The 70,240-nt window shown below is 46.9% G+C and overlaps 4 protein-coding genes and 1 pseudogene across 15 annotated transcripts; 1 reads left to right on the top strand and 4 right to left on the bottom strand.

Annotated features, from left to right (window-relative positions):
- Positions 1 to 3,518: 3,518 nt before the first annotated feature.
- On the bottom strand, positions 3,519 to 5,356 carry LOC123161056 (uncharacterized). Its single transcript, XM_044578910.1, has 3 exons — positions 4,778 to 5,356; positions 4,430 to 4,678; positions 3,519 to 3,903 (listed from the first exon to the last, which is right to left on the bottom strand). The coding sequence occupies exons 1-2, from the start codon at positions 5,101 to 5,103 to the stop codon at positions 4,447 to 4,449; spliced, it is 558 nt and encodes a 185-aa protein (XP_044434845.1). The 5' UTR covers positions 5,104 to 5,356; the 3' UTR covers positions 3,519 to 3,903; positions 4,430 to 4,446.
- Positions 5,357 to 18,597: 13,241 nt separating this feature from the next.
- LOC123158211 (uncharacterized) lies at positions 18,598 to 27,730 on the bottom strand. The gene is made up of 15 exons (XM_044576292.1): positions 27,297 to 27,730; positions 25,519 to 26,824; positions 24,693 to 25,450; positions 24,417 to 24,600; positions 24,124 to 24,243; positions 23,329 to 24,014; positions 22,955 to 23,021; positions 22,425 to 22,637; positions 22,239 to 22,331; positions 22,041 to 22,124; positions 20,293 to 20,680; positions 20,137 to 20,194; positions 19,874 to 19,923; positions 19,710 to 19,772; positions 18,598 to 18,942 (listed from the first exon to the last, which is right to left on the bottom strand). Exons 2-14 carry the CDS (start codon positions 26,809 to 26,811, stop codon positions 19,735 to 19,737), a joined length of 4,032 nt encoding a protein of 1,343 aa, XP_044432227.1. The 5' UTR covers positions 26,812 to 26,824; positions 27,297 to 27,730; the 3' UTR covers positions 18,598 to 18,942; positions 19,710 to 19,734.
- A 2,315-nt stretch (positions 27,731 to 30,045) lies between these two features.
- On the top strand, positions 30,046 to 31,799 carry LOC123159151 (acetylajmalan esterase). Of its 2 annotated transcripts, XM_044576967.1 has the most exons (4): positions 30,046 to 30,359; positions 30,447 to 30,659; positions 30,759 to 30,907; positions 31,000 to 31,799. In XM_044576967.1, the coding sequence occupies exons 1-4, from the start codon at positions 30,107 to 30,109 to the stop codon at positions 31,513 to 31,515; spliced, it is 1,131 nt and encodes a 376-aa protein (XP_044432902.1). In that variant the 5' UTR covers positions 30,046 to 30,106; the 3' UTR covers positions 31,516 to 31,799. The 2 variants fall into 2 exon arrangements, with proteins under 2 accessions (XP_044432902.1, XP_044432901.1); XM_044576966.1 differs by having other exon boundaries at positions 30,447 to 30,907.
- On the bottom strand, positions 31,720 to 42,766 carry LOC123159152 (uncharacterized protein At2g39910). Of its 11 annotated transcripts, none has more exons than XM_044576971.1 (8): positions 42,165 to 42,766; positions 41,842 to 41,929; positions 34,476 to 34,665; positions 33,616 to 33,697; positions 33,332 to 33,528; positions 33,180 to 33,244; positions 32,946 to 33,047; positions 31,720 to 32,168 (listed from the first exon to the last, which is right to left on the bottom strand). In XM_044576971.1, exons 1-4 carry the CDS (start codon positions 42,672 to 42,674, stop codon positions 33,658 to 33,660), a joined length of 828 nt encoding a protein of 275 aa, XP_044432906.1. In that variant the 5' UTR covers positions 42,675 to 42,766; the 3' UTR covers positions 31,720 to 32,168; positions 32,946 to 33,047; positions 33,180 to 33,244; positions 33,332 to 33,528; positions 33,616 to 33,657. The 11 variants fall into 11 exon arrangements, with proteins under 11 accessions (XP_044432906.1, XP_044432904.1, XP_044432905.1 ...); XM_044576974.1 differs by having other exon boundaries at positions 31,763 to 32,168; positions 34,476 to 34,557; positions 41,843 to 41,929; XM_044576969.1 differs by lacking the exon at positions 33,616 to 33,697 and having other exon boundaries at positions 33,146 to 33,244.
- An 11,135-nt stretch (positions 42,767 to 53,901) lies between these two features.
- LOC123158212 (G-type lectin S-receptor-like serine/threonine-protein kinase At2g19130) lies at positions 53,902 to 58,094 on the bottom strand (annotated as a pseudogene).
- Between the last annotated feature and the right edge of the window lie 12,146 nt (positions 58,095 to 70,240).

The raw sequence follows: 70,240 nt of genomic DNA on the forward strand, positions 1-70,240 counted from the left end.
AGTTGCAAATAGACCCTCGACCTGCAACTAGGGTTTCCTATCGGCCCAGTTGCAAGTTGACCCTCGACCTGCAACTCAAGGGAGGGTGTTGTTTGTTGTTTGTTTTCACCCCTGTCACAAGACCACACCCGAGTTGCAACTCGAGGGATGTAGTTTGGTAATCCCTTCAGTTGCAAGTCAACCATGTACTTGTAACTCGAGGGGATGTAGTGTTTCTAGTTTCCCAAGTTGCAAGTCCACCCTCAATGCGCAACTCGGGGCGGGGTGTTGTTTGTTGTTCGTTTTTCGCCCCAGTCGCAAGTCGACTCATGACTTGCAACTCGAGGGATGTAGTTTTGTAGTCGCCCCAGTTGCAAGTCAACCATGTACTCGCAACTCGGGAAGATGTAGTTTTTATGGTTGCCCTAGTTGCAAGTCCACCCTCGACGTGCAGCTCGAGGAGGGGTGTTGTTTGTTGTTTGTTTGTCGTCCCAGTCGCAAGTCCACCCACAAGTTGCAACTCAAGGGGTGTAGTTTTGTAGTCGCCCCAGTTGCAAGTCAACCATATACTCGCAAATCGGGGATGTAGTTTTTGTAGTTGCCCTAGTTGTGAGTCCACCCTCGACTCGCAACTCGGGGGGTGTTCTTTTTTGTTCTTATTTCATAGTAATTGCAATTAGACCCTCGGCCTACAACTAGGGGTTTATATCAGCCTAGTTGCAAGTCTACCCTCAAGTCAAACCATATACACTCGAGGGATGCAGTTTTGTAATCGCCCCAGTTAGTAAACCATATACTCGCAACTCAGGGATGTAGTTTTTGTAGTTGCCTAGTTGCAAGTCCATCCTCGACTCGCAACTCGGGGGGTGTTGTTTCTTGTTCTTTATTTCATGGTAGTTGCAATTAGACCCTCGACCTGCAACTAGGGTTTTCTATTGGCCCAGTTGCAAGTCCACCCTCGACCCGCAACTCGGGGGAGGGTGTTGTTTGTTGTTTGTTTTCACCCCAGTCGCAAGTCCACACCCGACTTGCAACTCGAGGGATGTAGTTTGGTAATCGTCCCTGTTGCAAGTCAACCATGTAGTCGCAACTTGGGGGATGTAGTTTTTGTAGTTGCCCTAATTGCAAGTTCACCCCTCGACTCGCAACTTGGGGGACGGTGTTGTTTGTTGTTTTTTTTCACCCCCAGTCGCATTTCCACCCCTGACTTGCAACTTTGAGGGATGTAGTTTTGTAATCGCGCTAGTTGCAATCAACAATGTGCTCGCAACTTGGGGATGTAGTTGCCCCAGTTGCAAGTTCACCCTCGATTTGCATCTCGGGGTGTTGTTTTTTTGTTATTTTTTCATGGCAGTTGCATTTTAGACCCTCGACCTATAACTAGGGGTTTCTGTCGGCCCAGTTGCAAGGCAGCAATCAACTCGCAACTGTGGGCCCACAATTTTTTCTGTTTCCTACCACTTGCAAGTCAAGCATCATTTTCACAATTTTTTTTGTTTTGCGATCTTGTAGTCACCCAAGTTTGCAAGTTCAGCATTTCTTTTGACTTGCAACTATGGGACCGCAGTTTTTCTCACAACTGTGGGAACCATAGTTCTTTGTTTCATGCCTTTTTTTGCATCTCGTACTCACCGAAAATAACAAGTCAGACATGCTTTGTCTATGTTTTTAGACTAAACATAGGGTCCTGCACTGAACTTCCCTTTTAAAACCTTTTATGGGGTTTTCTAGAACATTTCCAGAACTACAACAGATCTCCAATGATTATCCACACCGACACATTTATTTTTGCATTTTTTTTTCTCCCACTGTTTGAATCGGTGGAGCAGAGGAGGAAGAGACGGGTGCGACAAGCTCGAAGGCTATGGCGACCGAGATGGCCGCCGATGACCCCCCTGCTGTGTACCACTGCTCGATGCAGGAGGCACCTGCTCTGGACACGGCGGGCGAGCGTTGTGCGGCCGTCGAGGCCTACGGCATCCACACAGCCGACGACAAGGCACTGTCGGTCTGTCCTGCCGCGAGCTCTGGCGGGCCGACGGAATCCTCGGTGTGGGCACTGTCTGGGAGTTCTCCACAGCCGAATCGCCGCAAAGAACAGTGAGTAGCTCCTTTTTCCCCTCCTCTCTCCTATGGAATCTGCGTGATTTCTGCTCGTGGTACAGGCTCAAAATTACTGCGGCTGTGCCTGTGTTGCCATACGTTTCGCCCTAGGTAGATTTTGTAATTCAGTGGTCTGATTCATTAGGGTTGTTGTTGCATAAGGATACCAGTCGAGGATGCACAAAATAAATTCAAGGCAAATAAGGGTTGTCGTCGTAGTTGTTTTTCAGGTTTTTGTGCTCAGTGTATATGTTGAGAGAGCATGCATCATGTTTTCAGTTTTCTAATTGCTCAGAGAGGATGCATCATCTTCAGCGAGCATGCATATCAGTCAATGTTCAGAGAGAGATGTATCATGTTCAGAGAGTTTGACCCATCATCTTCAGTAATTGTTCAGAGAGACATGCATCATGTTCAGAGAGTTTGACTCATCATGTTTAGTAATTGCTCAGATTGTCATCACATTTTTTTCTGCTAATCTTGAATTATGTATCATTGTTTAGGGAGTTGACTCATCAGTCAATGTTCAGAGAGGATGCCTTCATCATCAGAGAAATTTGACTCATCAACCTTTTTTGTTGAAGTTTTGTTCATTCAATCATATGATACCTTTTTATCATGCATTCATCTTTAGTTTTGAGTTCCATTGACAAAGAGCGGCGTCAGTTTGTCACTGTACATGTAAGTTACTGTTTTGTCATGTTTCAGGTTGTAAGTTCAGAACCCAGAGTGTTTATTTTTCAGAGGGAGCACACATTTTTTTTTAGAGTATGCAAGTTCAGTGTTTCAGTTGTTGGATTAAGGCTGTTTATTTTTTTTTCATTTTTCGATCTTTTAACTCAAGAGAATGAACTTGCTTATTTTTTTGGGGGTTCTGCAGTGAGAGGAAGACCTGTCCTGAATTTTGCTTCTGAGTAGTAGTCTAGAATTTTAGTAGTTGATGTTTTGGTTTCAATAGTAGTGTAGCTTTCTGGATGTACACCATAAATTAAAATCTGTTCGCACTAGCTTTTTTTGCTGCTGCTCTTGTTTGGTCTGCGGTTTCATGTCTCACCAGCACTACAAGAGATTTTTTAAATAGGGTTTTCGCTTGTGCTCATGTCTTTATTTTTGGTCCATATGTTGTGTTTTTCTTTAAATAGGAGATTGTACGCAAAGATACAAATGATGACCATTTGGAGTTAAACACCAATACCCAACATCATGATTCAGGGAATGACAACATAAATGACCAGCAGGAGCAACATCTCAGGGTAATTATTCACAAGCTACACAAACTGTAGTTGATCTCCCAGAAACAGATGCATCAGACAACATGTTGTTTAATGGCTTGAGAACAATGGAAATTATGTTCTGAACCACAACAAGCTACTTTTTTCTCTTTTTTGTTGTCCCCTTTTTTCTTTTTTATGATTTTTCTTTGACATAAACTTTCAGAAGCAAAAATCTAGACTCTCAATGTTTTCTCAGAAGCAAAAATTGCAGATCTGTCCTGAATGTTTTACTTTTTATGATTTTTCTTTGACATAAACTTTTTTCCTAGACTTCTTTCAAAACACCTAAAACAAATAACCCAAAAAGGCCCATAGGAGGAAGGCCCACAACCCACAAGCCACAACACAAACAAACAACGGACCCAGAACTTACAAAGAAGAAGGAAACAACCAAATTGGGCTTTCTATTTGTTTTGTGCAGGAAGAAAGAAAGAAGTCTGCCTCGGTCTGCCAGGGAATCGGGCTGCGACAAACAGCAGCCACGTCATCAATACGTCATCCGAATGAGACCATTTTATATCTCATTCGAATGAGTTCCAGGCGCTCCCTATCATCAAAGGGCCATGTTCAGTTGTAATATAGGAATAGTTTACTCTTTGGATCCTATATTAATATAGAAATAGAAAAAACAAGGTATGCCATTGAATCATTTAATTACTTAATCATTTATGCATCTTATATTACGAAAAAAATTGCGGGGTGTCATCTATTTTTCTATACATATAGACAAATATAAAATCTATACTCCGTCCGTCCCATAACATCGGACATTTTTGTAAGCTATACGTTCTACATTATGGGATGAGGTTTTTTAAGTAGCATTGGCGCCTCTGTAAGATGAAAGAGAAATGCACCGTATTAGGAGTGCAGAACAGCATAAAGTAACTATAATTTCTTAGAAAAAAGGTAGAGTACTAACTACAATTTCTTCTTCCATTTCTGCGAAAATAGCAAATTTATACACACTTTCTGATTCTCATTGCTCGTTCGATATTACTATGTTTACTTCGAAATTACCATTGACAAGAGCAAAATAGTAATCTCGCTATATTACAAGGGTCGAATGACATTACATGAACATTCGTATCATTTAGTCGTCGTAATCATCGTTATCCCTGCGGTTGAGGAACCGCCGGACGGCGCCCACGACCGCCCCGCCCACAATGAACAGGACGAGCGTGTCGAAGCCGCCACCGACCCCGAGGGCGACGCTCGGGCCACCGTAGAAGCCGAACGGCGACAAGCCGTACCCGCCATAGCCACCGTAGCCGTAGCCGCCGACCAGCGGTGGCGCCACGCCGGGATTGACGTAGATGTTCGTCCTGCGAGCACGCGCGCGAGCATCACAAAACAAATCAGAATTGCATCAGGCTATTGCTACGTTGGATCTGGCCATCTGCAGATGTTTAATTGATGGTTACCTTGAGTTGTTTATCCTTGGACCGGACGAGCGCGGTGCCGCGGACCGAAACGCCTTCCCACCGATCCTGCCGCCGGACTTGCCCGCCATGGCGTCGTCGACGGGCGCGAGTACGAGCACGCCGGCGGCCATGGCGACCATCGCCAGCTTCCCGAGATTTTTCAGCTCGAGGTTTCCGGCCCACGACGGAGGCGCGTCCTTCTGGTCGGAGGCCCTGCAAGAAAGCCTCGCCGATGCCGGCCTAATTGACGACCTCGTGAGCTGCGGGGCCGTGCATAGGGGCCTCCCTGTGAGGAAGCTCTGGAGAGATGTGGGGGCTAACGCCATGGCCGTGATCTCCCACTCGGCTCCTAGCTTGCTTGCTTTGCTTGCTCTTGCTATGTCTTCTTCTTTCTCTGAGTTCTTGATTGCTTGCTGCAGTCTGAGATGGGAAGCGGTGGAAGAAAGGTAATCTTGTAGCTTCAGGGATTGCCGCGTTTTGGCTGGAGGAGGAGGAAGGGCAGTAGGAGACTAGAAGGCTTATCTTGAGATGAGCAAGAGGCCACTTGGCCGAATGTGAGCGGCCGGGTGAAACCTCTAGAGAAGAGATATCTTTTGAGCGCTTGTTTGTTCCGTAGCACGACTTGTTCTGAACACACAAACATGCAGCTGTGTTTGGCACACGGTTGAATCTGGTGCTTTCACAATTTAGTTTCTCTAGCCATTCTTTTTACGGTGCAAGAGCTCTGCCCATTTTTTAAGAGAGGAAAAAGAAAAAAAAATACAGAGTCGCCATTTATGAGGGACCTAAGGGGCTGTTTGGATGACGCCCGAGCCAGCCCAGCCAAAATAGGCTCCCCAAGAATTTGGCCAAGGTTTTCGCCGCCCGGATCTCGCCAACGCGTGGGCGGAAAATCTGAACGGGCCGACCGAAAAATTGGCATGGTTGCGATTCATCGGCGCTGATCCAAATGAAGGTTGTGGTAGCAGTCAACGACCGAAAAATTGGCAGGGCAGGCGACGGCTGCAATCCAAACAGCCTCTATAAGCTAAAAAACATAGAAAATGAAAAAGACACAAGACAACACAATAACGGCGAGGATCCGAGCAAATAACCTAGCATGACCTCTACCCGAATCAACTGAGAGTGAGATTTTCAAAAGTGCCTTCAATATAAGGGAAGCAATGCCCAAGAACTGACATCAACCACCGTCAAGCACAAAGCTTTCGCCTAGACACTCACAGGACCGGCCCACCGGACCTCGAGATAAATGTTGCCCTGCCAACATCCACCACCGCAGCTCTAACTCTGATTGAACACGACCAATGATAGCGGGGTACTCTTTGCTAATGTATCCAAGGAGGGACCGAATACCGATGAGCGCCCTCATCACCGCTAATGAGCCCCACCAAACGAAAGCTTTCGCCCCGGATCTAATGCTTCACCTCCTTTACATGCCTATGGAGGGAGCTCAACCCCGGAGAACCTGTGAGATCAAGACATAACTCCGCTCGTACGACCACATGTTTCCACGATGGCCTGCCATGAAGCACCCACATTGGTCCCAGGGACCGCTGGCTAGGCAAATCGAGCGCAACCACTCCAGATCTGCACGGCCCATCCTCCCCGCTCCGCCGCATCGGCCGCCCACATGGCCTAGAGCGCCAGCTACACCGTCTGACCACCTCAAGATGCCAAGGGCCTAAGCCCATCGGATCCAAGCACGAGGTCCCTGAATCTTCCACCCCGCGACACACATGCCCCCATGATTTCGTAGCTTTTGGAAACATTGTCTCAACAATTTTGACACATGATTGGGTACAATCACCAAGGTGGAATTGATCATCAATCACACTTAGCTCTTCTTCTTGATTAAAGTGAAATGTGTCGCTAGTCCACATCAAACTGATTGCATGCTTCAGTCCCTCAACTTGGGATTTGATCAATTCAGGTCGTAAACTCGTTTATTTGATCAAATAAGACCAAAAAAATTTGATAGGAAAAAACTGACCACATGGCTGCCACGTCAGTGTTCCTTCTTTGCCACTCAAGAACTAACTTTTTTTACTAGAATCTATTTTGTAAAATGGATGATTTTTCTCTCACAAGCCTGCTAACGGCGCGTGGAGGTAATTTTTTAAAAGAAACTTACACTGCCGGTGTAATGTGAGTTATTTTTCCTCCATAGCCCGTTAGCATGGTTTAGGAGGAAAAAAATCAGCATGTTTGCAAATAGACCCCTGCAAAAAACATTTAGTCCAAAGGAAAGCTGATGTGGCAGCCCTGTGACCGGCTTCTTCCCTCTCGGATTGATTTTGGCCTTATTTGATAATATCAATGAGTTTTTTTTGAGGGAATAACATCAATGAGTTTATGACCTAAGTCGATCAATTCCTGAATTATTGGCCTAAACGAAAAGGTGCCATAGCACCCTGGTGCCCCGACACACCCTAATCCGGTGCGTTGGTGAGTTCAAGATTCGTGCTGTTGAATAGTCAGTAGCAGGTCAATTGCAGTGTCAGGTTAATTTAGCAGGCAATTTGCAGAGACATGCACGACTGATACTAGGCTAGCTTGCAGTTTAGGCCTGGTACTAGGGTCAGTGTGAATGGGACAACTCATAAGGGCATATCCAATAAATTGTATGTTAGTCTTGTTGGTAAATGTCCATGTCATCAACCAACAAGCTATCATACAACTACTCCAATAGGTTCTATCTAAGATATTCAATAGATGATGAGAAAATAAATATGATTGCTCTCTATTTCACCTTGGAGCTTGTGCAAAGGTTGTTGGTTATTCTACATACAACTTTGCTTTCTCTCCACATTTATTACATGCCACATCATCTCCAATAACTTCATTTTTTATTTTTCTGAGAAACATAGAAGTCCTATTTTGCATAAACTATTTTTCTAAATTTTGTGAACATTTTCACATTCGTGATGATTTCTTCAATTAATGAAAAATTTAATTTAAAAAAATCAAACCCGAGAAATGTTTTCCAAGCCGTGTTTTTCCAGATTTATGACCATTTTTTAATCCGTAAACTCTTTACAAAACAATTAATAGTTCTTAAAATTCATGATCTATTTTTGAATCAAAGAACGCTTTTAAATTTTGTCACCTTTTAAAAATTTACAAACTTTTTATATAATTTTGTTAAAAACTTGAAATTCATGAACCTTTTCAATTTTTCTTTTTGTATTTTATGATTGTTTTTCAATTTTATGGCCGATCCAAAGTTTTCATTTTTTCACCAATTTTTTGAGCTTATGTAATTTTTGATTGTTGTAAAATATTTTTAGTTTCATGTTTTTCTATAAGTTAACGGAATGTGGCTAATGGTCAAACGTCAACAGGTCAACTTTTTACTTATGTTTCGCACTTTTTAGGGAGTTTCCATTTTTATCAACGTCAAATCGGGGAAACTTATTTGGTTCATAGCTCGATAGTTACTACTCCCTCCGTTCCAAAATGCAAGACGTTTTTTGAGACTATCTTAGTATAAAAAACGTCTTACATTTCGGGACAGAGGGGGTAGTTAGCTCTTTCCGCTGCGCTACATACAAAATTGGGCCAGCCCATTAGTTCTTACAGATTTGGGGGTTTTCGTATTTTTCATTTCGGATTGTTTTTCATACATATTGCGCATGTTCTTACATCGGAAGTATTTTTTATATACACATTACCATATAAAAATACATGATTAAAATTTTCTGAAAAAATAAATTTTTATGTCCAATTTTGGTATACATCAAACATAATTTTTATATGCACGTTTAACATTTTACAACTACATTATTAATTTCTTTCAAAACATATATTTGTATGTCAATATTTCCATACACATTGTACATGTTTAATATTTTATAAATACATGATTAAGATTGTCAAAAACTAAATTTTTCATGTATATTTTTTCGTTGACATTGTATATTTTGTGCATACATCGGAAAAAAATTGTGTACACTTTTAACATTTTCAATAACATGATTAACATTTTTTATGGTGTATTGTTTCAAAATCTATTTTCTTCATACACATTATAGAATTTTCGAATACATTAGAAACATTTTTCTAATATATGATTAACATTTTTCATATTTTTTATATAAAAGAATTTTTATAATTGATATATGAAGAATATTTTGAAACACCTGCAATAGTAAAAACAAAAAAACAAAAGGACAATGCAAAAATGTGAAGAAAAAACAAAATAAAAAAAACGGGAAGCCTTGTGGTCCACTCGGAGAGCTAATTGCTTAGTGACAACCCAATATCCTTCTATGTGAAGCCACACATAGGCGCGGCCTAGGAGGTCCGATTTAGGCGGGCACCCCTATTTCTGGCGTTCAGCGAGACGAGGGCCGGCTCCGCCGCGGGAGCCGCATCCTATTTATTTTTCTGTTTTCTATTTTCTGTTTTCATTTTTTATTTTACTTTTGTACTTTTCTTATACTTTCAAATATATATATATATATATATGTGTGTGTGTGTGTGTGTGTGTGTGTGTGTGTGTGTGTGTGCGTGTATTACAAAAAAACTCTTGAACACACATTCGAAAAATTATTGAATAAGTATTAAAAAATGTTGAACAAATATTTGAAAAATGTTAAACAAGTATTTAAAAATGTTGAATAAGTATTAAAAATGATGAACAAGTATTTTAAATTGTTTAATAGGTATTAAAAATGTTGAATAAGTATTTGAAAATGTTGAACAAGAATTCTAAAAATGTTGAATAATAGTTTAGAATGTTGAACAGGTATTTGAAAAATGTTGAATAGGTATTCAAAAATGTTGAATGAGCATATGAAAAATGATGAACAAGTATTTGACAATGTTGAACAAGTGTTTGAAAAAATGTTGAATAACTATTAAAGTGTTGAAAAATTATTTCAAAAATGTTGAATAAGCATCAGAAAAATGTTGAACGTGTATACAAAAAATGTTGACCACTTGTTCTGAAAATGTAGAGTGAAAACGAAACCAAACATAAGAAAAAGCAAAAAAGGAAAGGAAAAAATGGAGAAGAAAAAAAACCGAAGAAAAAATTGAGAAGAAAAAAACCAAACAAGAAATGGAGAAAAAAATGAAAAACTGGGGGAAAATCCGAAGAAAACCGTATCAAAAACAAAAATAAAACCCCCAAAACCAGTGAAAAAGCCACCTCAAAGCCGCATCAAGTCTTGTTTATAGTAATGAACACCATATGTTCATTGGCTTTCTGACTAGCAGCGCGATATAATAGCTTTTTTTTGAACTTTGGCGACCTTTATTACACAATAATCATATCAGATACAAGGGAGGGAATTAAGAAATCAAGGGGATGCTCTTGCCAGACCTCATTTAACTACCTTCTATAACTAGTCCTTGCTAGCCAATGCGCAACCCCATTACTCTCCCTAGCACAGTGTACAGTCGTCGCCCTGCCGAAAGAACTCAACACCTATCGGCAATCATCCGTTACCACCGCAGCCGAGGCTCGGTACTCCGAAGGATTCGTCATTGCTTGAACTATCTCCTGTGAGTCGGACTCCACCACCAGAGCATAAATACCCAGATGCTCTGCCAAACGCAGTCCTTTCAATAGTGCTAACGCTTCCATAGAGGGAACATCCATGGCATACTGTCGAAAGGAGCAAGAAGCAGCAATAAACGCTCCTGAGCTATCTCGTAAGACAGCTCCAGTTGCTCCCGCTCCCTCATCCACTTGATAGCTCGCGTCAACGTTTAGTTTAATCACCCCTTTTGCTGGTCTCACCCATCTAATCTGTTTCGTGGGCTCCTTTGCCTTTGCAGCCAGAGAGTTTGCCACGATTGCCCGAATGCTCATAGCTGAGCGAACCGGGCTATCAACCTTCTCCTGGTGACTGATCTTCCAACGATCCCACCATAAGTACCATCCAGTCACCATAACTGTCTCCACACCATTATCAATTGGTAGTTTTACCTCTCCTGGTAGCTCAGAGCAGAGGAGTGTCTCCAGGATTACCGACACCGACCGCTCATGGGCTGCTGCATTCGCGATCGATGTTTCCAGCCCCAGCTCCTTCCACACGGCCTTGGCTCTTTCGCACGCAAACAACATATGTCGCAGATCCTCAGGCTCATTGCCGCATACTGGACAAATCACCGGAGTAGATAGGTGCCGATCTGACAGCGTGCAATAGCATGGTACAATCCCATGTAGCACTCTCCAGTTAAACACATTTACCTTAGGGGGCACTGACCTGCCCCAAAGGACTTTCCAAACCGGGTGCGGATCCACTCTTCCTGCTCCAACATTCATCCGAGCCCGTGTTCTGTACACAGATTTCCAAGTGATGTGATAAGCAGACCGGACCGTGAAACATCCCGACTTAGAAAACTGCCATGAAATAAAATCAGACTGACCATGAGATGATAGTGGTATCTGCAAAATTCTTTCAGCATCCACTGGCCAAAAAATTTCCCTTACTAATTGTTCATCCCAGCTTCCGGATATTGGATCAACCAGTTCTTGTACTTTCTGTAACAAGCAATGCCCCCTTGGGGTCATAACCCTCCGATCATGGCTTGTGGAAATCCACTGATCCTTCCAAATGTCAATGGATGCACCATCCCCAACCCGCCAGATCGCCCCTTCCCTGAAGGTTTTCATACCTGCCATGATACTTTGCCATGTAAAGGAAGCACCTTTTTTCAGAGTAGTATTCATCAAATCCCCATCAGGGTAATACTTTGCTCGTAGGACTTGAGCACATAACGAATCCTGATCAGATAATAACCGCCAACATTGCTTTGCTAGCATGGCTCTATTGAAACAGTATAGATCTCTGAATCCCATGCCTCCTTCATTTTTCGGGATACACATCTTCCACCACGCTTTCCAGTGTACTTTCTTCTTGTTCTGAGTGTCTCCCCACCAATATCTAGCTATAGCATCGCAAATAGCCTTACAAATATTTTTGGGGATATTAAAAACAGACATGGCGTAGACTGGGATCGCCTGCGCCACTGCTTTCAGTAACGTCTCCTTTCCACTGATCGAGAGTATCTTTGACATCCGACTATCAATAAGCGCACATACTCTATCAACCAGGTACTGAAAACTGTCACTACGGTCGATTCCAACCTTCGACGGTAGTCCCAAATACTTATCAGAAATAGCCTCTGAAACTATATTAAGCTGTGTGCAAACCTCTGCTCGTACCTCCACCAAAGTGTTTGGACTGAAAAAGACACTGGATTTTGCATCACTTACCAGTTGACCCGAGCTAGCACAGTACAAGTCCAGCGCATTCTTGAGTGACGTGGCATTCAATGTATCCGCCCTCATCAGGATCAGGGAATCATCAGCAAATAACAAGTGTGAAACTGATGGTGCACTACGGCACACCCTAATTCCTTGGATACCACCGACCGCCTCTTCATGCGCTAGTAGACTGGATAACCCTTCAGCACATATCAAGAATAGGTAAGGAGACAACGGGTCCCCTTGCCTGAGCCCCCTGGATGGGGTAAACGCCTCTGTTTCATCCGAGTTGAACCAAATCCTGTAATTAACCGATGTAACGCATGCCATAATCATCTCCACCCATGAGGTGTCAAACCCCAACTTGATCATCATATCCCTGAGGAAATTCCACTCGACTCGATCATAGGCTTTGTGCATATCAAGCTTCACCGCACACAAGCCAGTGTTCCCTTGCCTCTTCTTCTTAATGGCATGGAAACACTCATAAGCCACTAACACATTGTCAGTAATAAGTCTACCCGGCACAAAGGCGCTCTGGGTCTGAGATATAATATCTGGTAATAACACTTTCAGTCTATTGGCTAAGACTTTAGAGATTACCTTATAGACGACATTACATAAGCTTATTGGCCTGAACTGTGAGATAAGTTCAGGGCTTTCCACCTTTGGAATTAGCACCACCGATGTTTCATTCCAACCATGTGGGACGATTTTGTTATTCAGTGCATCCAATACAGCATCTGTTACCTGATCGCCCACGATTGGCCAAAACTTCTTGTAAAAAATTGCATGCAACCCGTCTGTTCCCGGAGCCTTAAAATCACCAATGCTAAACATTGCTTTTCTCACCTCCTCTGCTGTGTACGGCTTCAACAAGGAGTCATTCATGGCCCGAGTCACTTTGGGTTGGACTCTACTGAGTAACGTTTCATCAGTACCAAGTACCTCTGATGTAAAAAGATTGGAGAAGATTGTATCAGCGGCTTCATCTCCTCGTTGCCCTCCCTGACCACACCATTCGCATCCTTAAGCTTTAGAATGGTATTTTTCTTCCTTCTAGCTGACGCATTCTTATGAAAGAATTCAGTGTTTCGGTCTCCATATTTCAGGAAATCACTCCGACTCCGCTGCATGTGGTACACTTCTTCTTGTTCCAGCGCTGTCTCCAACTGCAATGTTATTTCATGCTGCCGACGAGTAGAAAGCTCGTCCATAGGTCCCGCCAGAATGCGGTCGAGTTCGCGCGTCAGATCTTTAATTTTCTTGCGCGGCCCCTTCAAAATATTTCTATCCCACTCATGCAACTCATTATGAACTGATTCGAGCTTAGCCATGAGTGACGTGTTTGGTGGGGAGTGATCCCACGCAGCTGCCACCATGTCTCCCACTGCCTCCTCCCTGAGCCATTTTGCCTCAAACCTTCTCCTTCGTCGTCCCCTCCCAACAGAAGGAGTCGTATATGTGGTTGTATCAATCATAATTGGTCGATGGTCAGAGCCATCCATCGCCAAGTGATGAACACCAGCATCTGGGAACATACTGGACCATCCCTCATTCCCAACTGCTCTGTCTAGTCTTTCTCTTGTCCCCCCTCTCTTCCAGGTGAATCTGTTACCAATATAACCAAGATCTTCCAGCAAGCAATCGGACAAGCATTCCCTAAACACCGTAATATATGGCAAGGGTCTTGCATTCCCTCCCTCTTTCTCTGAAGAGTACAAAATTTCATTCAAATCCCCTATGACCACCCAAGGCAGGGAACTCTTGGCTTGTAGATCACGAAACCGTTTCCATGTACGGTGTTTATTTCTCCAAACTGGTTCTCCATACATACCAGTCAGACGCCAATCATGACTGGGAACATCTCCTCTCACAACAACGTCAATGAAATAATCATGAAAGTAGTTTAATTGCATATTGATATTATTCTTACACAGCATCATCAACCCTCCGCTTCTACCATTGCTGGGAGAAACAAATTTACTATCGTACCCTAGCTTAACTCGCAACCTTTCCCCGCTTGACTCATCCAGGTGTGTCTCCGAGAGGAAAAGGACATTTGGATCATGCTGCCGTTGAAGTTCTAGCAGCGATCGAATTGCCGAGGGCGATCCTAACCCCCGACAATTCTAGCTCAATATTTTCATTGTTGGCGGCGGTCACCCTCAAAGGGAGCCGCCGATCCTGATTTTTCATTTTCCATATCTGCTGGACCATCATCTTTCTTATACCTCTTCTTCTCTTGCACCTTCGGAGGGGAAGTATCTGCAGTGCTGCTACTAGCCCGATGCTCAATTCTGTCCACCAAATCAGCTACCTTCTCTCCGTTTGTTAATAGTAATTGTTTGGGTGCCTCTGCTGTAACAGCTAGTCTCTTCCTTGGGTGTTTTTCCTCTATGTCCCCCATATTCGCCCCCGTCCGCTCCCTCGGAACGTACCTGGTTCCACTGTTGACATGGTTATTTGCGCCCGAGGAGTTGGGAACCTCCTGACCTGAATGGCCTCCTCGTTCATTCCTCCCTTCTTGGTTGGTCCGTCCTCCTCTACCTCTCGTAGAGCCAGCTCCTGGGTGCACAACATACTCCTTCATAGGTTGAAACCACATATCTTCAGGAGCCACCATCATGAAGTCTCTGTACTGGAACTTGGAGTAGTCATGCACACCATCACCACACTGATTAGCAATATGTCCAATAGTACCACAGTTTGCACAGAAACGTGGTAGTTTTTCATACAGCACTCTGAATAACTGTGCCGGTTTTCCAGCCTCCACATTCCCCGCGACGAACCTGAGTAGTGGTTTTGCCACTTTGATCTTGATTCTTACTCGTACAAACTGTCCATATTCAGTTCCATTCAGACCTAGTTCAACCTCAAGCACTTCCCCCATCTTTGATGCCATGGCCCTTGCCACTGGTTCATTCCTTAGCAAATCTGGGAGCCCCATGATTCGAGTCCACACCCTGATCGAGTCCATAGGAACTGTCTCAGTATTTGTAATCCCATCATATTCCTCTATTATCACCGCCTGATGCCTAAAGAGCCAAAGACCCCATGCATGGTAGTATTCCAATCCCCGAAACACTGAAATTCGGCAGTGGACGTATAATCATCCATCGGCTTGAATTTGACAACCTTCGTGCACACCCACGCCACATGCATGGCTGTATAGAACACCGTGTGGCTGAACGGGGTTTTCGCACAAACCCTAAGGATCACCGCCCAACGTGATTCCTGTGTCGGGCGTCCGATCAATCCCGAGATGTCCACTGCATCATCTTCCTCCTCCGTGATCTCCAAGCGCTGCAGTAGTTCATCCAGTTTTTCTGCCTGACCCGGTGTCCTCATCTCAGGTGCATCTTCCTCCGCTCCACGACTTCCCGATCCATCCCTTGCTACCGCCGGCGCGGCCATGACTCCCCTCCTCCCGCAGGGCAAGGGGGAAGGCTCCCAGCAAGACTGCTCCGACGTGGAGAGGCAGGGGCCCGTCTCAAGGTCGGTTTTTAGTGGCTTCCGGCGGGGCGGCCGCCGTACGTAGGAAACCCTAGATGGCTAGGGTATGCGCGATATAATAGCTAGTAGACCAGGGTTCGAACCCTGGAGGTCCCCTTTTTTGTTCTGTATTTATTATAAGTGGGCCGGCCCGATATCTCGAGACATCTTTGGTGGGTTATTGGCACTTGAAGGAGACACCTAGCGGCCGGCCCAACAATTATTCAATCGAAAACGTGACGCTCGGACGATCAACTCATCCATCAATTTATCTAAAACAACTGATCAATCGAATGAAGCCTTCTCAAATCAGTCGTTCGCTCGCTCTCTTTTGGTTGCGTGGTTGATAGGTTGACCGTCCGACAGTTGACCATTGATATTTAAAAAGTTCATTAATTTTGAAAAGAGTTCATCAATTTTGAAGAAAAGTTCACAAAACTGAAGAACATTCATCAACTTTGGAAAAAGGTTACAAATTTAGCAAAAGTTCATCAATTTTCTTAAACGATTTTGAAAAAAGTTCACAAACTTTAAAACAAGAGTTCTACAATTTTGAAATAATTTCATGGATTAGAAAAAAAAATCACGGGTTTTGGAAATAAGTGAACAAAAATTGAAAACAGTGTGCGGATTTAGAAAATGTTCATCTTTTTATGAAATGATTCTTTGAAAAATGGCGTCAATGGATCCAAAGTTTTGTTACTGGAGGCAGTGTGACTGTCAACATCAATGATGATGTGGGTCGTTACTTCAGGCGAAGAAAGATTGCGTCAAGGTGATCCTGTTTGTCGTTGCAGACATGTCGTCTATTCTGATTGATCGCAGCAAGCAGGATGGTCAGACTACAGGAGTAGTACCATACCTTCTGGATGGCGGGCTCTCTGTTCCTCGATATGCCGATGATACAATTCTTTTTATAAAACACGACTTGGACAAGACTCAAAATTTGAAACTCTAATTTTCAGCATTTGAGAAGATGCCAGGCCTCAAAATTAGCTTTCATGAGAGTGGATTGTTATGCTTTGGAGACGCCAATGAGGTGGCACCTGATTACACTAGCTTGTTTGGTTGTGGAAAGGCCATTTCCTAATTAAATATTTAGGAATTCTGATTCATAATTTGTATCTCACTAATGCGAAGTGAAAACATATAGAGAAGCGCTTAGAGAAATGGTTGAGCAAAGGCAAGTTGCTCTTTGTTGAAGGACAACTAGTCTTGATCAATTCTGTCCTCACAAATATGGTTCTATGTATATATATTTTCCAACTCTCAAAAGTGGTCTTACAAAGGCTAGATTATTTCAGATTCAGATTCTTTTGCCAAGGAGACACTGAATGAAAAGATACATACTAGCCAAATGGAGTATGGTTTGTATGCCGAAAGACCAATGTGGCCTTGACATTCATGATCTGCAGGTGAAGAATATTGCCTTACTTAGTAAATGGGTATTTAAACTACTTACTAAGGATGATGTATGGCAAAACCTATTGCGCAATAAGTATCTTGGCCAAAAAGTTGTATCCCAAGCCTATTGCAAACCTGTTGACTGACAATTTTGGGATGGACTAGTGGCTTGTTAAGACCAGCCTCCGAGAACAATATCCTGGTTTATACCACATTGTTGGTGATAAGAATGACACTATTGTGTAGGTGCTTAGTTAATCCCCACCAGATATTTCTTTCAGGTCGGATTTTATTAGCACCTATCTTATTTCATGGCAGAATCTTCTATCTCGATTGAGTCGATTAACCTGACATATAGGCGAGATGAGTTTCATTGGAATCTCACTATATCTAGGTAACAATCGACTCTATGTATCGTCCGCTCATGCATTTAGAGGTTCCAATGGATAATAATAAGAAAATATAAAAGTCAAAGATTCCACTAAAAAGTTAAATCTTCATGTGGTATCTTGAGAGGAGAGTTATGCTAACCAAAGACAGCCTCCCCCATTTACAATTGGCAAAGAAAGCAATAAGTGTGGCTTTTGTACTGACGATGAGACCACCAAACGTTACTCCCTCTGTTCCAAAATATAGCGCGCCCACGCATTTTGAGGTTTAATTTTGACTATAAATTTAACCAGCGAGACCGACTGCGGCGGGAGCAAAAATCATATAATTGGAAACTTTTTTTGAATACGAATTCACTGGTATAACTTTTGCTCCCGCCGCAATTGGTCTCGTCGGTTAAATTAAGTTGAAGCACGGAAACCGATGACGCACTATTTCGGAATGGAGGGAGTATTTTTTTTTTCATAGCAAGTTTGCGCGTTCTACATGGTCAGGTAGGATATAATTTGTATCCGTCCACAGGTGTTGTCAATATTTTTGGTCATTGGTTGGACGGTATTTCAGATAAGTTCAAAACACTAATAAAAATGGGAGTGTATGTCTTGTTATGGTCGATTTGACTACGTAGAAGTGATTTGATTTTATGAATATTTTTTGTCCTTTGCTGATTATTCTACGCTGTACGCACTCGCTTCATATGTGGTCTACCTTACATCAAACAGAGTTTCAACCGCTACTCAATGCGGCGTGTATGCGGTTGAAGAGACATGTTGCTCATATAATTTGTATGCACATAATGCTACATTTTAAGTCAATAAAAACACCATTTATCACTACTAGAGATATGAGTTTTAGCCATCAAGGTGATCGGTTGCTAAAAGTACAAAATTGGTCGCTGGTGGTCTACTGGTACCAACACTACTTGGTCGCTTCGCGGTGGCTATAGTCTAGTCGCTATAGATATTGAGCGACCAACATTGAGAACCCTGGTCACTAAATGTCATACCAATAGCTACCAACCAAATCTTGACTAATGGCATCTAGCGACCAAGGGAGACTTGGTGACTAATGATATCTAGAGACCATGGACAACTTGGTTGCTAAAAATGTACAGCCACCATGTACATGGTAGTGGCTAGAGATATCAAGTGACCAGCCAAGGCTTGGTGACCAAAAGAATGTAGAGACCAGCTACATGTTGGAGACTAGACATCTTTTGTAACCAAAAGATTGTAAACCTTGGTAACTACAGGCATGAGAAAGCAACTATATCATAGGTACAATATATTGTCACACGCTGACATTAACAGTATGCAAGAAATCTCAGAATTTTAGACATTTGACAATAAGAAGTTCATAATCAACATTTGTACACTTAAGATCCAAACATTACATGCTAATCTGAATTTTGTTTCGCAAGTAGGAAATACCACTCTAGCATTTGCAAAGTACAGTACCATCTTTAGTACTGATCTGAACATATGATCCAATCAGTAAACCCCAATATGATCCAAACATTACATTTAGCATTTGTACACTGAATTTTCTTTAGATCCAACATAGTCTACTAGATGTGCAAGAAATGCAGAGGCAATAGTTTTCTCTTCTCGGTCTTTAGCTCGAGTATTGCTTTCCGCTGCTCCTCCAAGGTCATCTCCTATATAATGGTGGCCAGAGCACATGTTATCTCATTAACAACATCAGACATGAGAAACACCAGAAAGACTGCAAGCATGCCAACAAACTAAGCTGGAGAAACCAAATTGCCAGTCACTTGATCAGCTTTGCCATAGCTCAGAAGCTCAACAACATCGACAGGAAGAAAAACTACACACATACACAGGAAAGTGCGCCACCTACCTACTTTTAATTTCTACTATCAGTCTCAGTTATGAAAGCTCATTTGTGGATGATAACAGGCATAGAAATATGTAGCTATTTTCTTCAGGTTACAACGCCACCATTTCTGCAGCCAAAGTTTCATCTAGTGGCACAACCCTAAAAATATCAGCCAAATCGTCAGAGATGGCACCACTGAAGATCATTCGTTAGATATTTTCTGTTATCTACTCGTATTTGTTTCACTTTCCTACTGGACTCAAGTCTTAATCCAGTCAATCTAAAGGTTAACACATACACTGATCATTTGGGTGGAATCTGTTTGTTTCTACCCGCAAAAAGAAAGTATCCATTTTAACGCTAGACATAATGGCGTGGTGTCTCTAAACCACAATACCATCATGTCAGCAGCCAAAGTTTCACCACAAAAATCTACAATCAGCCACGACCGAGAACACAAGAAATCTATAAAGGATCCTCGAAAATCATCAACTTGCCGTTAGCTACTGGTTTTCCACCAAATCTATAATTGCTTTGTGTATGTCAGTAGAAAAATGAAAAGGATGGTAGACAAAGGCAACTAACCAACATAAAATGAAGGTAGCACTGATCATGAATACCTAGACCCTCCATCCGACACCAGAGAGCCTGTGATTCACAAATTTGGACCATCAAGATTAAGATCATGAAGAAATTTTCCAAATCACATAGTATTTTGATTGTTTGAAGCAGAGGCAAACTGATCATACCATTTCCATCAGAAGAAGTTGGAGTAGGTCTATATCCTGGCCTCAAATGACTGTTGAAAATGTATACATGTATTACTAGCTATACATTGGAATTTGTAAGTCCATATATTCATGATGAGTATCTTCATTTTCCGTTACAGAATTATTAGCAAGAACTATCGTGATTAGAAGATCTTGATACCAAGTACACTGTTATATCTAAGCAAGCTGCAGGTGTAGGAGGCATCATCTAAAGTACCAGAGCATGGGAAAAATAACATTACCTTGCAAATGATCTTGGAAAACTTGACATCCTTTGTACAGTGTTAGACATCAGCGAACCTGTGTCAGAAATTGGAATGCTTTAACAAAAGCAATATGCTACATATATTTTCAGTGAATAAAAATGACAAAAATAGTTGAGATTGATGTGTTACTACCTATTCCGTCAGATGGCATTGGCCGCTCAGTTGTGAAACCTAGCCTTGTTGCAGTAGTGCCGTCCATAGGAGGTGAAATGCCAACCAAGTTAGACACGACATTTTGTAGCCAATCGATCTTCTTCTGTTGAGCTTCAAGTTGAGATTGTTGAGCCTCAATTTGAGTTTGTTGTGTAGCAACAATCTCCTTTGTAGAGGCCAATTCTTCCACTACATGCTGAGTTGAGCTTGATGCGCTTGAGTAAGCCCTTCTATTTGGTTTTGGTCCATGACCCCGACCTCTGATGTAACCATATGCCTTACCAAGCACATGCTCGCAAATCTGTTGCTCTGTTAAAGGTACTTCACCCTCCTCTATGGGTTCCTTTTGCTTCTGCAACATTTCTTCCTGCATTAATAATACAAGAAATGAAAGGCATTTACATTCTTAATTTCAGCAACATAATGATGTATTTAAAAGTACCCAAATTCACTATTAGTATAATGCAACACTAACAACTTTGAACCTATAATACCTAAATCAGAGCACCTTGATCATGTTCCTTCTCTGCCAGGCAATTGAAATCATATATTCCCGGTCCGGCCATCAAGCCCAACAGCCTGTGGAGGAGAATCGGGCACCGGTTTTGGATGGGCAACATGTTTTTAGATGAGTTACCTCTTGGGTTGCACGATAAGTGCCTCTTTTTCTCTCTGGTGATTTACAATCCATCCCAGTATTATCATAATACCAGTAGATTCTATTGTTGTAATATGCTGTCACCTATCTGGCATCCTGATCTCTTTCTTTCTGACACAAAATATTGCAGTCCAGGGGATGTGAAAGATGTTATATCTATTTATTTTTTACGGGAAGATGTTATATCTGTTGGCGCAGCTTCGATCTTGACGACGCAGCACGCCCGGGAACAACGAGGATGAAGCGGCCGAAATACGTCCGGAAGCTAATTTGTTTAGAAGCAAAACACACGACGGCCTACAGCTAAACTAGCTCGAAATTTGCGACATGCACACACGCCAGATTGATCTTTTTTTCCCCTCCGCCATGGCTTCCCTGTAGCTTTTCTCCTTTATATAGCTGATTACAAAGACTCCACGACTCATACGCACTGGTACTTCTAGGACCAAACGGCCTAAAACTCAAACACGTATATGAATGAAACTCTAAACTGACGTACATATGTTTGGAGTATCTAACAATATATATCTACTCAAGGATTAAACAGGTAAGTATTTCTACCCTACTATTGCTCATTTAATTGTTTTCATGTTCGTAGAATTAGGAAACAGTTCCATTAATTTTTTCAGTATGCTGTTTGCAGAAAATTATGCAAAGAAAGGCATAGCTCAGCTGACAGAAATATTTACACCTGGAACTTCTTTATGGTTTGAGTTGAATGACCTTTTTGAATTTCTTTATGGTTTTAGTTTTAGAAAATGTGACCAGCATAAGTTAAACAGAAATACTAAGTATTTTACTTTGCTGAGTCAGGGAGATTTCATGCACATCTCCCTAATAATAGTGCATCATCTACTACAGGTCATGAGAAAACAGGGCACTTCAAAGTTTGTACCTATGTCATGCACATGGTGAAACAGTTTCAAGCACGGTTAAAGCTCTAGCTATTATTTTTCTCTGTTTTAGTGGTCATTTCTCCCATTTCTTGCTCTCTAGTTCTCATTTGTATCTAAGTATTCTCATTGCTTAATCTCTCTCAACAGGAATTAATTTGTTACATGGTACTTACATGTTTATTCCTGGCATCTTCTGATGCCCATCCCTTCTTATCACTAGAGTAACACTCCTTGTATAGTCTGATATCGCCACAATTCTGATAATACAAGATTCAAAGTCAGAAGACATGAATATAAGATAGCTACAAGTTTCGATATTCTGCTTTCACCACAATTGTGACACAAGATAAAGATAAGTAATAGTGACTTACTAATTCATGTTGAACCGCTACAAATGACTTTGTTCCCTTCTTGTGAACATAAGGTAGGTTTGAGCGGTTAGCCTTCCCAATTGTGGACCGTTTCTGCATATGGTAGTATTCTGTAAACAAATAAGGCATGGTTGAGTGATAAAGATAGATGCAAAACTGTTGACATCCATTCAAAGACTACCATACCTTAAATTCTTCTGTTTCAAAATGATCACAGAGACAAATCCAGTCTCCAACTCTATTATCAATAAGGGGAGGATATGGATTGCTTCTAGCATCATCACCAGATTTTACATAATGTTCATAACACTTGTGACGGAAACTTTTGTAGCTTGAAGAGAATAGCAGATCCACACAGCCTTTGATATGATCTTGGGTGAAATCAAGATTGAACTTAAGCTACGAAGAAAGAACTCAAAGTTAAAACTACACATATTCTAAGTTCGAAAGTTTGATAATCTTACATACCTTTAGAAGTTCATACAACGGCTCCTTATCATCCTCAGTAAGACTATGCTACCCGGCACGTTGGATAGGTGCATGGTACCGTGTAAGAAGTCCAATCTCTCTGGAAAGTAGTTCATTATTTTCTCCAATAGGTCTTCTCTCTTCGGAGATGGTCAAGTTTAGTGGATGACCTGCCCTTTTGATCAAACGCTCCAAGCCCTTTCCCTTATTTATCCCACGCACCTTCCTGGATTTTGATGTTGAGGTACTCCCAGAATGTTGACCTTGAGATTGTGGGGCATTCCTTGGTGGGCGAACTGTTCGTCCAGGTCCCATCTGCCATAGAATTAAAAGAATGGAACAATACCCAGATTGTTTATATTAGAAAGATAGGGAAATCAGATTTGCTACGTCAACAGAAACAAACCACGAGTTACATAGTAATTAGATATGTTGTGGCAACATAAATAAATCATAAGTATCAATAGTAATCCGAAATAACCTGAAACAGGATACATATAGTCTGATATACACTAAAACATGACACCATTATTCTAATATAACCTGAAACGGGACACATGTAGTCTAACATAACCTGAAATAGGAGACATGTAACCCGATACAACACATATTATTCTACTACTCTGGTTCCTCTTCAAAATTATCCTGAGAGACATGGCTCTCCTTCAAAGATGCCAACTCTTTTGGATCAGTAACAATTTCTGGTGCAACATCATGTCGACACGAGACATTGCCTTCAAAAGTTTCATCGATGGAAACATTGGTAGCTTCCTCCTCTTGAAATGCAATATCTTCGCTAGCATCATCTTCATTGACTTGATTCCAAACCTCTGGATCGAAAAGATGGCGATGCGGAGCCTTCTGCACAACTAGCCAATCTCCCTTCAATTTTGTATCACGTACATAGAAGACTTGGCTCACTTGACTAGCTAGTACAAAGGAGTCATCTTGGTACCACTTGCTTCCTATATTAACACTAACAAAGTCGTCATCGATCCTCACAGGCTTGTTACTCTCTAAATCATACCATTCACACTCAAATAAAGCAACATGTCGATCATTGGGGTAATTCAGGACATATATATTTTTAAGAATACCATAATATGTGATATTTTGCCCCTTATGTTGGCCCTCTGTGCACACACCACTATTCTGACTTTTACGACCATCTTCACGCTCCTTTGTCAAGAATCTAACACCACCAACAATGCATCCTAAGAATTTGTGTACTCTCTTATGCGGTCCAATTGCCAACGCATACAAACAGTCAGACACTAGGGATGCTCCTTGGTTGCGCAGATTGATCACCTAAATTCCACAAGTAATGCAAGTTAACTCATGGAAGCCATTGCCTGGATTGGTGTAGCATGATTGGCGAAGCCATTGCAAGTTAACTCAAGTAATAGCATGAACTTACTCTTTGGCGCAGCCATGAACCAAACTGTTCATGTTGCCTATTTTCAATATTATCCGCACCTTCAGCCAGTAGGGCATCCTCATGCTCACTAGAAAGAAATGTCGAGGGATGAGTTTCTAACTAGTTGAGGATGTATAATTATAACTTAAAGTTTATAACATGTATACTTACTATAGGTATTCTTGTAGTTCCTCACAATTATTTAGCACATACCAAGACAGAGAATCATACTGATCTTGTGTTAACATAAGGTCATCCCTATGGCCAAAAGCACGGAAACTAGTTGAGAATACCGAGAAACGATCAAGTGGTTGTCTCTCCCCATCAAAATTCCGCTCTTGTCTATTGAACCTTGTCTCAATTCCATGTAGATACATGGAGCAGCATGTTGAGCACTCCTTCATAACATAAGCTTCAGCAATTGAACCCTCTGGGTGTGCCCTATTGCTCACCATGCCTTTCAAAGTACCAAGGAACCTGCAGCCCAAATTTTCTTACTACAACACATTTCTACACACTAATAGAACTGTAGAAGGGTGGAAGGACTAATGTGATGAAGAACACACTACCTTTCAATGAAGAACATCCATCTGTATTGTACAGGACCTCCAAGCCTTGCTTGCTGTGGTAGATGCACTGCTAAGTGCACGCTAATATCAAAGAATGCAGGTGGGAGAATCATTTCTAGTTTGCACAATACAATTACTATTTGTTGTTCCAACTTATCCAAGATATCCAGCTTCAATGTCTTGGAGCATAATTGGCGGAAAAAACTACCAAGCTGCAGAAGTGCATCACAGATATCTTTGTGCAGAAATCCTCGCATTCCAATCGGGAGTATTCTCTGAAGAAGAATATGGTAGTCGTGTGTCTTCAGCCCAGTTATTTTCCCATCTTTACTTATACCTTTTGATATATTTGCAGCAAATCCATCTGGGAAGCAAATAGATTCTAGAAATTGCAGAAACTCAAGTTTCTCATCTCTGGTTAATGTGTACCATGCATGATGCTTTTCTATGCTACTTCCCGTATCATTCAAGTGTAGATCTGCTCTGATATTCATGTCTTCTAAGTCCTTGCGGGTCTTAAGTGTGTCCTTGGACTTGCCATCTATGTTTAATAAAGTCCCAAATAAGCTCTCACAAATGTTCTTTTCAATGTGCATGACATCAAGATTGTGTGGCAATTTCAGATCCTTCCAATATGGTAGCTCAAACAAGATGCTCATCTTTGTGAAATTTTTCCCTGGCATGTCCTTTGAAGATGCCTTCTTTTTCTTATTTCCAGGATGTTTTCCGTATTTGAAGCCCTGGAGATGATCTAACTTCTGCAGCAATTCAAAAATGCCTTTCCCAGATAGTTGTTTTGGTGGCCCATTGTAGAATACCCAAATACTGAAGCTAGTGCTGGAAGGTCGTGAATAGTCCATAGCAATACTGCACGCATATTGAAAGTACCTCCTTCAACAGCGTCGAAAGTAACAACTCCTGGATTAAATAATTGCTTTAGTTCTTCTACCAGTGGCCTCAAATACACATCAATGTCCCTTCCTGGTGACTTCTTCCCAGGGATCAATAATGTCATGAGCAGGAAGGGCTCTTTCATGCTTCTCCATGGAGGCAAGTTATACACAACTACAATGACAGGCCACACACTATATGAGCTACTCATAATTCCAAATGGATTGAAACCATCGGTGCCAACCCCGAGCCGCAAATGGCGAGGGTCTTCATCCAGCCAGGGATATTTCTTATCCATATGTTTCCAAGCATCGCCATCCGGAGGACCCCTCAACACATTTGGTTCGACAACTCTCTTATCCCTATGATAACGCAAATCTGAAGCTATTTCCTTGTTCATGAACAGCCGTTGTAATCTAGGGATTAAGGGAAAGTAGCGCAACACTTTCTGAGGTACTCGCTTCCCCTTGCCCTTTTGTGTCTTCCACCTCGATTCCTTGCAAACTGGGCACTCGTCCTTGTCCTCATGCTCCTTCCAGAATAGAACACAATCATTTTTGCAAGCATCAATACTTTCATAACCTAGCCCTAGATCTCTCAGCATCTTCTTTGCTTCGTAGTACGTGGCTGGAAGCGGGTTACCGGCTGGCAAAGCCTCCTTCTGAAGCTTGAGTAACATGTCAAAAGATTTGTTGCTCCAATGGTTAAGATCTTTGAGGTGTACCAGCTTTAAAACAAAGGATAGCACCGAGTGACCTTTGCAGCCCGGGTACAGCTCACGTTGTGCACTTCTGAGCAAGCCGTCAAATCTGGTTGATGACTCATTGGGCTCCGGAATGCTACCTCCAGCAGGATTATGGTTATCTTGCTCGTCAACCCCAACCGTGGCTCTATGGATATCTCCTAGCAGATCTTGGACCATATCAAATCCATCAAAATCATCAACATCTTCCTCATCTTCAAGTGACTCATCAACTTGGTCTTCATCATTGCTAACTTGTTCTCCATGGAATACCCATTTTGTGTACGAAGTTTGTATACCATACAATAACAAATGGGTTCGAACTTGACTAACACTCTGCTGACTTATATTCATACAAGTTTCACAAGGGCAACGCATCTTATCATTGCCGTTGTTATGTTGACAAGCAAAATCAATGAATGCATTCACCCCTGAAACGTAATCGCTTGAAAACCTATCAGGCAACCTCATCCAACTCTTATCCATACTCTATCTTTTCCTGCACAAGCACTCTACAAGTGAACCAAAATAGTACTAGAAATGTAAAATATAACAACATAACCACATTACCTACAATATACAAGGAACTGTATAATGTTGTACTAGAATATAATATCACAGCAGCAACAGTCCAAGGAACTGTATAATGTTGTACTAGAATTGTATACAAGGACAGTCTTCAAACATTCTACTACAACATTATACAAAGACAGCCTTCATAGAACAGTATATCCTTGGAAAACATTATACTACAAGTCCTAATGCTATAAACATTATATTCAAATCACAAAACCGAACTCTACATCATAGGCCAAGCCAGTTTTCAAATTACAAAGTAAATGCTACATGTATATTTTACTTCCACATTTCCACAAACACTTGAAGTGCATGATTTAGCCATCAAGTACTCCAAGGAAATTAATGGAGAGACACTGGGAAGGAGGCAAGGACAAAGGGGAGATCATTCTTACGGGTTGAAGCCTATGAGAGCGAGATCTCGCGAGCTTGGGCGTCTCCTTCAAAGCTGGTTGGGGAAGAAGGAACCCTAGGCGCCTGTTGCAGCAGCCTAGGTACGTTGACCACGCGGCGGGCGCCTGTCTGCTATCGCGGCCGCTCCTGCGTCCCCTCCCCCACGCAGCCGCGCTGCCACCATCGCCGCAAGGGACACGGCCGCCGCTGCCGCAAGGAACGCGCCCTCCGCCTTCCGCCGCCCCCTCCGCCGGAAGGAACGGGCCCTCCGCCTTCTGCCACCCCCTCCGCAAGGACCCGCCGTGGCCGTCGGCCGCCGCCAGGGACGATTTGATTTGGGGATTTGGGGCGAGTCGTCTTGCCGTCGGCCGCCGCCAGGAAAGAGCTCTGCCTCGCCTCTGTTTTCTTCGAGCGTGGGGATGGATGCCCTGGAGCGGAGCCGATTGGCTTTTTTTCAATTTCCTCCCTTGTTGCTATAAGTACTCACATGATTGAATAGTACCCATTCGTGACAGCTGACTATAGTAACCGAGTTTGTACTAAACTGGTTGCAATTAGTATATCTATAGGCACCAAAATGCTTGGTAACAATAAGTGTGGTCGCTAATACTACATTTTCTTGTAGTGTATAAAAGAAACATCAACTTCAATAACCGAAAGGCAGCAAAGAGCCAAAGACGACCGTCGTTATTCGGCGTTCATGGTGATTGTGGCCGAAATGGTGTTGGCGATCAATGAAACGTGTGACATGGAGAGAGAGAAAGAACACATTTCAAACCGCAGGGGGCATACCGGCACAGTGTCGGTCATATTACCACTCTAGACCTTGTATTTCTATCATTACAAAATCTGGTGTGTTTAATTTTCTGTAAAAAGAAAAATACAAAGACCCGCTCAACCGTGAACGACCTGGTGCCACGGGGACCGGAGAACGTACTCCACAAACTGCACTGTAACCTCGATAACCGGCCAAAGGACACCACACATCACATCGAAAATGCTTTCATGGCTTATGATTCGTGATACGCCAACATGGACATGTACGTCGCCCACTGGGTGTCTCTTCCCCAGGACATGCGCTCCGTTTTCTCTTCTTTCCGGCCACTCGCTCTCGCCCTCTTCCGAAACCTCGAGCACGGGCCGGCGGAGTCTGCCGTTCGATCCCCTGTACATACCAGCGCACGCACGCTACGTACAGGTGCTCCACACATCCGAGACCGCAGGTATGCTACTTTTACAATGCCGATCGTCACACGCGCACCGCCAGTTATTCGCCGACCAAGCCATGCCATGGACACGGGTGCTTGTCAGGTTCCATCGACTACGCGAGTGCATGCCAAGATTCCGTCGCTCCAATCGTCACAAGCTTTCGCCCGGCCCTACGATCGCGCGGCGGCTAGCAGATCTATCATCCTCCACTGACTACCGTCCACCGCCGTATCGGCGCAAAGTCGGCGTGCAAGAAGGAAAAAGTGGCACGCCGATATCCTTCACTTTGCTCCGTCGTGCGTTCGTGCGCATCCTAGTAAGTTCTGTAAGCTCGATCCTTGTATATACCACATCAGTAATAACATGCGGTTCATTCACGTCTGAATAATCTGAGGCGGGCGTCGATCTATCGAGATCAAGCAATCACAGGTGCCACAACATCAAGATTTGTTTACGAGGTTCACTGTTCATCGGCTATATCCCCAGGGCTCTTCCTCACAATATCACACATCCGCCACCCAGGCGTCGGTACATGCTCTTGACTCCATCTGCATGTATGTGCTATTATATTGGCATAGATTATATCATGTGTCTTTAGGACGAGCGCGACGAGACCAGCTCCCCAAGTCTGGATCAGGGTGTCGTCACTGCAAGGCAAAACGACCACCCGAGCCACCCTCCACTACACCTCTTGCCGCCCACACGACCAAGATTGGTAGCCGCCACCACCACCACCATGCAGCCCGCCCGAGAGCCACCCATGTGGACCGGCATCCACGTCCGAGAAACCCCCAACGATCTTCAACACAGCTTCCCAACCATGGTAGAAAGAGCAAAAGGCGCCTCCTCTCACTCCTAGCCCGACATCAATCCGCCGCCGCACCACCGGCCGCAACCCCCGAGATAGAGCCCCGAGAGCCTCCTCCGAGCCCGCCTGCGTGCCACCACGCCCTGACCTAGCGCCGCGTCACCGGCCGGGAACATCGGCCCGCGCCGAGCCCCCACGCGTGGAGAGGAGAGTCGGCCCTGCCGTCGCCAGCACCTACCGTGCTTTGCCCGGTGGCGCAGACCGGTAGCGGCGAGGGAGGGGAGAAGGAGGTGGGGGACGCGGTCCGACGGCTTGGGTTTTCAGACAAACGTACGTGCGAGGCGAGCTATGGCAGGTTGTTGCCTTTTCTTCTTTTCCTTGCTGATATGATGCCTTTCTTTCTTTCTGTGGTCACGATGACTCTAGTCCAAAGCAGAGCGGATCGCGAGCCCCACGATCTCGGACCGTATCCGATCCTACGTGACATCCTTGTCAGCAGCAAAGCGACAGACACACAGAATCGCGCGACATGGCACTTAAAATTCCCTAGAAAAAGAAAGAATGTTCTTCCTTTGTTCTTTGCCACACCCACACGCGCACGCATGGCCACACTCCTCCGTCAATTCACGCCTTTCTCTAGAACGCCCGGCCACTGTTTGTGCCCTGCCCCTTCCATCATCCGCGTATAAAAGGAGACAGTAGCAAAGCAGGAGCTCATCGACCATTCGCTCGCCAGCTCCGACCGAGTCCTGTCGAGATACGCACGCATTCTCATCATTTACAACTGTTTTCTGCATGGCTTCCTCGGCGTCTCTCCTCCTCCTCCTCGTCGCTGCTTCGCACGTGTGCTGCTGCCACGGGCAAGGCGGCGACAACGGCGCTGTGGCGGCGATCTACAGCCTGGGCGACTCCATCACGGACACGGGGAACCTGGCCAAGGAGGCGCCGCCCGGCGCCTTCGAGACCATCAAGCACCTCCCCTACGGCGTCACCTTCGGCCGGCCCACCGGCCGGTGCTCCGACGGACTTCTCATGATCGACTTCCTCGGTACGTACGTTCGTCCCAACTGGCAGTGCATGCATCCTCTGCTTCAGTACATGGCACTGAGTGTACCGCTCTCGTCTGCAAATGCAGCTCAGGACATGGGCCTCCCGTTCCTCAACCCTTACCTGGCCAAGAACATGAGCTTCGCCCATGGGGTGAACTTCGCCGTCGCTGGAGCCACCGCCATGGACCTCGCCGACCAGTTCAACGGGAGCTTCTCCATGCCCTTCACCTCCAACTCCCTCAAGCTGCAGCTCCGGTGGTTCAAGGACTCCATGAAGTCCACCTACGCCACTCATGCAGGCAATTCATCAATTTCCTTCCCTCTTATTACTCCTCAATGCACACTCTGTTTTCAACAGTCGGGCATACTAATTCTATATGTAAAATCTGTGTGTGCAGTGATACGCAAAAGGCTCCAATCATCTTTGGTTTTGGTCGGGGAGATCGGAGGAAACGACTACAACTTCGCCTTCTACGCAAACAAGTCTGTCAGTGAGGTGGAGAAAATGATCCCAGCTGTGGTTCAGACCATCATCAACGCCACCAAGGTACCATCAAAACATCTTCTATCACAAGTAGTACATCCAACGATTAACCTCAGGAACTAACTCTGTCGAGTCGTTGCCCCCTATCATCACAGGAAGTGCTGGACATGGGCGCGAGCAGAGTCATCGTCCCGGGCAACTTCCCCATCGGCTGCCTCCCTAGCTACCTCACCGCGATGGCAGCGCCGGAGCCCTCGGCCTACGACTCTACGGCCTGCCTCAAGGACCTCAACCTCTTCGCCGCCAAGCACAACACGCAGCTCCAGCAAGCCGTGGCCGGTCTCCAGGCGTCATACCCAGACGCGGCCATCGCCTACGCAGACTACTTCAACTCCTTCCTCAGCCTCCTCAAGGGCGCCCCGGCGCTCGGCTTCGACTCGAATAGCACGCACAAGGCGTGCTGCGGCGCCGGCGGCAGGTACAACTACGACTTGAGGCTGATGTGCGGCGTGGAGGGGACGGCGGTGTGCGCGGACCCGTCGGCGTACGTGAGCTGGGACGGCATCCACATGACCCAGGCGGCGTACAAGGCCATGTCCAGGCTCATCTACCACGGCCGGTACCTGCAGCCACAGATACTCAACTTCCCGGAGAAGAATGGGCAGACGTGATGAAACTGTTTTGATTCTCCCCTAGATGATGGAAACCTCGCCGCGACATTTTGAGCCTTTGATGAGTTCTTCCATGGCTATGCTATATATGCTATATATGTGCTCTGCACTATGTATCCAGACTAAACTACGAGGTAAAGTAAAAGTAAAGATGCAGTTTTAGCATGTTGAGCAGGGTACACGGTTACAAACAAAGTTAGTCTCTCAAGTAAAATGAGAGGATTTTACGTGTTGATTTGGTACACAGTTAGTACAAACCTACATTCCTCTAAAGAAGTTGCAAAGTTACAGCATAAGAGTGGCTTGCCCCTGGTATGTTGCCTCAGTTCATGTATCTAGCTAGTGCTATCACGCTTTCATCTGGACTCCAAAGCCTCCAGCGAGCTTTGATCCTTGAGAGTACAAGGGCAAATCTTACAGGGAAAAACCTACCAGCAAATAAATGTGCACAAATCCAAACGCTGAGAGCTAAGATTTAACAGCCTTGATTTGATATATGCTAAACAACTATCTACATTGAGAATACCAGTTGAGCTCAGAATTCTGGCGAATGATCTCCGGTTCAAAGTTCTTGGAAACGGGATAGCAGCAATGTTAAATCTGGGTCAGCTTCGTGCTTCTTCCAAGCTTCCTCAAACTGCTGTCCCTTGCATCTACAAGGGTACATCTTACCATGAGAAGACCGAATGACAGATCTCAGAGGAAGAAATGATGAAATGCGGCAAAGTACAAAAAATTCAAGTAGGAGTTCTGGCTGGATATGTAGTAGTAAATATTAAGATAACAGCAATTAGCTCCTGAATCCAAGCGGCAGAAACCAACAGAAGATAACCAGTTTCTCCCGGGACAGAAACTGACCTGGTTTGAGTGCACAATCTAAAGATCAGAATACTTTACACCCATCACCACTCCAGTATCATAATATAAGGTTAACATTAAATATTTTTACCCTGGCCAGAAGTATTGTTCAGCTAGTCCATTGATTGGACAGACCCAGTGCTAGAAACTCCCACACCAGGTGGGGTCTGGGTCTGGGGAATGATTATACGAGGCAAACCCTACCCCTGCACAGTGCAATGCAGAGAGAACACGTTGAACCCAGGACCTCTTGGCACAAGTGGAGAGTACTTGACCACTGCGCCAGGCCACATTGGTTGATTAGATAAATTATCTTCAGATGTAATAACTTGCTTGGATGAGATAATAAAAGGTTATCTTGAGCACCAATTCGTAAAAGTCATAAGCATGATACAGTGAAGAACAAGATAACTAATTTAACTGCCCACCAAGATAGTAGAATGGCAGCCAACTCATTCTGAACCAGTGTACTATTCTAATTTCTGAACCTAATTTACTCTGACAGATATCCAAAAGCCATTTAATAGGAATGTGATGCAAAAACTAAAATCACTAGTGAAGGATAAATTTACTTCTGGAGTAACACGAGTATTTCCACTATGTGATTTCGCATGATCTCACGGCTCTTTCTCGTGGCCGACTCCTTATACAAAAGAACAAGCTCATCCACCAGTCTAAATACAAAAAAAAAAGTGAGTTGCAAATTTCCAGATTCAGCAAGTGCCAAGTAGATAAAACAAAAGATGACAATGATCCTAAGAAGTAGTACTACCTAGTTACAGAGGGAGTATCATATTCCCTAGTACCTTGAAGTGTAGGGTGACTTCCTGATCCAGGTGAGCTTAATAAATGTATGAACTCGCTCTAACACCTGCAAATGATACATGGCTGAAATATTAAAGAAATGTGATTAATACATAGATAATCACATTGTCCATAATCAGGACAACCTTCTTACCAGAAGAACTGTTCTATCATCATCAGCATGCATCCATTGGGAAAATAGAGAGAACAGGAGACGAAAATGTGCCAATAGGAAGAGGCCCATGGCATCCAAAACTGGCCCGATAAGGGTAAGCCATGCAACACGACGTTCTTTGTTTAGTGGTTTTACGTTCCAGGTGTCCCAACATCTCAGAAAGTATGCGGTCGTACCTGGAACCAATGGAAAACTGAAGTTGAAGGAAAAGGACAAGATATGTAGTTGAGGTTTATAGTAGAGATGAACCAGATTGATGGTACCTATATAAAACTCATAATAGTAGACAGCTGAGTAACTTTAAGTCAGTGTCTTTGTCCTAGCTTTCCACTCTTCAGCCAATAACTGTTAATCTCAGATTCCCCCATGATTATGATGTACTTCAATATAAGTAGAACAAATTCCATCTAAGTTGCTTTTCTAAACAGTGACTATCAATGTTTTTAAGGCGGTAAGGCGACCTAACGTGAATACCCACTGCCCTGACGCCTAAGCACCTAAAGCGGGCATAACTGCAAGGCACTGCCAGGGCGCCTTGCTGCCTAAGCGTCAAAGGCGAGACACCTTAAAAACAATGGTGACTAGTGACAAACAAAAGGAGAAGATGATGTACCTGTTTGTTTGGGCTTTTACCTCTGCTTTTGCAGCTTTTCCACTTTGACCAAAAAGTCATAAAAGCTCCTAAATAGGTGCTTTTGAAGCTTTTGCGGCTTTTGATGAATCAATATAACAATATTTGGCTCCAAAAGCCATAAAAGCTCCAGAAGCACCTATTTAGGAGCTTTTATGGCTTTTTGACCAAAGTGGAAAAGCTGCAAAAGCAGAAGCAAAAGCCCAAACAAACAGGGCCAATTTATCTCATTAATTTAAAGGCAGCTTTTCAGTTTTCAGCCATTCCATTTGTAAATGTGGATTTCCCGGGTCGTCAAGAAAGTATCAGGACCCTCACTTGCATTTTGGTGCAAAAGGAAAAGGCTATACCACAGTTCTCAATATGTCAGATGAGTAGTACACTGTACATTTATAACATAAATATCTTATACAATACCCATACTCCAATGTAAAATCCAAGAGTTTACAACAGAAATAAAATGGAGAATTTACAAGTAGGAAAAGAGTGTACCAAGGGCTACGTGGATTACTTCTCTGAGTGCAAGTCAAGAGCAGCACTGATACCTCAACAACACGATACCATAACTCATCATCTGCAGGAATGTTATGGCAACAAGCATCAAGTATTGCATCTTCATACAAACTTAAGTCTGCTACTTTCACATTCTTTGCTATGTGCATGAAGCTAATCATTCCTTGTTGAGGAGTGGTCTTTTTGGCCAATACCGGCGGATCTCTGCTACCCCGCTGGCGCGGGCGAGTCGGGGGCCTGGTCGGAGGTAAGGGCGGCGGGGCGGCCGGCGCGCGCGTCCCCGTCGCCGGCCCCGGGCGCGCAGTCGTCCCGGGGGTGGAGTGGGAGCAGGTTCTGGGCTCTGGCCGAGGTAAGTGACAGCGAGGTTTCGGAGGCGGAGGAGGGTGAGGGTGACGCGCGGCGGGCTGCAGTGTCGTCGCCGTCGCTCGGCGAGTTTGTGGCTCGCGCTGAGGAGCTAGGGGGCTCGCTCAGATCCGGCCGGCGGCGCGCTTTTGCGCCCGGGGGTCGGGGTGCTCGTCGGCCAGGGGCGCCGAGGCGGGCTCGGTCGCGTCCTGGAGTGGCGACACCGCTGCCGCGGGTCGGCGGGGGGGCCGACTGCGCTGCGGTGCCAGGGGTGGCGCCACCTTCCCCGCGGCTGGGCGCGGTTTGTGCGCCGGAGCGGGTGGCTAGGCTAGGGGCTGCGGCGGCGGCTGGTCCGCGGGCGGCGGCGGCGGAGGATCCCACTGGCTGGCCTAGGGTTGGCGACGGCGGGCTGATTGGGCCGGCGGGGTTGGGCCTGGACGTGGGCCGTCCGGCCCAGGGGGGCCGAGCATGGCCCAGGCGGCCTCCACTATAGTGGGTGAGGCTAGTGTGGTCGTGGGCCTCTCTGAGCAGCCCAGGCCCGCTTCCCCTGGCCCGCTGGAGGTGCGCCCGGTATTTAGGTGGCTGTGGATCCGTCGGGGCGCTCCAGATTGCTCGTTAGGGTTTCCAGCCACCAAAGCCAAAGTGCGGCGCTTCGGCAGATCCGCTCGCTCTTTCTCCTTCCCTGCTCCTCCCCCTCCTCTCGTGGCCTCCTTTGCTGAGGTTGTCGCGATGGGTTCGAGGGCGGATCGGCGTGCGGACAAAGCTGGGGAGCTGGATCCGGAGGCGGAGAGGCGGAGGGAACGGGAGCTGCGAGCTCAGGCGAAGCAGCGCGCTGCGGAGCGGGCCGGGGAGGATGGCGGATGGGGACCGCCGCCTCCTTGGTGGCTCAAGGAGCAGGAGCGGAAAAAGGAGGAGGAGTACAAGAAAAGGGGCTTGGAGCTCAAGCGCAAGGAGTCGCTTCTTCCCCAAGGCGGCGACCGCGTCGGCGATCCCTACGCCAAGCCGAAGATGAAGAAACACAAGCCGGCGATGAAAGCTGCGGTGAAGCCGTCTTCCTCCAAGGGCACGGCGGCGGAGCCCATCCCTGTTGAGGAGGCGGAGGGGCCCGAGTGCTTCCGCTGCGGCCGCTCGGGGCACTACCAGAACGAGTGCTCCTTCAAGCAACTGTGCGTGCTCTGCAGCCAAGAGGGACACGCCTCGGCTCACTGCCCCATGCGCGCCAAGCCTCTGATGCTCCAGTCGATGGGCCATGCTTTCGCGGGCGGGGGCTTCTTCTGTCTGCAGTATCCGGAGGAGGCGGATGCGGCTTCCGCGTGCTCACTGGGGGCCAACGCCGCCCTGGTCTCGGCGGCGCCCGGCGTCCTATCCAAGGAGATCCTGGAGCTGGAGTTGCCCCATCTCTTCGAGGGTGCGTGGGACTGGATGGTGACCCCTTTCGACGCCGACTGCTTCTCGGTGGCTTTCCCCGATCCGGTCATGCTTCGGATGGCGACGCACAGCGGTAAACTTTTCCTCTCTATCAACAACATCACAGTGGATATCAGGGATGCGGCCCTCGCCGAGCCAAAAGCGCTGTCTATGCCAGAAGTTTGGGTGAAGCTGTGGGGCATTCCCCCGAAGCAGAGGCGGGTCGAGAGGCTGATGGCGGCCACTACGATGATTGGGAGGCCGCTGGTGGTGGACGAGGTGTCCCTGATCCGCGCGGGTCCGGTGCGCATGCTCTTCGCGTGCCGAGTGCCGGCCAAGCTGCGTGGCTCTGTTCAGATCTGGTTCAACGGCGCGGGGTACAACGTCAAGCTCGAGCCGGAGATCGACAGCCCACGTCCGGCAGCCCCTGCCCTGCCCCCACCTCCTCCACCTTCGCGCGGAGGGGGCCCGGGCGACCATGACAAGGACAACTCCAAGGGCAAGAACAAGGAGCACGAGCCGGACGCTAGTATGGAGGAGGACGATTCCATTGACACGGCGGCATGGGACAAGCTGGGGATCTCGGTGCCTGGTGCTGCTGCGCCAGCGGAGGGGTTGGCGGCGCCTGATGCTTCTGGGGGGAAGGGCTCTGCATCGATGGCGATCTCGGTGCCCAACCAGTACGGATCCAACCTGGGGTCGGTGTCCTCTCCTCCCCTGGTGGCGTCCCCCTGGCCCCGGTGGATGCTGGCGGGCGCTCTCCGACGGCTATCTCCCCCAGCCCCTCGCGTCTGATTCCGGGAGGGTCCCCGATCGCTGGTGGCCGCGCTTCCCCCCTCAGTGGCTCCTTCAAGATGATGAAGAAGTCGGCGGTGCGGAAGGTCAATGCGGAGGCGGTGCGGGCGATGGAGGCGCTCGGTGCTCCTCCCACCCCTCGCCAGTCCGTCATGGCGCTGGCGGCTCCCGCTGCCCCCGTCTCCGTCGACCCGCTGTTACAAGAGGCCTCCATGATGGCGCGGAGCTCCAAGGCCAAGCGTACCAAGACGGTGCCTGCGGTGCCGGTGCGCACGAGCTCTCGCTCCAAGGGGGCCAAGGGCAACATGCCGTCTCTACAGCGGGCCCAACTTCTCCAAGCACAGAAAAACATGGAGATCTCAGGTAATCCTCCCCCCGCTTTGCAGTTTTAGATGCTTTTTCGGATGATCACTTACTTGAGGTGTTAGAGGTGAGCGGGGTTGTTTCTTCTTGCGTGGGGGGGGGGGATCGCGAGTTGATCTCGCTGGTCAAGGCCAAGGAATTGGCTCAGGCCGAGATCGCGGCTGCTGCTGCAGCGCGAGCTGACCAGAGGACGGGGGACCCCGAGGGAGGGGTCGTCGCTGCCGTCTCGGTGCCCGAAGAGGGGGGACAAGCAACAGGGGTTGCCTCCTCTCCCTCGCCTTGCAGAGGCAAGGTGAGGCGTGTGGCGAAAGCGATCACCTCTAGGGGTGTTCGGTTGCGCAACCGGGTTATTTAGATGCGCGCCTTATTTTGGAATATTCGTGGCTTTGGCCACGCGGGGCGGCGTACCCAATTAAAAGAATATATGCGCAAAGAGGACGTGGACATTGTAGGCCTGCAGGAAACCATTAGATCCGATTTCCGCTTCCATGAGCTGCTTACTATTGATCCGCTGGAGCGTTTCGAATGGCACTTTTCTCCGGCCGTTGGGCACTCGGGGGGATGTTGCTGGGTTGTAGCCGCGCTTTGTACGAAATTATCTCGTGGGATGTGGGTAATTTCTTCATTGCTGCCCACTTTCGCATTCGTGCTTCTCTCCATGAGATGGTGGTTATCCAGGTCTACGGGCCTGCCGATCATTCCCGATCGGCGGAGTTCTTGGGAGAACTCCAACAGAAAGTCACCTCGGTGACCGCTGTGGCGCTTCCGGTTCTCGTGGGGGGAGATTTTAACCTGATTAGGTCGGGAGCTGACAAGAACAACAGTAACATTAATTGGCCGCGCGTGTCCATGTTCAACGCGGCAATTGCCGCCATGGCCATTAGGGAAGTGGCCAGGACAGGCGCGCGTTTCACGTGGACTAATAAGCAGTTGAACCCTGTCCGCTCGGTGCTCGATCGGGTGTTCATGTCGCCAGAGTGGGAGATGGGCTCTCCTCTGTGCACGCTGGTCGCGGAGACCCGCATCGGGTCTGACCACGTTTCGCTAGTCTACTCCTCTGGGAAGGATAGGCTACGGCGCAGCACGCGCTTTTTCTTCGAAACGGCCTGGTTTGAGGTACCAGGGTTCGAGTCGATGTTTAAAGAACGTTGGCTAGCGTGCGTCCAGCGGGTTGGACCCTAGCGTGGCCCGATGGAATTCTGGAATGCCGTCGGGGGACGGCTTCGAGCGTGGCTTAAGGGGTGGGGTGCTAACCAAGGGCGGTCTGACAAACTGCTTCGCGCCTCGATTATGGATGAGATTGCCACGATCGACGCCCAGGCGGATGCTCGCGCCTTCTCTGAGCAGGAATGGGCGCACAGATACGCCCTTGAGGGGCAGGTCGAAGCGTTACTTAGGGCAGAGGAAGATTACTGGCGGCGTCGCAGCAGCCTTAAGTGGACGCTTAAAGGTGATGCCAATACCAAGTATTTTCAGGCTTACGCTAATGGCCGTCGCCGTAAGTGTGCCATCCTCAGGTTACAATCGGAGCAGGGGCTCCTGTTGCGACAAGAGGACATCTCCCGCCACATTTATGATTTTTACATTAACCTGATGGGTTCGAGCGAGGCCCAAGGGGCGGGCCTTAGTGCGGAGGTCTGGGAGGACTCCCAACGTGTCCTGGGGACTGAAAATGACGAGCTGGGTCTCGCCTTCCTCCCTGAAGAAATCGACGCCGCCCTAATGGGGATGAAAGCGGACACCGCGCCGGGCCCGGACGGGTGGCCGGTTGCTATGTTCAAGCGGTTCTGGCCCATTCTCAGAGGCCCCATCTTCGAGATTTGCAACGGCTTTATGCGTGGGACGGTCGACATCGCTCGCCTTAATTTTGGTGTCCTCCCGCTCATTCCGAAGGTGCAGGGGGCCAACAACATTAGACAGTTCCGCCCTATAGCGCTCATAAATGTTCCTTTTAAGATTTGTGCCAAAGCTAGCGCGACGCGATTAGGCCCGATTGCCCAACATTCGATAAACCGCAACCAATCTGCGTTCATGCGCGGGCGCAACATCCTCGAGGGTCCTCTTGCTCTCCAGGAGATCGTGCACGAGCTAAAGCGTACAAAGGAACCGGCGGTTCTTCTGAAACTAGACTTCGAGAAGGCGTACGACCGGGTTAACTGGGAGTTTCTGCGCGAGGTCCTTTTGGGTCGAGGTTTCTCCGCGGTGTGGGTCCACCGGGTAATGCAATTGGTCTCGGGGGGCCAAACCGTTGTTTCTGTGAATGGAGAAATAGGGCATTTCTTCAGGAACAAATGCGGGCTTAGGCAGGGAGATCCCATGTCTCCGTTGCTCTTCAACTTCGTAGTTAACGCGCTGTCTGCGATGCTGACAAGAGCTACGGCGGCTGGCCATATCCAGGGTTTGGTTGGCCATCTCATTCCTGGGGGAGTGTCGCATCTGCAGTACGCGGACGACACACTGCTAATGTTCCGCCCGGACATGCACAGCATCGCTTCGGTCAAGGCGATCCTGATTAGTTTTGAACTTATGTCGGGCCTTAAGATCAACTTTCACAAATGTGAGCTGATCGCGATGGGGGTGGAGTCGGAGGAGGGAAGGCGTATAGCGGATCTGTTTAACTGCAAAGTAGGCAAGTTTCCGTTTACGTAACTCGGCCTGCCTATTGACACTAAAAGACCCACTATAGAGGATTGGGATCCTTTGTGTGGGAAGGTTCGTGGGAGGGTGTGCCCCTAGAGAGGGAAATTCCTTTCCAAGGCTGCTAGGCTAATTCTCACGAATTCCAGCCTCTCCTCCTTGCCTATGTTTGCCATGGGCCTTTTCTTGCTCGCGGAAGGGGTTCATGCGAAGTTTGATACACCCCGCGCTAAGTTCTTTTGGGAAGGAACCGGCCCAAATCGTAAATACCATATGGTGAAATGGGCGTGGGTGTGTCGACCCAAGGCCTTGGGAGGCCTTGGGATCACCAATTCCAGACTCATTAACATAGCCTTGATGTGTAAATGGATCTGGAAACTTGCCCAGGGGGCTACGAGCTTGTGGGTCGATCTCCTCAAGGCCAAGTACTTTCCTGAGGGAAATTTTTCGAAGGGAGGGCGAGGGGATCCCCCTTCTGGAACGACCTGCAGGCGATCAAACCGGCATTTGCCATGGAGGCAAAGTTTGCCATCGGGAATGGACGTTCTGCCCGTTTCTGGACGGACCATTGGGTCGGGGCCCGACCCCTTTGGGCAGAATTTCGGGAGCTTTTCGACATTGCTGTCGAGCCAGAGATCACGGTGGCGGCGGCACTCGGGCCGTCACCGCCGGCGATTCACTTCAAACGTGAGTTGACGGGGCTAGAGCAGGCTAGCCTTGCGGGTATGATGCATCTCATCGGGCCGACCACCCTGTCAGGGGAACCGGACGCGGTTAGTTGGGCGCTTACCAACTCCAGGAAATTCTCGGTCAATTCCTTGTACCGCAAGTTGTGTCGAGGGTCGGCGCAACACGCGAGCACCGGCCTGTGGAAAGCGCGGCTGCCCCTAAAAATCAAGCTTTTCATATGGCAATTATTCCGCGATAAGCTGCCCACCTCCATTAATGTGGCCAAACGTAACGGCCCGGCCACGGGCCCTTGTGCGCTGTGTGGGGCTCCCGAGGATGCCACGCATGTGTTCTTCACATGCTCTCTGGCTCGTTTTGCATGGAGCGCGGTCAGGGAGGCGGCGGGTGTCCAATGGGACCCTAGATCGGCTGCGGAGCTGTCCCAACTCCTTGGCTCGATCCACGGTCGCCCAGAAAGAGTTATGTGGAGTTGTGTTGGGGCTCTCCTCTGGGCGTTGTGGCTAATTAGGAACAAATTCACCATTGAAGGAACCTTCCCTTCGCATCCGGCTAACATCATTTTCAAATGCAATCTTCTCTTGCAGCAGTGGAGTCCGTTGGGGAAGCGCAGTGATGCTGAGATGCTACAGACCGCCCAACTTCGTCTGATGCAAGTTTATGTGCTGGCTAGGGAGCCTTGACCATGGCGCGCATGCATGGTCCCTTTTGTCGCTTGACGAGCCTGCGTGCTCTGTACGGGCGCTGCCCTGTATTGCGGTAGTAGTTTGTTAAGTCGGGCCTGAACTTTGTTATGTCGATCTGCTGTGCTGGCCGGGATGGCCTGTGTCCTTGTAGTATCGTTGGTTGTGGTGTTGTTACTCTGCCGTTTGTGGCTTTATTAATTTAAAGCCGGACGCATCTGGCGTCTTCGTTCTAAAAAAAAAAAATCATTCCTTGTTCCTGTCAATCATATGGATATTTCTCACTCAATATGCCCACCAACAGCAATTTAGAGGAAATTGAAATAAGCACTACTTAGCGAGCTGAATGCAGTTAAAGAAAAAGTTGCACTGCTATTCAGCACATACTAACGTTATCCTCAATAGAGAAACCAAAAAAGAACATCATAATACCTTGACATCTGGCGACCAATGATCCAATGCCGTCAAAGCACATGGAATGACTAACCAGCACAAATCCCCGAGCTTCGGGTAATTAACCTGAAACACTCAGAGAAGCAACTACGGTAAACACCTTTAATGCTGAAATGGCTCAACACATTTTCATAGGGACTTGCTGCAACACATTTTCTGTTTCTCACAGTAATTTGAACATCTTGATTCAAGCAGGTGTCAAGTTTTCCTAAATAAACTACTCCTTACAATCCAGCTATGGTCCTAGAATTTACTGATTGCAAAGAGAATGAAGCTTGTGTAACTATCATGGAGCACGAACCTGAGACAACAGCCACCGGAACTGGTGCGCGGCGACAAAGGCGTGCTCCTTGGGCGGCTTCACGGCGCCAATCATCATCATATCATCATTGGCGTCCACGCCCGTGTCCTTCAGCACGGCCTTCAGCGGCGGCAACGCCTCCGGCATCATGGCGACCAACATCTCCGGGACACCACCCCACCCGCCCATCGCCGCCATCTCCTCCATGGCGGCGGCGGCCGCCCTGGAGAGCCCCTCCGGGACCCAGTGCAGCGCGGGGGCCTCAGCGGAGGCAGCGCGGGCGGCGGCGCAGAAGAGGAGCAGGTCCACGGCCTCCTTGCCGGCCCCGCCCGTCGGGGGTTCAGAGGGGGACGGGAGGAGTGAGGCGAGGAGGGATTTCACGGAGGTGTCGGAGCCCTCGGGGGGCGCGTAGGGCGCCGCGGAGAGCAGGGAGCGGAGCGGGGCGGCGACTCGGAGGAGGTCCTCGCGGCGGAGGGCCGCCGAGGGGGCGACTGTGGCTGGCGGCGGCATGGCTTCTTGCCAGAGCGGTCGAGCGCCGTCCCACTGCAAAAGGTCACTTTGGCCCCGGCCCGTCCATTGAGGGTTGAAGGAGTTAAGAGGATGTCTAACGGAGCCCTCAAATTGGTCAAACTCTCAAGATAACTTTTTTTTTTAGGTTGAGGTCGAAACTTGACGCGGAACAGAACCCTCAAATCCTTTAACCCTCAAAAAAATTTGAAGGTTGCACCCTCATTTTCCCACTGGACCTGCACTAGTGCAGATAGAGAGGCAAAACTGAAGGTGTCTGCATTTCGATCAACGCACGCACGCGGGAGGGAATTTCCCCCCAACTGCCTTCCCTCCACCTCCACCCAACCGGGAGCCGCCGGCGCCGGCACGCTCGATTCGGCCGCCACCGTCGTCCCCCGCCGCCCCGCCTCCCCGCCGCGTCGCCGCCGTCCCCCGCCGCCCCACCGCGCCTCGATTTGGCCGCTGCCCCACCTCCCGCCTCCCGCCGCCCCGCCGCCCGAGCTCGACTCCGCCTCCGCCCGAGCCCGACTCGGCAAGTCTTTTTCCCTTCTATTTTTGTTGTTTCTTTTCCGTTGTTTAATTGCTTGTTTAATTTGTTGATAATAGATGGAGATGGACATGGATTCGATGTCGAATTTTTCTGATTGGTCGTCTTCGGACGATTCGGACATCGAGGGCTGCTACAAGACGATGACACAAAGATGGTGGTCGCCATTCTCGCCGTGAAAGATCTTGAGGACCGCAAGAAGATGATGGATCAGAGGAAGGGGTCGCAGATAGGGCGCCTTTGCATCGAGAGGAACCGCGCACTCGGCCACGAGTAACTCATGCAAGACTATTTTGCGGAGGTACCGACATACCCACCTCGCCTCTTCCGTAGAAGGTACCGCATGCGCTGTACTTTGTTTGAGAGAATCGTCAAAGATTGCGAGGCCAACTCGCATTATTTCACGCACCGTAGAAATGCTGCCGGCGCCATGGGATTTAGTGCATACCAGAAGATATCGGCTGCAATGCGGGTGCTCGCCTATGGCATACCCGCGGACTACTGTGACGAGTATCTTCGCATCGGCCAAGATACTACCACCGAGTCTGTGCGTGGGTTTGCCAAGATGGTCATCCGATTGTATGGTGATTGGTATCTTTGGGCTCCCAATGAGGAAGATACGAAGAGGTTGATGGAGATAAATGAAAAAAGGGGATGTCCGGGCATGCTTGGCAGTCTAGATTGCATGCACTGGAAATGAAAAAATTGCCCAAAGGCATGGCATGAAATGTATTGCGGTAAAAGCCATGATCCTACCATTGTGCTTGAGGTCATGGCATCGCAAGACTTATGGATTTGGCATGCATATTTTGATTTGCCAGGAACACTCAATGACATCAATGTGCTTCAAAGGGACCTTTATTTGCAAGACTAGCTTCAGGTGATGCTCCAACTTGCAATTACAAGGTCATGAACAATGAGTACACAATGGGATACTATCTCACCGATGGCATTTATCCTGAGTGGGCAACACTTGTGAAGTCCATTAAAAAGAAGAGAGGGATGCCCTTATCCAAAAAAGAAGCTAATTTCACGAGGGCACAAGAATCAGCCCGCAAAGACATTGAGAGAGCTTTCGGTGTTTTGCAAGCAGATTTGCCATTGTTGGGGTCCAGCTCGTTTTGGGGACAAGAAAATCCTTGTGAACATCATAAAGTGTTGTGTCATTCTACACAACATGATACTCGAGGATGAGAGGGGGTTAAACTTGCCATGTTTCTATGACAATGTTGGTACCCGAGTGCAACCGGAGAGGAACCCCGATCGCATTCAAGCTTTCCTTCAAACACGTCGGGAAATTGAAAATGCCAACACTCATACCCAGCTCCGCAATGATCTGGTCGAGCACCACTGGCAGCTGCTTGGCCGTCGCCAATGATGGCCTATTTGATTCAAACATGTCCTATTTGATTCCATGTCTTATTTGTGATACAAACATTGTTGTAAGGGATCTTTGTTTTACTTTTCTATGTACTATTTGATTCAAACATTGTTGTACTAAGTAGAGTGATTGTAGTGAGCTTGAAACAATTATTTGATGTTGTAATCATAACTAGAATAATTATTTGCTGTTGATTATTGTTATGTTTGTTGTATGAAATTTTGTTAAAATAGTTGTTGTCCTGTTTTGAAGGTTTGAAGACCGGGGCGTAGATCAGTGCCCTCGATTGATTTGAAGGTTTTGAAGGTTTGAAGACACTAATCTGCGCCAGGGATTTTCGGTCTTCAAAACGACATTTTCTCAACCCTTAAATTGATTTTGAAGGTTGAGTTTTTGAAGGCTCTGTTAGACATGCTCTAAGCCGCTGCAGCCGTCCCACCCGTCAGACCCACCACCAACCTCCGGCCGCGGCAGCGAAGCGGCGCCGCTATCGCCAGCACCACCGCGCGACGAGAGCCCTCCTTCGCGTCGCGCGGCCGTGCGTCGACTTGCTGCGCTCGCGCGCTCGAGTGCCCCCGCCCGCCGTGCTGGTGCTGCAACAGGCGCCGCTCCGCTCATGCCCCCCGCTCTGCTCGACCTGTCCGCGCCGCCCGAGTATGCGCCGGTGAGGGCAATTCATCCGCGTGGTCTGGACGCGTGCTCTGGTCGCCTCAGTCCCTGCGCTCACCGTCGAGCACGGCGACCTGCCGTGCTCCGGAGACCGCATCCTTCCCCAAATCCCATTCAATGATTCAATCCTCGCCCACGCTGACGATTGCCCTCACCGGTGAGCCTCGTGCGATTCCGTTCGCGTCACAGTGCGCCATTGAACTCTATCTGATAATTTTCCCCTCGTTTAATTTCCAACTTTCTGTACTGGAGCTCGAGATGGCCGTCATCTCTCCATCAAATCCGGCTGAAACTGCGGCTCCTGCATCCTGCCTGCTTGGTCTACCCCTATTCACCCACGCTGTCATCCGAGTGCATCCCATCGCTGAGCAAGGGTGACGGCCTCCATGCCTCGGACCATATCAGAGGCTTAAGAGCTTGTTGCGGTGCTGCCTATGCTGGTGAGTTTGTGGGACACCGTAGGCGAAGGCTGTTTTGCCAGTAGCATTGCCCACACGGCTTAACCTTCGTGAGCGAGCGTGCAATGCCACCATGACTATAAGGACATTTTTTTTTTGACCTGATGACTATAAGGACATTGGTTGTGCATCACCCTGCTAAGATAAGGCTAGGCTCTTTCGAAGGGACAAAACAGAAAACAAGGCTAAGATAAGCTTCCATGTTGGACCTTAAAAGCTAGAAATTCCATGTTAAGTAGAGCAAGCTGAAATATCTATGAAGCCTATTTTGATATGGTGCATTAAGATGTATGGTTACAAATTCCATCCGTGTCTCAGTGCACCATTCAACTCTACCTGATATTTAGCTCACTTAATTTGCAGCTTCCTGTACCGGAGATTGAGATGGCCGCCGTCTCCATAAAACTCCGTCCGAAACTGCGGCTCCGGCGTCCTACCTGCTCGGCTTCCTCTACGTCTCTGTTGGTGTATGACTATATTTACCTAGTTCCTTAGGGACTAAAATGTAAAATGTACACATACTATAGATGTATACAGAGAGAGGGACCGAGGAGAATGGTCCAGAAATTTCCCCAAATCCTCTCCATGGTTCTTCCAATCCCTAAAACTATTCTCTCAAATCTTGCTTGATTTTCAAGATGGCATCGGAGCAGGTTGAAATCCACTGCGTTTCTTCTGTGATTTGAGGTTGGCGGTGCTGTGTTGCCGTCCAGATTCGCCAGCTTGGCTACGGCGGCTAGGCGGTAAGCTTTGAATCATCAGGTCGCCCCTGTGTTAGTTGATAAGGAAAGGAGAAGCTAGTAATGTCTTGCCGCATCTAGCCGCACTGCCGCCGGTATATAGATTTGTTAATCTGCAGGCGAGCTTCTTGCTGTCATCCGCCAATATACGGCCACTGCCTCCTCTGCATCTGACCATTTGTATGAGAAGGTGATAATAGCACCTGTGATTCCCTTTGGATTATTGCGATTAGTACTGACTGCCTGTGAGCTCGTCAAGTCAAGCTTATCTTTGCTTGGTGGCCGGATTAAAATATTCTGCTTGTGCTACGTGTGTGCATCTAAGAGCAACTCATACTAATACATCTACTTGCCATTGTGCACGAGTGTGTTGCTGGTGGAGTGCTCAAAAACAAGTCCTGTGTGACTGGGTGTTTGTTTTGTCGTGGTGAACTATGGCAGATCCAAGCAAGGATAAAGCAGGGGATTCTAGTGTGGATAAGCTATATGAAATTTTCAGCAAAATGTTTGAGCAGCAGCAACAACTCAGAGTGGTTCCTGAAGGAGTCAAATATGCACTTGAGCCTAATCCAGTAAAGCTGGCTGGACCGGGCAATTACATCAGCTGGGCACGACATGCCCAGTTAATCCTGAGTTCTCATGGTTATGATGACTTGCTTAGTGCCGATGAAGGAAAACAGCTAAGTGACACTAGCGCAAAACAGGTTAATGACATAGTGTTGGTCTGGTTATTAGAAAGCATGGAACCAGAACAAGTTGAGACTATGACTACTGTATCTGAAGTATGGGCAGCTTTGGAGAAGCAGTTTGCAGGGAAATCCAATAAAATGCAAGGTAATTGTATTATGCATGAATTGACAAACCTGAAGCAAGGCACAAAGTCTGTGACAGAGTATGCTGGTGAGACCAAAAGACTGTACATAGAACTGCATTATTATCATCACTTTGAGCCCGTTGACAAACAAGACTTGGCTATTCATCATACCTGGTTTGAGCCATTTGTGAGCAAGCTCTTTCTTGATGGCTTAAATGAGGAATTTGACCTTCGACGCCAACTTATATTCTCAAAAACTGAGTGGCTTAGTCTTGATGATGTTATCTCAAGTGTGATAGAGGAGGAGACTCGGTTGGCTCAGCCTGAGAATGGCCTAAAGTATACAGATGCTCATGCAGCCTTATCCATGCAAGCTCGACGTGCTCCAAAGTTTGTTGGCAAATCAGATAAAAACAAACTTTTTTGCAACCATTGTAAAAGGACTGGACACATAAAGGATGCATGCTTTGAGCTGCACGGCTTTCCAACTTGGTGGGAAAAAGGAAAGTCTCGGCCAGGGGGAGTTCATGGAGCAAACAAAAAACAAGCTAACCTCACTACATCCAAGGGGGAGCTACCAGTGGTCGATGTGCGAGCTCTTGAGGATTTACTTCCAAGCTTAGACTCTCAGAAGGCTCGTCTACTTCCCAGGATTCCTCTAAAGCTGAATCTAGTTTCTATATCAATTCACACCAAGGTATGAAACCTCACCAGACCCACACTTCTACAACACAATCAAACCCTTGGGTTATTGATACAGGAGCTACTAACCACATGACAGGAGCCTCAAATTTGTTCACTTCTTACACACCTTGTTCAGGTAAGGACAAGGTACGTGTAGCTGATGGATCCATGGCACCTATTGCAGGACATGGATCCGTTAGGTGCACTAAGACATTGTCCTTATCTCCGGTCCTACATGTTCCTAAATTTCCAATCAACCTCTTATCCGTTAGCTCTATTACTAAATCCCTTAACTGTAGAGGTTGGTTTGATCCTACCTGTTGTGCTTTTCAGGAGCTAGCGACAGGGAGACTGTTGGGGACTGGGACCGTGCATGATGGACTCTACTATCTTGATGAAGGAAGTGATGAAGTTGCTTTTGCATCATGCTTGTCTCCTAGCCAAGAACTACTACTCCATCATCGCGGGCTTGGCCATCTATCTTTTGCTGCATTATTACGTATTTACCCCTCTCTTTTCAAGTTGTGTCCCAAGGAGCTCCTTGTATGTGATGCTTGTGAGTTAGCTAAACATACAAGGGGTTCCTATCCTAGTATAGGTTTAAGAAGTGCCAAACCATTTGAAATGATTCACTCGGATGTTTGGGGACCCTGTGAGGTTCGTTCCATTTCTGGGCACCGATGGTTTGTGACTTTTATTGATTGCTTTAGTCATTACACTTGGCTTTATCTCTTGAAGCATAAGAGTGATGTGTTCTTGGTTTTTAAGGATTTATGTGCTCTCATTAAAAATCAACATGGGGCAACTATTAAAACCTTGCGTTCAGACAATGGTACCGAATATATCAACAACGAGTTTGGACAGTTCCTTGCCTCAAATGGCATTGAACATCAAACTACCTGTGTTGACACTCCGGAACAAAATGATGTTGTAGAGCGTAAAAATAGACATTTGCTTGAGGTTGCATGCTCACTTATGTTTACAATGAATGTGCCTAAATTTCTTTGGGGGGAAGCAATAAAGACTGCAACATATTTGATAAACCGTATGCCTCTTCGGGTTCTTGGTCACAAGACTCCCGCTGAGTGTCTCTTGAATTCTAATGACTTTGTAGTTCCTCCAAAGGTCTTTGGGTGTGTGTGCTTTGTGCATGATTATAGGAACTCTGTTGGAAAATTAGATACCCGTGCTCTCAAATGTGTTTTCATGGGTTATTCCCCCTCTCAAAAGGGTTTATGTTGGTGCCCTTCGGAGCGCCGGTTTTTTGTGAGCATGGATGTGACGTTCCGTGAGCATGAATCATATTATGGCTCAACAGGTGACACCGGCATTGCCTTATCCCCACGTGAAGTGCAACAAGAAAGGGAGAGTAGTAATGGAGACTCTCCATTAAGCCCAATTCTTGTTTCCACTTCAGGTGGTTTACCCATTTTAGATAATGCTCAAAATCAGGGGGAGGAGACAAATAATGATGGGTGTAATAATGGTTCTGGTCATGGAGACACACAAAATGCAATAGAAAATTCTTCATTTCCTTCACAAGATGGTGAGCTTCACATGCATGAGGACCCAGGTACTAACACTAACCCATGTAGTTCCGCCACTCCTATTAGCACCGCGGGGCAGAGTGAGAATCAATTATCTACCCTTGCTCCTGAAAATAATCTACCGATTGCTTTGCGAAAACCTACTAGAAATCGAAACATTCCAAGACACCTCAAAGATTATAAACATGATATTGCCAATTACATTTCCTATGAATATTGTAATCCACCCTTCAAAAGCTTTATTGCCTCTTTAGATTCTATGTCCATACCATCTAATTGGAAAATAGCTATAGAGGATCCAAAATGGAAGGAAGCAATGCTTGATGAGATGAAAGCCTTGGAGAAGAATGAGACTTGGGAGCTCGTGGATCTACCACCAGGTAAGCAACCTGTAGGTTGTAAGTGGGTTTTCACTATTAAGCACACCCCCGAGGGAAAGGTGGAGAGGTATAAAGCCCGTCTTGTGGCGAAGGGCTACACACAAACATATGGAATCGACTATGAAGAGACCTTTGCACCGGTGGCAAAGATGAATTCGGTAAGGACACTTATGTCATGTGCTGTAAACCTTGATTGGGATATTTACCAGATGGATGTGAAGAATGCTTTCCTTCATGGTGATCTCCAAGAAGAAGTATACATGCATATACCTCCTAGGTTTGAGTCAAGTCAAACCGGTGGAAAGGTGTTGCGCCTACATCATTCTCTATACGGCTTAAAGCAGTCACCACGAGCTTGGTTTGACCGGTTCAGACAATCCATGCTGAAAAGGGGCTATGTTCAAAGCAATGCTGACCATACACTATTCTACAAGCATAGTAATAGCAAGGTTGCAATACTAATAGTGTATGTCGATGACATTGTGATTACCGGAGATGATTCCACTGAAGTTGCAAATCTGAAGCATCATCTTGCACAGGAATTTGAAGTGAAGGACTTGGGAAAACTGAGATATTTTCTTGGTATAGAGGTCTCACGGGGGTCAAAGGGCATTTTTCTCTCACAGCGGAAATATATCTTGGATTTGCTCAAGGAAACAGGTATGCTTGGTTGTCGACCTGCAGCTACACCTATTGAGCAAAATCATCGTTTAAGTAGTGATGCAGGTACACCCGTGGATCGAGAGCGCTATCAGAGACTTGTTGGAAGGTTAATATATTTATCTCATACCCGTCCAGATATTGCTTTTGTTGTGAGTGTAGTTAGCCAGTATATGCATGACCCAAAATCAGCTCATATGGAAGCTGTAAACAGGATCCTAAGGTATCTTAAAGGGTGCCCAGGAAGAGGCCTTTTATATACCAGACAAGGAAACTTACAAGTTGAGTGCTATACTGACGCTGATTGGGCTGGTTCCCTAGATGACCGACGCTCAACATCTGGTTATTGTGCATTTGTAGGAGGAAACCTAGTTTCTTGGCGAAGTAAAAAGCAAGGTGTAGTGGCTCGATCTACTGCAGAGGCTGAGTTTAGATCTATGGCTCACGGCATATGTGAGTTACTATGGATACATATCCTCCTAGCAGAGCTGCGGCTGTACAGGTGCAAGCCTCTGATGTTGTACTGTGACAACAAAGCTGCCATTGACATTGCAAATAACCTTGTTCAGCATGATCGAACCAAGCACATAGAAATTGATCATCATTTTATTAAGGAGAAGCTTGATAGAGGGATAGTTTGCCTACCGTATGTAACCTCAGCTAGTCAGGTAGCAGATGTCCTTACAAAAGGACTCCCCGAAAAAACATTCTCCATGTTTTGTAGCAAGATGGGTTTGTATGATGTATTTGCCCCATCTTGAGGGGGAGTGTTGGTGTATGGCTATATTTACCTAGTTCCTTAGGGACTAAAATGTAAAATGTACACATACTATAGATGTATACAGAGAGAGGGACCGAGGAGAATGGTCCAGAAATTTCCCAAATCCTCACCATGGTTCTTCCAATCCCTAAAACTATTCTCCCAAATCTTGCTTGATTTTCAAGAGTCTCTATCCCCTATTCAGCCACACTGCCATCTGCGTGCACCCCATCAATGAGCAAGGATTGCCGCCTGCATGCCTATCAGAGCCTGTTGCCTATGCCGGTGAGTTTCATGGGATACAGCAGGTGAAGATGACCGCTGTTTTGGTAGTAGCATTGCCGGCACAGTTTAACCTCCATGGCCGCACCATTACGCCATGGGTAAGCTCTTTATAAAAAAAAATAAAAAAGGCTAGGATGAGCTTCCAAGTTGGGTCATAAAAGCTAGAAATTCCATGTTAAGTAGAGAAAACTAAAATATCTGTGACACCTACTTCTATATGTCTCCAGATTATAACGATGCAGTGAGGGTACACTAAGATATATAGGTACAAATTTGTACTCCCTCTGTAAAGAAATATAAGAGCATTTAGATCACTACTTTAGTATTCTCAATGCTCTTATATTTTTTTACGAGTGAGTACAAAATACAGCTTTTACAAATTTCTGCAATCATAAGCATTACAATTGTATAGTAAATACAACTTTAGTCTTAAAGGTAGACATATAGTATATTATAATGTCTAGACGCGCAATGCAGCTCGCTTCCCTGTGTTATGTGGCTGCTAGAAGGAGGGCGCGAGAGGGCCGGCCGGGGGCCTTTCTGCCCACGGCCGGGCAAGAGGGAAGGAATTTCCTTCTTAATTCTTGCTTGATTAGATTGATACATCTCTTTATATATAGAGGTTTACTTGACTCCTAAGCAAGGCTTACTTGACCCCTAAGCAAGCGACCCTTATCTCTAATTAACCCTAAGACTAATGGGCCCATTAGGCCCATTACGTACTCTAACACTACACCCCACCTGGACATGCAGCTTGTCCTCGAGCTGCAGCCTAACCAACTTATAATCATGACTCGACACAACACAAACCTAACACCTAAAAACAAGCCTTTTACATCTCGGCTTGTTTTATTATTCTCAACCTGAAATGGACTGGGACGCTTTATTTTGGACCCCTTAACAAAAAGTGGACACCATTCGCACGTCGGACGTGCACGTGTACAGCCACCTGGATCCCATGGACACCACCTGGACAAAAGGAGTGCATGTGTATGACCACCTGGAAGTGGTCGCAAGAGTGATCAGCAGAGGCGCCCTCGCGGCGGCCGATGGCGGAATGCAGTGGTGTTACGCGGTGCGCTGCTGTCGGTGACACCATGCCTTCTCCCTGCCGGACGGCTATTGGTTTGCACCGCACAGGGAAGAGTGGAGAGCTTGTGATGGAGAATGACAAGGAGGGGTGCATCCCCCCAACCGCCGATGTCGCAGACTTTGAGGTCGTTGCCCGCGGGGAAAACAGTAGGCATGCCGCCCTTGGGGGAAACCGCATGCCCAAGATCCCCGATGCAGCGGACAAGATCGAGGTCCTTTGCGCAGCGAAGGGCAACTTGAAGGAGCGGCAGCTGCAAACCACGCACCTCCCGCACACGCCGACGTGCTAGGAGGCCGCACGCAGCAGCCTGCAGCCTCACCGCCGCCGACATGTGGCGGGTAGCGATCCAAGACGTAAGCACTGACGGCGACGACGGGGACTTGATCTGCTGGATGTGGACGCCCTGGGATGGCGGCGTCGCTGATGGGAACGAGGTCGTCGCACTCCCGTCATAGGGCATCCCGTACTAGGCGGCCGAGCTGACCAGCGGTGGCCGCTGCAGCTGCAGTGGCCGCTGCAGCTGCAGCGGCTGCTGCGGCGGAGCGCCGGGTGCGGCGGAGGCCGCCAATAGCGGCGGCTGCCATTGCAGCCAAGGTTGGGCGGTGGTGGCGATGGATGGCAGCTGCTGCAGCGGCCCGGCGAGCGCGGTGAAGGCCGTCTGGTGTGGCGGCTACCACGACAGCCACAACGGCGCGGGGGCGGCGATGGACGGCGCAACCTGGTGTGGCCCGTATGACCCGGCCAAGAACAAACGGATCTCCTGGACCGCCTGGGTTAGGTCCCGCAGCACCCCAGACACGTCCTCCTAGGTAAGGACGGCGGGGGCGGGCGCGACAGAGGATCCCAGCGCGGGCAGGAGCGGGGCGACGGTCGTGGTGGTCGCTGGAGGCGACAAGGTGACTGGCAGCGGAAGAGACGGGCTTGGCGGTGGTGAAGACATGATCGAACCGAAGCTAGCTGATACCAAATTGTTATGTGGCTGCTAGAAGGAGGGCACGAGAGGGCCGGCCGGGGGCCTTTCTGCCCACGGCCGGGCAAGAGGGAAGGGATTTCCTTCTTAAGTCTTGCTTGATTAGATTGATACATCTCCTCTCTTTATATAGAGAGGTTTACTTGACTCCCAAGAAAGGCTTACTTGACCCCTAAGCAAGCGACCCTTATCTCTAATTAACCCTAAGACTAATGGGCTCATTAGGCCCATTACGTACTCTAAAACCCTGAAACAAAAAAGGAGCATGTTGAATGCGAGCTTCCAGCCATAGCTTGGAGCAGTCTTGGTATCGGGGGCATTGTGATCTCAACTAGCCCTTCAAGAATCTGAACCACATGTCCCATTGTTGGCCGATCAAGCTCATCGTCTTGGAGGCACAAACCCACAACCTTGCAAGCAATTTCAACCTCATCGAGATTGGCAATACCATGTAGCTTGTGATCTACCAAAGTCCCGACGTCTCCTGCAAGAAGCTTATGTGCGGCATGGACAGGAAAGTAAACATCAGTGTTGCCACCGCTGGGACGTGACGGACATGAGTTCTTCCTTCCAGATATTATTTCTAGCAACACCATCCCGGAGCTAAAAACATCGACTTTTGGTGTAATAGGAACACCGGTAAGCAATTCAGGTGCAAGGTATCCTGTAGTTTCTCTCATTGTTGTCAATACTCTGCTATAATCCCTTCCTAAAAGCTTTGCCATCCAAAAGTCTACAATTTTTGGAAGGCGTGAAGCATCAAGAAGTATGTTTTCTGGCTTGATATCACAGTGTATGATGCGGTCTCGATAGCTGTCATGCAAGTAGGCCAACCCTCTTGCGACACCTAAGCCTATCTGATACCTAGTAGTCCAATTTAACATTGAGTTGCTTCCAAATAAATGGACATCAAGAGACCGATTTGACATGTATTCATAAACAAGCAACCTCTTAGAACCCTCACAACAGAAACCAACAAGCTTAACTAAATTGATGTGCTGGACAACTCCAATTGAGCTCACTTCAGCTCTGAATTGCTTCTCTACTTGATAAGCACCTGAAGGAAATACACCCTAGAGGCAATAATAAAGATATTATTTATTTCCTCATATCATGATAAATGTTTATTATTCATGCTAAAATTATATTACCCGGAAACATGATACATGTGTGAATACATAGACAAACATAATGTCACTAGTGTGCCTGTACTTGACTAGCTCATTAATCAAAGATGGTTATGTTTCCTAACCATAGACATGTGTTGTCATTTGATTAACGGGATCATATCATTAGGAGAATGATGTGATTGACTTGACCCATTCCATTAGCCTAGCACTTGATCGTTTAGTATGTTGCTATTGCTTTCTTCATGACTTATACAAACTTCCTACAACTATGAGATTATGCAACTCCCGTTTACCGGAGGAACACTTTGTGTGCTACCAAACGTCACAACATAACTGGGTGATTATAAAGGAGCTCTACAGGTGTCTCCGAAGGTACATGTTGAGTTGGCGTATTTCGAGACTAGGATTTGTCACTCCGATTGCCGGAGAGGTATCTCTGGGCCCTCTCGGTAATGCACATCACTATAAGCCTTGCAAGCAATGTAGCTAATGAGTACGGAATGATGCATTATGTAATGAGTAAAGAGACTTGCCGGTAACGAGATTGAACTAGGTATTGGATACCGACGATCGAATCTCGGGCAAGTAACATACCGATGACAAAGGGAACAACATATGTTGTTATGCGGTTTGACCGATAAAGATCTTCGTAGAATATGTAGGAGCCAATATGAGCATCCAGGTTCCGCTATTGGTTATTGACTGGAAATAGTTCTAGGTCATGTCTACATAGTTCTCGAACCCGTAGGGTCCGCATGCTTAACGTTACGATGACAATTTTATTATGAGTTTATAAGTTTTGATGTACCGAATATTGTTCGGAGTCCCGGATGTGATCACTGACATGACGAGGAGTCTCGAAATGGTCGAGACATAAATATTGATATATTGGACGACTATATTCGGACACGGAAGTGTTCCGGGTGATTTCGGAGAAAACCGGAGTGCCAGAGGGTTACCGGAACCCCCTCGGGAACTAATGGGCCTTGTTGGGCCCTAGTGGAGAGAGAGAGAGGGGCCGGCCAGGGCAAGAGGTGCGCCCCCTCCCCTTGAGTCCGAATAGGACAAGGAAGGGGGGGGGCGCCCCCCTTGCCTTTCCCCCTCTCCCACTCCTTCCTTTCCCCTCCCTCTTGGACTAGGAAAGGGAGGGGCAAACCTACTTGGAGTAGGTTTCCCCCTCCTAGGGCGCGCCACCCCCTTGGCCGGCCCCCTCCTCCTCCCCCTTTATATACGGAGGAGGGGGGCACCTCTAGACACATAAGTTGATCTTCGTGATCGTTCCTTAGCCGTGTGCAGTGCCCCCCTCCACCATATTCCACCTCGGTCATATCGTTGCGGTGCTTAGGCAAAGCCCTGCGCCGGTAGAACATCATCATCGTCACCACGCCGTCGTGCTGACGGAACTCATCCCCGACACCCTGCTGGATCGGAGTCCGGGGATCATCATTGAGCTGAACGTGTGCTGAACTCGGAGGTGCCGTATGTTTGGTACTTGGATCGGTCGGATCGTGAAGACGTACTACTACATCAACCGCGTTGTCATAACGCTTCCGCTTACGGTCTACGAGGGTACGTGGACAACACTCTCCCCTCTCGTTTCTATGCATCACCATGATCTTGCGTGTGCGTAGGAAAATTTTGAAATTACTACGTTCCCCAACAGCACCATCAAGCCTCTTCACTGCTATGGCATTGGAGCCCTTTATAAACCCCTTGAATACAGAACCAAAACTGCCTCCACCCAACTTATCTGTAAAAAATGTGTTGCTCGTTGAAGATCATTGTATCTAAATGCAGTGATTCCATCACAAACTTCAGATTTATTCTGTATTTGACCAGATCTCTTGTTTTTGTTTCTCCAAACAATTAGTAGGAGGATGAGTGCAAATAAGCCTAGAGCAGAAATACCTGTACCAATTACAACTCCAGTAACTATCCCTCTTCTGTTGTTTTTCAAACTTTGTACATCTTCAGCAGAAAGATGAAGATAAAGAGTTCCTCCATTTGAATTGGTAGTGTCACTACATTGTAGTTGTCTTATGTTGAGCAATTCATTATGCCACATAGAACATCTGCTGTCACCGAAGGAGTATGCGGTGCAAGAGCAATTACTCAGGCAAATTTGTGCGCACTCACTCGTGCTTGCAGCAGCTTCTACTTTTGGGGCATTCTGGGGTAACTTAACACATGGTACAAAATAGAACTTGTCTGTGGTGTGTGTTTTGCTTATGTTGCTAATGCAGTCTAACTGAGTATTTCTTGAGCACCCATCTGCTCGATTTTCTAGCTCCCAGTCCTTGGGGGATGTTATGGTGAAGCCCTCCATACAGTTGTAGTGTGGAACTTTATTATCAGTGCAAATTGTGAAAGGTCCACAAATTGCATGGACATCACACTGAGCTTTTGGTTGAGCATTGATCATTACCCAATCCTCTGAGCCCTTCATCCAAATGAATGTCTTCGCTTGACCCGAGACATCAATGACATGGCGAGTAACCATATTTGGATCCATATATTCAGCTACTAAATTATATGTCAAGTATTTCTCTTTGTCATTGTCGACAAATTTTGGACTAATAGAGTGGCGGGCTGACATTTATTGAAGTGCAGCGAAGTATTTGCCGTTCCATACACCGGTGGACCAATATGGTATGGATGAGTTCAGTGCTACAAGCAGTAACTGGTCAACACCACTGGGGTCTAACTGCTCACAGTACGCACCGGTAGCCGGGTCGACCAAGTTCTTCCAAGAAACAAAACGGCACTCCAGGCCTGTGACCTTGTCCCATCCGAGCTTCGCCCCAGGAAAAAATGTATCCATGGGGTGGTCAAAGCTCTGCCACAAAACCTCTGATGAGTTTGAAGAGTCTGTCAGGATAAGATTTCCACTACTCAACAGCGTAGCAGCAGTGGTGATATTTCTTTTGATGTTTACTTGTGTAGACCAGATCACGGACTTGGTGGACCAGTTTACGATGACAAGGTTGCCATCGTGGGAGATCGTGAGCTCCAGTGAGGTGGTGTTCCTGATTGGCTTATCCCTATTTGCAACCCATGCTGAAGTGAATTTTAGTACCGTGTTGAACCATATGCCAAGGTACCAGTTGGCGGTGTGTCCAGTCTGGAAGAAGCCGAGCGCGTACCTTCCATTGCTGGAGACGAGCTTGTTGTCGACGCCAAGTGCTTGGCCGGGCAAGATGGTGTCTGTCACGGCGGAATTTGCTGGGGTGCGTAGGCACAAGAGGATGGTGAAAACAACGAGGAAGGGAGTCATGGTGAACTGAAGGTGGTGAGGGCGTGAAGAGGGCTTCTTGTTGTTGTTGCTGTGTAGAGGCTTGAAATGTAGAGACTGTGGAGTCAAGCCCAGCATCCAAACTAGTATACGCAGATTCAAAAGTTTTTCCAGTGGTGATGATGAATCGCCTCTTGCATAGCATGCACGGCAGGATTTGTGTGGTGGTAATGGAAAGGGTGGAGGAAGAAGAATGCTGGGGACATCAGCGCCAGACACTTTGGTTCGCCGTCGAAATCTCGTCGTCGCTCTCCTCCGGTTACCCGGCGGACCACGTCAGAAGAGGTCTTTGCACCTGAATAACAATTCGTTGGTTACTATAAATTGAGATATCGATGTGTGTGTGTGGTTTAATGATGAGAGCGACAATGTTCTTTTTGCACCCAACTGAAGTGCAATTGTAGCAAAAAGAAAACAAAAATAAACTACAAAAAAGGTGAAGTGCAATTACAACGAGGACAAGATGCAATTCCATGAAAAGAAAAATGTATTTGCAACAATTGCAGAACTAGTGAAGTACTACCTCTGTACCAAAATATATTTTTGTACAGAGGTAGGTAACAATAAAATGGTGACTGAAAGTTTAGGAAAGTGACTGAAACCTAACAAAAGTAACTAACTGAAACTTAACAAAAAGAAATACTGAAACATAATTGGACATGTAAAAAAGAATGAAACTTCAAATGCTTAAAAATAAGGAGAGTCTAATTAATACAATTCAGCTGCTTTCATCCGTAAATAAAAGAAGGGATTGCGCTGCTTTAAATTCATCCGTCAACCATCATTTACCGGATAGTTAACTAGGACTGATTTTCACCAATATTCAGTTGGTGAAGGCACTTGTGTTGCACTTATGCACCCTCTCCCTCACCCCTCATTCATAAATAATCGGCTCTCACTTCTACTGCTACATAGTTCATAAGAAGAGGAAAAGTGGTCTATGTTGCTAGTTGTGCAAGGTTTAACATGTCGAGAACGCAAGAATAGATGGGAATAGAAGGTAGCAGGAAACTTAATTTGTGGCCAACAAGAAGATTGTCAGATCCTATTAGAGAACGTTGTCTCAACAGTAATCAACACAGGAGATAGATGCAGGATCAGTGTAGTGTGACCTGCAGATCTGCAGCGAACACCTACATCTGGTGGAGGTGCTATTGACTCTCAGGAGCATCCTCACTGGCGTGTCGCCTACTCTGGTCGCTACTTTAAGGATGTTTGAGTATGCCCCGTTTTTCTGGCAACTCTGCGATGTTCTTGGTAAGAGCTCACGACACAGGCAATACAAAGTTGATAATTGTATTTCTATCCTATAAAATTTGTTCTGGATTGGATGCAATTGTGTTATTTTGAGTTTGGTTTGGCGGGTGGAAACATTTTTCATGAGATAACAGTTCAAAGATTCAGATTTTGCCGAATATTTTTGGGATGAGTGTCTTAACTTTCTATATGATCAGTTGTGTCTGTCACTAGTTAAACAAGATCATAGTCTTGGCGCAGAATGGTGTGGAGCTCTTTGATCTACAGCAAAAATCATCTCAAAGGTGTTAACGGACACACTGCAAAATTCAGCTCATTGATGTTATGCAGTCCAGATTAATTAAGGGGCGTTCGATTGTGGAAAATTTTATCCTTGCCTTGGTGATAGTACAGTCAGCTGTCAAGATGAAATTGCCAATGATTTTTTTGAAGTTGGATTTTCAAAAAGCCTTTAATACATTTCTTTGGGACTACCTGCTTGAAATCTTCGGTCACCGAAATTTTCGCGATGGCTAGATTAAATGGATCCAAACCATGCTCCGATCTGGCCAGGCTCAGGTTCTTATCAATGGCACCCCTGGCTCTGGGGAAGCAATTTCTTTTGAGTTGGGAGTTCGGCAGGATGATTTTCTTTTCCCGTGTCTTTTCATTTTGGTTGCCGACGTCTTGCAGTGTATGTGTGCCAGAGAGTTCAACATTGGTCAGCTAATTCACCCGTTGAGAAGACACGGCCCGTTCCCGGTGCTGAAATATGATCTCTCTCTCCCCCTCGGCAACCCTTGCTCTGTTTCTCTCCGCCTTTACTTCACCCACACTTCAGAATGATGTGTTCCTGTACTGTACTGTACTGCACACCTGACCTTTTTTGGTACGGTTTCTTTGCCTAGTCTTTAATATAGCCAGATGAGAATTCATCCGTTTCTTGATGATTATCACTGCCATAGTTGTGGTCTTCTGTTCTTTTTTTACTGCGGCAGTTGTGATGTTCTCTTCTTTTTTACCCAAGATTTCATCGTCTCCCCCTTCTGTTCTTGAGATGTAGAGGCCATGCGTCTTGCAATTCCTTATTCCACAAAAAGGAAAATGTATTTGCAACAAATGCAAAACTAGTGAAGCAACAATAAAAAGGGTGACTGAAAGTTCAGAAAAGGGACTGAAGCTTAACAAAAGTAACTGAAATCACAAAGGTGGCTCAAACTTAACCAAAAAATATACTGAAACGCAATTCGACACATAAAACAAGACTGAAACTTCAAGTGCTTAAAAATATGGAGATTCTAGTTAATACAATTCTACTGCTTTCAGCCGTAAAAAGAAGAGACTGTACTGCTTTAAATTCATCCATAAACCGTCATCTACTGGATAGTTTACTAGAGCTGATTTTCACCAATATTTAGTTGGTGAAGTCACTTGTGTTGCACTTATGCATCCTGTCTTACCCCTCAGTTGGTAAATAAGAGCAACTCGAACGGGGAGACCCAAACGAACATTGATTTTGTCCGCATTCTGTCTGTTTGGGTTGCCCGTCCGCGTGTCCGCGTCCGTTTTTTCGTTTGGGTCGGCTAATGCGCCCAACGGGAGGCAGACGCATTTTTTGCATGTCCGTGTCGGCATTCAATCGAACACTTGGTGGGCGTGCTCCCGCGCCACCTCGCCCCGCCCCCGCGCCCGCGAGCTCGCCTCAGCCGCCTCGCCCGCGAGCTCCGCCTCCTCGCACGCGAGCTCCCGGCCGCCGCTCGCCGCGCAAGCCCCACCCTCCGCCCCGCCGCTTACTCCGTCCCCGCGCCCGCATGTGCTCCATGTTGCATGCTCGGGGTCGCGCCCGCCTGCTCTCCGAGTGCCGCGTGCGGCTGGCCGCGGTTAGCTAGCTAGCTAGCAGCCGGGCGCGGCAGCACTAGCATGCATGCACGGCTCTAACACGCTCGCGCAGCTCCTCCTCCTCGCCGACGACGTCTGGGTGCTTGTGTACGACTCGCACCTGCCGTGGGCGCGGTGCGTGGCGAGTGAGGCCGGCGTGGCCGCGGCAATGTTCTTCACGCAGATGTGCGCGGTGGACGTGGTGTACGGCGAGGTCTCCGCGGGGCGGGTTGCGCTGCCACTGGCGGACGGGAGCGCGCTCCGGGGGAGGCTCTCCGTGGAGCTCGGGCCCGACGACGTGCCGCCGTTCGTCGCCGCGCCGGCGTGGTACCCGGCGTTCACGGACTCGGCGCTGTCACGGCGGGGCCGGGCACGGCCGGGGCGAGGCGAGTCGAGGATGGGCGCGGCCGGGCGCAGCCGAGCACAGCGAGGCGAGGCCACGGCGAGTTGAGGACGGGCACGGGTGGGCACGGTAGGGCGCGGCGAGGCGACGCTAGGCGCGACCGGACGCAGCAGCGGGGCGCGGCTGGGAGCGGCGAGGCGAGGCCATGGCGAGTCGACGCCGGGCGCAGCAGGGCGAAGCCACGGCGAGGAGCGGGGTCGACGAAGATGCCATGGGAGGAGGCCGGCGAGGCGCTCACGGTGTGGCATGGATGAGGAGAGAGGAAAAGGATGAGAGAGATGGGTGTGATGGATCGGTGGTTGGATGACATGTGGGCCACGCGGCACATGTAGTGGGCAGAAACGGACGAGGAGAGTAGAGAAAACGTCCGCTTTATATCCACCGGCGACCCAAATGCAACCCAAATTTGAGACGAAAATGGATCCGCGCGGACACAAAATGGACGCAAAATGAAAATGGGTCTCTGTATTGGGCAGTCTTTTTTGTCCGCGTCGACCCAAACAGACACAGGCGGACAAAACAGATCACCCCTTTGGAGTTGCTCTAATCAGTACTGATAGTGCTACAGAGTTCATAAGAATGAGGAAAGTGTTCTACATTGTTAGTTGTGCAAGCATAGGAAAGACATCCATCAAAGTTGATGCAAAGTTTCACATGTTGAGACCACAAGAATACATAGGAATAGAATGTAGCAGGAAACTTAATTTGTGGGCAACAAGAATATTGCCAGATGCTATCAGGGATCGCTGTACCAAACCTCAAGAATCTCGGGCAATGTGGGAGATGCAGGTGGACAGAGGCATAACTAGAGGTTGTGCCTTGGGCCGTGGGCCCGTGGCACACCCAAAATTTTAGTTTCTATTTTCTAGTGATATAAGAAATCGGCTCAATCAATCCTCTAAAGCAGCCCCAATGGCCCACATAGGCGCACACAGGAGCTTCAGAGAGAGGGAGAGAAAAATGTTGCCCACTGCGCTATTTATATGTTATTTATGTTATTCTTTTGCCAAATATTGTATGACACTTGGATTAGGTAGAAAAATATTAGAGTGTGCACACCCATCATTTTATTTCTGGCTACAACGTGGACGAACTATGAAGTGTGACCTGCAGGTGTGCAGCGACTGCTTTGTCTGTTGGAGGTGCTATTGACCCTCACGAGCGTCCCACCTGAAGTGAGGAATCAGGTAGGGGGAAGGCATTCTTGTATTGGAGGTGGCGGAGGCGAACCAGCCGCCACGTGAAGATGATAAGGAGATCAAATAAGACAGATGTGGTTTACAACTGTCTTAGAGCAAAAATACAAGCCATAGGGAGCAACCATAGACGGTTTGAAAAGAAATCCATCTGTTAAGTTCAATCTAAAGCAGCCATAAGACTATATGGACTGATTACGATAATACCTCGCACAGTTTGGATAAAAATGGAAGCTATCGTGGTATTACAGTCAACCCAAATTTGTAGTTGATTATGTTAGATGTGCATAGTCTCTTTTCGGTATATCCCCATTGTATAAGGTTTTATTTTGCACTTTACCAGATCTGTATATATAATGGCCTTTGGCCCTCAGGAAATACCAGTTGTTGTTTATCTAACATGGTATCACATGCTAGGTTAGCCTCTCCCCCGCACGATGCAACTCCGTGCATGCTCCATCCTTGTCGCCGCCGCCGCTAGGCTCCGTCTCTAGTCTCCGACTGTCATCTTCTTCGTCTCGTCCTCGTCAGGACCGGCATCCCGCTGTCCGTCTCCTCTCGAGCAGGTGCTCTCGTGCTCGATTTGGCTGCAGCCCGAGGCTTCTCTGCTTCTCTGGCAGATTCGTGCGGGAGGCCGGCCTCCTCTGCTTCTCCTTGTCAGCTCAAGGCTAGCGCCTCCACCGCCTCCGTTCCATCTCCCGTGGCCGCCGCCCGGTCCAGCACCGGTCCTCCTCCAACTCCCTGCTTCAAGCGTCCTCTCGATCCAGTTCACGTTGGGGTTCGTGTCTCCGCCCCTACTTCCCTGGCCGTGGGTGCTCTTTGTGGCCTCGTTCGCTGCATGATTCGAGCGATCCCCTCGATCCAGATCGAGTCGGGGGTCCGTTGACCAAAAAACAAAGCGAATAGCAGACGGGAGCTTTTCTCATGTCTTCTTCGGGCTACGTCCCTCTCCCTCGGTGCTCGGTGATCTTCGATGGCACCAACTATGCTGAGTTTGTGGGTTTCATGCGTATTCACATGCGCGGCCTTCTGCTGTGGGGCGTTCTCTCTGGCGAGGTACCCTGTCCGCCCTGCCCTGTTGCTCCGATGGCTCTTACCCCGCTGGTCCCACCAGTGCTTGCTGCTGATGCTTCTCAGGCTGATCGGGATGCAGCCAAGGCACTTGATGATGCTGTAGTTGATGCTTATGATCAGCAGGTATCCACCTATTCTGATGCCCTTTTTGTCTACCAGGATGATTTGTCTGCTTACACTCAGTGGTGCAATGATGATGCTCGAGCTGCTGCTGTTCTCACTGCGAGTGTCCTCCCTCAGTTTGCATCGGAGTTCATGGGCCTCAACACTGTTGCAGCGATGTGTATCTTTGTCAGCGCTATCAACCCTCTGGAGATGCTCTATACCTATCTGTGGTGCGTCAGGAGCATGCTCTTCAGCAGGGTGACTCTTCTGTTGATGAGTTCTACTCACAGTGCTCTACCATCTGGTGTCAGCTTGACTCTCTGCGGACAATTGTTTGTGGAACTTGCCGTTGCTGTCAGACTACAAGGTCTGACCTGGAGTTTCAGAGGGTTCATTTGTTCCTATCACGTCTCCGCACGGAGTTTGAACCCCGACGTGCTCACTTGCTTGCTCGTGGTTGTGTTCCTATCTCGGAGGTGCTTGCCGAGCTTCGTGTTGAGGAGACCCGCCTTCGCTCTGCCGGGTTGCTGGTGGTTCCGTCTGTGTTGGCTGCTCGGGCTCCTGTGTCTGCTTGGCTCACCGCTCCACCGCTCCTACCTACATCTTCAGGGGGGTGGGTCGCCCTTCTTATGCTGAGAGGGGTCGGTCGCGCCATGACACCTTTTGTGGCTACTGCTCTCGGCCAGGTCACCCAGAGTCTGATTGCCGTGAGAAGAAGCGAGACTAGAGGCGCTCCTCTTCTAGTGGGACTCCTGGCTCTTCCTCGACTCCGTCACTCACTGACCAGGACATTGTGAGGCTCAAGCGTCTCTTGGCTTCCTCAGGCTCTTCGTGTTGGGGAACGTAGTAATTTCAAAAAAATTCCTACGCACACGCAAGGATCATGGTGATGCATAGCAACGAATGGGAGAGTGTTGTCCACGTACCCTCGTAGACCGAAAGCGAAAGCGTTAGAACAACGCGGTTGATGTAGTCATAGTCTTCTCGATCCGACCGATCCAAGTACCGAACGTACGTCACCTCCGAGTTCAGCACACGTTCAGCTCAATGACGATCCCCGGACTTCGATCCAGCTGGGTGTCGGGGATGAGTAACGCCAGCACGACGGTGTGGTGACGATGATGATGTTCTACTGATGCAGGGCTTCGCCTAAGCACCTCAATGATATGACCGAGGTGGAATATGGTGGAGGGGGCACCGCACACGGCTAAGGAACGATCACGAAGATCAACTTGTGTGTCATGGGGTTCCCCCTCCTCCGTATATAAAGGGAGGGGGGAGGAGGGGTCCGGCCAAGGGGGTGGCGCGCCCTAGGAGGGGGAAACCTACTCCAAGAAGGTTTGCCCCTTCCTTTCCTAGTCCAAGAAGGAGGGGGAAGGAAGGAGTGGGAGAGGGGAAAGGCAAGGGGGGCGCCGCCCCCCCTTCCTTGTCCTATTCGGACTCAAGGGAAGGGGGCGCGCCTCTTGCCCTGGCCGGCCCCTCTCTCTCCACTAGGGCCCAACAAGGCCCATTAGTTCCCAGGGGGGGGGGGGGGTTCCGGTAACCCCCGGTACTCCGATATATATCCGATAACTTCCGGAACTATTCCGGTGTCCGAATATAGTCGTCCAATATATCAATCTTTATGTCTCGACCATTTCGAGACTCCTCGTCATGTACGTGATCACTTCTGGACTCCGAACAACCTTCGGTACATCAAAACTCATAAACTCATAATATAACTGCCATCGTAACGTTAAGCGTGCGGACCCTACGGGTTCGAGAACTATGTAGACATGACCTAGAACTGTTTCCGGTCAATAACCAATAGCGGAACCTGGATGCTCATATTGGCTCCTACATATTCTACGAAGATCTTTATTGGTCAAAGCGCATAACAATATACGTTGTTCCCTTTGTCATCGGTATGTTACTTATCCGAGATTCGATCGTTGGTATCTCAATACATAGTTCAATCTCGTTACCGGCAAGTCTCTTTACTCGTTACGTAATACATCATTCCGTAACTAACTCATTAGCTACATTGCTTGCAAGGCTTATAGTGATGTGCATTACCGAGAGGGCCCAGAGATACCTCTCCGACAATCGGAGTGACAAAACCTAATCTCGAAATACGCCAACTCAACATATACCTTTAGAGACACCTGTAGAGCTCCTTTATAATCACCCAGTTACGTTGTGACGTTTGGTAGCACACAAAGTGTTCCTCCGGTAAACGGGAGTTGCATAATCTCATAGTTATAGGAACTTTGTATAAGTCATGAAGAAAGCAATAGCAACATACTAAACGATCAAGTGCTAAGCTAACGGAATGGGTCAGGTCAATCACATCATTCTCCTAATGATGTGATCCCGTTAATCAAATGACAACACATGTCTATGGTTAGGAAACACAACCATCTTTGATTAATGAGCTAGTCAAGTAGAGGCATACTAGTGACGTTAAGTTTGTCTATGTATTCACACATGTATTATGTTTCCGGTTAATACAATTCTAGCATGAATAATAAACATTTATCATGATATGAGGAAATAAATAATAACTTTATTATTGCCTCTAGGGCATATTTCCTTCAGTCTGCCACTTGCACTAGAGTCAATAATCTAGATTACACAGTAATGATTCTAACACCCATGGAGTCTTGGTGCTGATCATGTTTTGCTCGTGGAAGAGGCTTAGTCAACGGGTCTGCAACATTCAGATCCGTATGTATCTTGCAAATCTCTATGTCTCCCACCTGGACTTGGTCCCGGATGAAATTGAAGCGTCTCTTGATGTGCTTGGTCCTCTTGTGAAATCTGGATTCCTTTGCCAAGGCAATTGCACCAGTATTGTCACAGAAGATCTTCATTGGTCCCGATGCACTAGGTATGACACCTAGATCGGAAATGAACTCCTTCATCCAGACTCCTTCATTTGCTGCTTCCGAAGCAGCTATGTACTCTGCTTCGCATGTAGATCCCACCACGATGCTTTGTTTAGAACTGCACCAACTTATAGCTCCACCGTTTAATAAAAACACGTATCTGGTTTGCGATTTAGAATCGTCCGGATCAGTGTCAAAGCTTGCATAGACGTAACCATTTACGACTAGCTCTTTGTCACCTCCATAAACGAGAAACATATCCTTAGTCCTTTTCAGGTATTTCAGGATGTTCTTGACCGCTGTCCAGTGATCCACTCCTGGATTACTTTGGTACCTACCTGCCAAGCTTATTGCTAAGCATACGTCAGGTCTGGTACACAACATTGCATACATGATAGAGCCTATGGCTGAAGCATAAGGAACATCTTTCATTTTCTCTCTATCTTCTGCTGTGGTCGGGCATTGAGTCTGACTCAACTTCACACCTTGTAATACAGGCAAGAACCCTTTCTTTGCCTGATCCATTTTGAACTTTTTCAAAACTTTATCAAGGTATGTGCTTTGTGAAAGTCCAATTAAGCGTCTTGATCTATCTCTATAGATCTTGATGCCCAATATGTAAGCAGCTTCACCGAGGTCTTTCATTGAAATACTTTTATTCAAGTATCCCTTTATGCTATCCAGAAATTCTATATCATTTTCGATTAACAATATGTCATCTACATATAATATCAGAAATGCTATAGAGCTCCCACTCACTTTCTTGTAAATACAGGCTTCTCCAAAAGTCTGTATAAAACCATATGCTTTGATCACACTATCAAAGCATTTATTCCAACTCCGAGATGCTTGCACTAGTCCATAAATGGAAAGCTGGAGCTTGCACACTTTGTTAGCACCTTTTGGATCGACAAAACCTTTCGGTTGCATTATATACAACTCTTCTTCCAGAAATCCATTCAGGAATGCAGTTTTAACATCCATTTGCCAAATTTCATAATCATAAAATGCAGCAATTGCTGACATGATTCGGACAGACTTAAGCATCGCTATGGGTGAGAAAGTCTCATCGTAGTCAACCCCTTGAACTTGTCGAAAACCTTTCGCAACAAGTCGAGCTTTGTAGACAGTTACATTACCATCAGCGTCAGTCTTCTTCTTGAAGATCCATTTATTCTCGATGGCTTGCCGATCATCGGGCAAGTCAACCAAAGTCCATACTTTGTTCTCATACATGTATCCCATCTCAGATTTCATGGCATCAAGCCATTTCGTGGAATCTGGGCTCATCATTGCTTCCTCATAGTTCGTAGGTTCGCCATGGTTAAGTAACATGACTTCCAGAATAGGATTACCGTACCACTATGGTGCGGATCTTACTCTGGTAGACCTACGAGGTTCAGTAGTAACTTGATCTGAAGTTTCATGATCAATATCATTAGCTTCCTCACTGATTGGTGTAGTTGTCACAGGAATCAGTTCTTGTGATGAACTACTTTCCAACAAGGGAGCAGGTACAGTTACCTCATCAAGTTCTACTTTCCTCCCACTCACTTCTTTCGAGAGAAACTCCTTCTCTAGAAAGGATCCAAATTTAGCAACGAAAATCTTGCCTTCAGATCTGTGATAGAAGGTGTACCCAATAGTCTCTTTTGGGTATCCTATGAAGACACATTTCTCCGATTTGGGTTCGAGCTTATCTGGTTGAAGTTTCTTCACATAAGCATCGCAGCCCCAAACTTTAAGAAATGACAACTTTGGTTTCTTGCCAAACCACAGTTCATAAGGCGTCGTCTCAACGGATTTTGATGGTGCCCTATTTAACGTGAATGCGGCCGTCTCTAAAGCATAACCCCAAAACGATAGCGGTAAATCAGTAAGAGACATCATAGATCGCACTATATCTAATAAAGTACGATTACGATGTTCGGACACACCATTTCGTTATGGTGTTCCGGGTGGCGTGAGTTGCGAAACTATTCCGCATTGTTTCAAATGTAGACCAAACTCGTAACTCAAATATTCTCCTCCACGATCAGATCATAGAAATTTTATTTTCTTGTTACGATGATTTTCCACTTCACTCTGAAATTCTTCAAATGTTTCAGACTTGTGTTTCATCAAGTAGATACACCCATATCTGCTCAAATCATCTGTGAAGGTGAGAAAATAACGATACCCACCGCGAGCTTCAATATTCATTGGACCACATACATCAGTATGTATGATTTCCAATAAATCAGTTGCTCGCTCCATAGTTCTGGAGAACGGCGTTTTAGTCATCTTGCCCATGAGGCACGGTTCACAAGTACCAAGTGATTCATAATCAAGTGATTCCAAAAGTCCATCAGTATGGAGTTTCTTCATGCGCTTTACACCGATATGACCTAAACGGCAGTGCCACAAATAAGTTGCACTATCATTATCAACTCTGCATCTTTTGGCTTCAACATTATGAATATGTGTATCACTACTATCGAGATTCAATAAAAATAGGCCACTCTTCAAGGGTGCATGACCATAAAAGATATTACTCATATAAATAGAACAACCCTTATTCTCTGATTTAAATGAATAACCGTCTCGCATCAAACAAGATCCAGATATAATGTTCATGCTCAACGCTGGCACCAAATAACAATTATTTAGGTCTAAAACTAATCCCGATGGTAGATGTAGAGGTAGCGTGTTGACCGCGATCATATCGACTTTGGAACCATTTACCACGCGCATCGTCACCTCGTCCTTAGCCAATCTTCGCTTAATCCATAGTCCCTGCTTCGAGTTGCAAATATTAGCAACAGAACCAGTATCAAATACCCAGGTGCTACTGCGAGCATTAGTAAGGTACACATCAATAACATGTATATCACATATACCTTTGTTCACTTTGCCATCCTTCTTATCCGCCAAATACTTGGGGTAATTCCGTTTCCAGTGTCCAGTCTACTTGCAGTAGAAGCACTCAGTCTCAGGCTTAGGTCCAGATTTGGGTTTCTTCTCTCTTGAGCAGCAACTTGTTTGCTGTTCTTCTTGAAGTTCCCCTTCTTCTTCCCTTTGCCCTTTTTTTGAAACTGGTGGTCTTATTGACCATCAACACTTGATGCTCCTTCTTGATTTCTACCTCCGCAGCCTTTAGCATTGCAAAGAGCTCGGGAATAGTCTTGTCCATCCCTTGCATATTATAGTTCATCATGAAGCTCTTGTAGCTTGGTGGCAGTGATTGAAGAATTTTGTCAATGACACTATCATCAGGAAGATTAACTCCCAGTTGAATCAAGTGATTATTATACCCAGACATTTTGAGTATGTGCTCACTGACAGAACTATTCTCCTCCATCTTACAGCTATAGAACTTATTGGAGACTTCATATCTCTCAATCCGGGCATTTGCTTG

Source organism: Triticum aestivum, chromosome 7B (assembly GCF_018294505.1).
Source record: "Triticum aestivum cultivar Chinese Spring chromosome 7B, IWGSC CS RefSeq v2.1, whole genome shotgun sequence".
Taxonomy (NCBI): Eukaryota; Viridiplantae; Streptophyta; class Magnoliopsida; order Poales; family Poaceae; genus Triticum; species Triticum aestivum.

What these genes read in the sequence shown, in the direction of transcription:
- LOC123161056 (XM_044578910.1), bottom strand. Translation starts at nt 5,103, where the DNA reads ATGGCGTTAGCCCCCACATCTCTCCAGAGCTTCCTCACAGGGAGGCCC. An exon ending in CCAAGGATAAACAACTCAAG is followed by an intron (nt 4,679 to 4,777) that starts GTAACCATCAAT and finishes GCGTGCTCGCAG; the next exon opens with GACGAACATCTACGTCAATC.
- LOC123158211 (XM_044576292.1), bottom strand. Translation starts at nt 26,811, where the DNA reads ATGGATAAGAGTTGGATGAGGTTGCCTGATAGGTTTTCAAGCGATTAC. An exon ending in TGGATGTTCTTCATTGAAAG is followed by an intron (nt 24,601 to 24,692) that starts GTAGTGTGTTCT and finishes TTTGGGCTGCAG; the next exon opens with GTTCCTTGGTACTTTGAAAG. An exon ending in AACTTCTTCTGATGGAAATG is followed by an intron (nt 19,773 to 19,873) that starts GTATGATCAGTT and finishes TGTGAATCACAG; the next exon opens with GCTCTCTGGTGTCGGATGGA.
- LOC123159151 (XM_044576966.1), top strand. Translation starts at nt 30,107, where the DNA reads ATGGCTTCCTCGGCGTCTCTCCTCCTCCTCCTCGTCGCTGCTTCGCAC. An exon ending in TCTCATGATCGACTTCCTCG is followed by an intron (nt 30,360 to 30,446) that starts GTACGTACGTTC and finishes CTGCAAATGCAG; the next exon opens with CTCAGGACATGGGCCTCCCG. An exon ending in CCATCATCAACGCCACCAAG is followed by an intron (nt 30,908 to 30,999) that starts GTACCATCAAAA and finishes CTATCATCACAG; the next exon opens with GAAGTGCTGGACATGGGCGC.
- LOC123159152 (XM_044576969.1), bottom strand. Translation starts at nt 42,674, where the DNA reads ATGCCGCCGCCAGCCACAGTCGCCCCCTCGGCGGCCCTCCGCCGCGAG. An exon ending in TCCGGTGGCTGTTGTCTCAG is followed by an intron (nt 41,930 to 42,164) that starts GTTCGTGCTCCA and finishes TGAGTGTTTCAG; the next exon opens with GTTAATTACCCGAAGCTCGG. An exon ending in TTGGTCGCCAGATGTCAAGG is followed by an intron (nt 34,666 to 41,841) that starts TATTATGATGTT and finishes AGACCACTCCTC; the next exon opens with AACAAGGAATGATTAGCTTC.